The 72089-nt window shown below is 37.3% G+C and overlaps 1 protein-coding gene across 1 annotated transcript; it reads right to left on the minus strand.

Annotated features, from left to right (window-relative positions):
• Positions 1–30578: 30578 nt before the first annotated feature.
• LOC104096049 (putative glucose-6-phosphate 1-epimerase) lies at positions 30579–41837 on the minus strand. The gene is made up of 9 exons (XM_009602338.4): positions 41457–41837; positions 39720–39794; positions 36331–36387; positions 36087–36247; positions 35854–35994; positions 32606–32699; positions 32413–32512; positions 31740–31988; positions 30579–30990 (listed from the first exon to the last, which is right to left on the minus strand). The coding sequence occupies exons 1-8, from the start codon at positions 41562–41564 to the stop codon at positions 31774–31776; spliced, it is 951 nt and encodes a 316-aa protein (XP_009600633.1). The 5' UTR covers positions 41565–41837; the 3' UTR covers positions 30579–30990; positions 31740–31773.
• Positions 41838–72089: the final 30252 nt, after the last annotated feature.

Raw genomic sequence — 72089 nt, forward strand, 5'->3', positions numbered from 1 at the left:
ACACTTGCTAAATGTGAAAGATTATATTTTTAAATTGTATAGATCACTGTTGTGCATTAGTAAAATTATTTCATCTTGTTATATTCTTTATCATTGATCTGAGTTATATACTTTAAATTTGCTTGACCTTTTACTGCTAATTATTTTACATGTTTAGTTGGAACTTGGTTTCTTTTATTTAGTGCATTATTTGAAGGTTTATTTTCTTTAAACTAAATATTATTAATATGAGGTATTTGACATTTTTAAATTTGGTATTGAAGCAACGTATTAAAGATTTTGAAATATTTTTTTGCTGAATTATTTATTCCTGAATATTTTTGTAAGATTTCTGTACTCATTGTGATGGAGCCGTAAGCTCTTTATTGTGGAAAAATATTATTGATGATTTATTTTGGCATGAGCCGTGAGCTCTTTATTGTGAAAAAATATTGTTGTTGAATTATTTTGGCAAGTTAAATTATTTGAGCACTTGAGGTGCAAATTGTGCTATATTGTGATATTGATACGCATGTGGTATTATAAGGTCTGAGTATTGAAACGTATGCGGTGAGATAAGGGTGGCTTGATACGCGTGGCTAGTAGGGGAAACTACTCGAAGTCATGCGGTGTGATAAGGATGGCTAAAACGCGAGATGCTATTTTAGGAAAAAATATTTTTTTTAAAATAAATTGTGAAGGCTCCCGCGGTGAGATAAGGAAATGAGATATTGTAAATTTATTTATGCTTTGGGACTACGAAGCGGTACCTCGGGAGTGCCCTTGTTCATATTGATTTATGGCCGCAGTTGCCTTGATTTATTGTTATGATTTTCTTGAAATTGGAAGGAAATTTTATTTTGTTTCCACGAGATATTACTTGCCATTATTTAGTGTAATTAAATGGTGACATGCTACTTGATTCATTTCCATTGTCATTTTATTTTATTATATTGTGAAACATTTTACCATGCCATTTATTATTTTTCAATAGGGCCTGACATGACCTCGTCACTACTCTACCGAGGTTAGGCTTGGCACTTACTGGGTACCGATGTGGTGTACTCATATTACGCTTCTGCATATCTTTTTGTGCAGATCCAGGTACTTCTTATCAGTCCAGATATCAGTGAGTACCTGTGCACGGAGACTTCGAGGTATATCTACCAGCGTCCGCCGACTCCGGAGTCCCCTTCTATTCTTGTTATGTTGCTTCCTTAATTTCTTTAGACTCTGTTATATAGAGACATTGAAGATAAATTCTTAGAAGTTTGTGACTTATTTCTACCGGATTTTGGGAGTTGAAATTATTTGAATTGTAGTTTATTTATTTCAGATATTTATTATTATTACGCATTGATAAGCTTACCTAGCCTTAGAGACTAGGTGCCATCACGACATCCTACGGAGGAAATTTGAGGTCGTGACACGTTCGCAGTTCTGAAGTCCCCTTCTATATTATCTCAGATGTGTATTATATTTCAAACAACTTAAATTTTATTCACACCTTTATTTGTATTATTCTAGAAGCTCGTGCACTTGTGACTCCAGTTCTGGGAAGGTATTTAGACATCGCGATTATGATGGATTATTCACTTTATTTTAGACTTTATTTCCGCATTTGCTTCTTTGTTATTAATTAATTTAAAATTTTGTTAAAATGGCAAATTATATTCTAATGTTGGCTTGCCTAGCAAGTGAAATGTTAGGCGCCATCACGGTCCCGAAGGTGAAAATTTTGGGTCGTGACAGTTTTGCTATTATATTATTCAATACATAATATTATTAGATTGTCATGTGGATTTTCGTTAGCTTGTTTAAATTTAATATCTATTGTTACCATACTCATTATAATACAATAGAAATAAATATAAAAATTATTTCAAAACTAACTTTGACTTTATTTCTCATATTTCAAAGTGTGATTTTTCTTAATATATGTTTTTATAAAAACATCTTATCTCAAAATGTTACAATAATGGTTCCACTATCATTTTTTTCTATATAATGTTTCTTAAAATAAAAGAAATTATAAAATAAAAGAAAACAGATCATGTGGTTAGTAGATAATTACTAAAATAGAAATTCTTATTTTTGGAAAGTTTTGGAATCTATTTACAATGAAAATAGGAGTTAATCTTAATTGATTTGTATCTTTAAATTAAATTTGATCAAATCTATTTTGTCTTAATTCTTATTAGATTTTGTCTAAATATTTTTAGATTTTATCCTAAAAGTACCAAGTGACGTTTTTTCAGTACACCACTTAGTTTAATATTAAGCTTGACTACCCTCTTTTTAATATAATATAGATATAGATATCTATATTCTCTAATATATATATATATATATATATATATATATATATATAGAGAGAGAGAGAGAGAGAGAATTAGTTATACTTTATTTATATTCTTTCGCATAGTAATCCATTTGTCATTTATCCGAGTGGTTAAGATTTGTTCTTATTAAGTTTAAATTTTGTTAATTATATAAGAAATATTTATTTACGTATAAAATATTTGTTTGCCCGATTTGTCAATATTAATATACCTTTATTATTATTACTATTAAAATATTTGTAATAATTATATAAAATATTTCTTACCTTATAAATAATTTATATATTTTATGTAAGACCTTATTTTGGTGTTTGGAATTTTTTAATTTTTAAAATCATCAAATCTTTAATATCTTAAGTAAATTTTAGTTTTATTTCGCATAGATATTAATTAAGAAACAGGACATGAAACCATTTCTCAAATCTCATAGTGGATAACGTGTTTTCTTTTTATATACTGTAATAACCCAATCCCTTAATTTTGACACTTGTATTTTATTTTACGGTCTATATTAAAGAATACTCAACATATAACGCTCTTGTTTGAGCATATCAAATTATTTTTAAATTGTTTTATCTATGAGACTTTAGTTATGTGGCCTTATCCATATGCATGCCATTTCTTATTATACTTAAACAAAACTTTCTCATCTCAAATTTAAATAAGTTTTATCCTTCTTCGTTTATGATTAAAAAATTGATGTTTTTTTCTCTATTTGTTCCTCAATTTTGCTATTATATTATTCAACACTTAATATTAATCATGTGGCTTTTCATTAGCCTGTTTGAATTGAATATCTATTTTTACCATACTCATTTTAATACAATACAAATAAATATAAAAGGTATTTCAATAGTAACTTTGATTCTATTTCTCATAAAGTGTGATTTTTCTTATCATATGTTTTTATAAACAAAATCTTATCTCAATATTTTACAACAATGGTTCCACTATAATATTTTTCTGTATAATATTTCTAAAAGAATTATGAAATGGAAGAAAAGAGATCATGTGGTTAGTAAATAGTTACTAAAATAGAAATTCTTATTTTTGAAAATTTTTGGAATCTATTTACAATGAAAATAGGAGTCAATCTTAGTTGATTTATACCTTTAAATTAAATTTGATCAAATTTTATTTGCCTTAATTCTTATTAGATTTTGTAAATATTTTTAAATTTTGTCCTAAAAGTACCAAGTGACTTTTTTTCAGTACGCGACTTAGCTTAATTTTAAGCTTTATTACCCTCTTTTTAATATAGATATCTATATCCTCTCTATAGACTGTTTAAAATTAAAATTTAAACGCATGTTTTGAAATATATGATTTATGAGAGAGAGAAGAGAGATATATATATTCTTTCGCATAGTAATTCATTTGCTATATATCCGCGTGGTTAAGATTTGTTCTTATTAAATTAAATTGTTTTAATTATATAAGAAATATGTATTTACATATAAAATATCCGTTTGCCGATTTGTCAATATTAATATGAATTTCTTATTTTTGTTATTAAAATATTGTTCGCTGATTATTTGATTTTTTTCTTATCTTATAAGTAAGTTGTATCATTTATGTAAGATCTTATTTTGCTGCTTGAATTTTTTAAATTTTTAAAGTCAATAAATCTTTAATATCTTTAGTAAATTTTAGTTTTATTTTATATTTTAACTTACTCCAAAGCATAAATAGTCATAAGTTATCTCAATTTAAATCTATTTATTTTTTAATATTTTTTCTATTATAGTTTTTTAATTATTTTTTTACCTCCATAGTTCTAGATAATATAGAAGAAAATCTATGAGCAGATGAATATATCGATATAGATATAGACATAGATACAAATATAGATATATAGATTAGATTTGTCTAAGATCTATTTAAATTATAGATAAGATTCATTCAATCACTTCCATTAATTATGTTTCTATTTATAATTTATAATTATTAATGTTGTCCTAAAATTGCCAAGTGGCTTCATTTTAACTTGCCAGTTGGCTTAACCACAATGCATACTATCCTCCTTTAATATAATATAGATATAGATATCATCATTGTTATTTTGGTTCTAATTAACGAAATTTTACATTTGAAGGATATTCCAAAGCCATTAGTTTAATTCAAAAAATTTCATAACAAAGAAATATTATAAACCAAATGTAACGACACAATCGGTCGTTTTGAGTATTTGCATTTCGTTTAGCTATTTAAAGTCTTGAGCAGTATCGTATGATGTATTTATGACTTGTGTGAATCGTCGGTTTTGGTTTTCAGGTTATTCGGAATTGATTTGGAAGAATGATTCACAACTACGCTTTAAGTTGGAAAAATTGATCAAGTTTGACTTTTTAGTACTTGACCTTGGATCGAAGTTTTGATAGTTCCGTTAGGTCCGGATGGTGATTTTGGACTTGGGCGTATGCTCGGATTTACATTTGAATATTTCTAGAAGGTATCGACACTATTTGGCGAAAGTTGGAAATTTGAAGGTTTGGAATGTTCATAAGTTTGACCAGGAGTTGACTTTGATGATATCGGGTTCGGATTGTGATTTTGGGAATTGGAATAGCTTCGTTATGTTATTTGGGACTTGTGCGTAAAATTTGAGTTCATTCCGAGTTGATTTGATAAGGTTCGGCACGAGTTTTGGAAGTTGAAAGATTCAAAGTTCATTAAGTTCGATTTGAGGTGCGATTCATGGTTTTGATGTTGTTATGCGTGATTTGAGACCTCGAGTAAGTTTGTGTTATGTTATGGGACTTGTTGGTATATTCGGACGGGGTCCCGAGGGGCTTGGGTGAGTTTCGGATAGGTTTGGGTTGTGTTGCGCTAGTTTTTTATGTTTCAACTTTATTTCTTCAAGCATAAATGGTACCACATTAAGAAAATGAGCTCCAATTTCTGTTTTGATTGAAGCATTAGATCCGTATCATAATTTTGAAACCATATCAACTGGAATCATCAAGTTCCGACATCATATGAGGAATTTATGGTCATTTTACTAACAAATGGGTTGGCAGGTTTTGCAGATTAATTACGAAATTGCCACTAAATTCTTATTTAAAAATTTACACTATTTTTAAATATTGAAACCATCATATCTCCTTCGTTATAAGGTCAAATGGAGTAATTCAAAAGCCTAACTTGAATGTAATTGCACAAGGAATCCATTGGAGGCATCCAAAAGCAAGTTTCGAGATTGTTCGGTACAAGAAACGAGGCAGAACAGTTGTGCAGAAATATTTAATATCGAGGGTTTGTTTATTTGGGCATATTTTGAGTTGGGGAGCTCGAATTTGAGCAATTTTGAAGATAATTTTCATCACATAGATTGGGGTAAGTGTTCTACACTCGTTTTGGTTATACTTCATTAATCCATCTTCATTTTTGGCATTTGATTGATGACTTCAAAGTGAAATTTGGGGGGTTTTGTCTAAAATTTTATAAAGTAAATTTTTGAGTACTGAACATCGATTCGGAGTCGGATTTGAGTAAACTAGTATGGTTGGTCTCGTAATTGAATGGGTTGTTGGATATTGTGAGTTTCGTCGGGTTTCTGAGGTGCGAGCCCGAGTTTGACCTTTTGGTTGACTTTGGGCTTTTGATTAAAGATTCCACCTTTATCGATTGGGTTTGCTTCCTTTGGAATTATTTGATATTCTTGAGTTGCTTTTGGCTAGTTTCGAACCGTTCGGATGTCGGTACGCGCGAGATGACATTTTTGGAGTATCGTTCGACTTGCTCGGGATTGGGTTCAGCTTGTTCAAGGTAAGTAACACTTCTAAACTTGGTGATGAGGGTTTGAACCCCTGAATATATGTGTTATGTGTTTGGTATTGAGGTAATGCACATGCTAGGTGACAGGCATGTGGGCGTGCACCGTGTGAATTGTGAGTCGGTTGATTCTATGGTATTGTGTAGTGAACTAATCTTGCTTCTATCCATGAAATTTCTACGTGCTAGAGTAATTGAGTTGTGATTCATGTTAAAAACCATATTTAGGCTATATGCTTATCCTTTTGGGACCCGCTGAGGTCATTTATGTTGTTGAGTTATTTGCTTAAATTGCAATTACATACTCAGTCATACTCATTCATTGCACATCATATCCCAGTCTCTGTTATCATTTGTCTCACATCATATTATAATTGTTTGGGCTGATTGGCATGAGATTTGTGAGGCCGAGAGACTGGAGAAGATGATGACTGAGTGAGGCCGAGAGCCTGGTTGTGAGTGATGTTTATGAGATCGGGATGCGCACCGCAATAGGTTTTATTAATTCATGTCATGATTGGCTTATATTTGCACTTGGGCAGGATCCACCCCTCAATAGTCTGACTTATCAGCAGTGAGCACAGGTACCTACTGAGTGCGAGTGTCAAGCGCGAGTACCGAGTTATTGTGCGGACTAAGTGATTGTGAGGACTGAGTGACTGTGAGGACTGAGTGACTGGGAAGACTGAGCGAATTGATACTATGAGAGTATGCATATGGTTTTATCACTGCGTTGCATTATAGTTGGCATGCATACTTGGCATATAGGCATTGAGATGCATTTCCTCATTATGTACGGCATTGTGACATTCATGACTTCACATACACATTGACATGTAGGTATAGAGATGTACTTTCCTCATGCCATCTGATAATGAAACTTCTTATCTGTTGTTGAAAATTTCTAGAAAAAATCACAGTTTTCAAATTTACTCATATTTTGGTGATTTCGGTGAAAGATTTAGATTTTACTGTTATACTTGAAAAGCATGTCTATTTTCCGGAATTGTGAACGAGTTGAGCATCATATCTTTAAGTTATTACTTGTACTGCTTTATTATATTGTTACGAGTTATTCCTGGCTATTGGTGTCAGACCCTGACCGTTGTCCAAGCTCGTCACTACTTTCAACATAAGGTTAGGTCTGTTACTTATTGAGTATATGGGATCGGTTGTACTCATACTACACTTCTGCACCTTGCATGCAGATTTTGGATGATGATATTGCTGTGTATGGCGGGAGCTGGCCTTGAAGATGTACCTGCGTTCCGGTCATAGCTGTCTCTTGTTCTTGGTAGCTTTAGAATTATTAATCTGTTCATGTATGTTTCAAACAGATGATGTATTTATTTGATACCAGCTTTGTAAACTCTAAATCTTAGAAGCTCGTGATTTGTACTACCAGTCCTTGGGAAGTGTATAAAATTTCAGTTAATTCATCATTTATTTTCTCAGTAAATCTCATTGAATTGGATTGTTGTTAATTGGCTTTAACAAGTTGGGTTAGGTACCATCATGTTGGGTTAGGTACCATCATGACTAGTTGGATTTTGGATCGTGACACCAAATGTACCATTCGTTGTTCTATAAAAAGTGCTATTATTATCTATTCTTAATTTTAAATCTTGGTTTTCTTCAATTACTAATATTAATGTTGCATATATTATTTGCACTCCAAGTCAAATTAAAGGATCCAATTTGAGAGTATGCTAATGCAGATTTGCTTTCGAGCATACCCTAGCTTCACGTGATTAGCTGCCACCTATGTTCTGACTTCCGAGTGAAATTGAGCGTAGAATTTTACTCTGGCTTATTCAATGGTTGAGTTGCGGGCATGGGAGAAAAGTCCTATCTAATACTTTCTATTGTCTCATTTTATTAGTCATACTTTAACTTAGTACAATTATTAAGAAAAGAGTTGAAAAAAGTTACGTAGCTGTTTAATTTTTGTTGAGAAACATGTGGGATTACCTTCTTAACTTTTTGCAATATACAATGACCCAAAGACAGATCCAGGATTTGACGATTATGTGTGTCATTTTTTAATGTAAACCTATTATTAGTGAAGGAGATTGAATTAGGGTGTATATTTTATTAGTTTGATCCATTTTAAACTAATTTGGTTCGCTTTGGTTCAGTTCGAGCTATTTTGAGTTAATTCCATTCGATTTACAAAATAATTGGTGCATAAATAAATATATGACTATCAAAGTGAATAAATTTTGTCCATTTCGATCTAATTCTCTAGCTTTGTTGAATGATGTGATTAAATGTATAAAATTAAGATAAAATTTTAAATTAGCAAATACACTCCTTATATGTCTAATTAATGTCATGGAAACAATAAAATTATATGAATAAAAAGAGAAAATACTAAAATCTCATTCAAATAAAATATTGAAGATCTACCCAAAGAAACAAAGAAGCAAATATACTATTGAATAAATAATAAAATGCTTGTACTAAGAGAGGAGATCAAAATATGAAGAAATGCAAAATTTTAAGCAAAGGAGCATAAAGTAAATGAAGAGAAGGGAAACAGGGATTCGATCCTACATCTAATACTATGTTGGATCTTAACCATGGCATCTAGTGTCACGATCCAAAATCCACTATAGGTCGTGATGACGCCTAAGTCGTCGTCAGGTAAGCCAATGGTGATTAATCAACTTAGTTACTCATTATATTATTTTCGAAATCCTGAATCTCATTGAATAAGTAGTGTAAAATCTAGTACTCGTAGAAAATCCGTGATTTTATTTTTTAATTTTCGTATAAGGTATAAATTACAAGGTGAAATGATAATATTTACACGAACTACAATAATGAACACCCACTAGGTACCTCCAAAACCCGGTGTCACAAGTGCATGAGCATTTACAAAGGAGTACAATAATAATACAACATCTGTCTAGAATGTAAATAAGACAGGATAAAATAAATAGTACGATGGAGATTTTGTGAACCGCGATGCGTAGCCTAGAATGCAGCTCACATGAAGTCTCCTCAATAGTTGCGCCTACGCGCCAAGATGATCATCAAATGAACCTGTCAGACCCTGCACATTTAGTGCAGAAGTGCAGCATGAGTACATAAATCAACGCGTACCCAATAAGTATCTGGCCTAACCCCGGAGAAGTAGTGACGAGGGGTCGACATCGACACTTACTAGTTATCCAATAAATCAATATGGTAAATCATAAATAGATAAGGGTACAACAATAGTAGTGAGGTAAATCTGTAACTAACACAATCTTCCAAAATTTCTTTTAATGATATCAATTTCTCAATCTCGTATTCTATCTCGACAGCTCGAAAATATCAAGTGCCAATAACAAACGGATAAGAATTCCCATATAAAATTCAAGGCATCAGTGGAAGGAAACTCTCGCGAATATTCAGACTACTAGCGATATAACGCACGATTATGCCGAGTTCATCAGCCAGATCTCAGAAAGAATATGATACTGCCGAGGTGATCGGCCCGATCCCATCATAACATGTACACTGCTGAGGGTCGAGCGGCACGAACTATAGATACATCTATTATACTGTCGAGGAGAATGACCCGCTCCCATGAGAGTATGCAACATAACCCTACCAAGGCGTTCGGCCCGCTCCACAATAAAGGAAAGGAATTATCGAATTACGAGACACAAGCTTATGATACAGTATATGAACACAAGGTGAGTACAACCTTTACCGTTTCTCAAACTACTTGCCAACCACTCAAGGTAATAAGGCTCGGCCTAATATATATGTATATATTTCTAAATCAAGTTCAATTATAATTTCAATTAATTAAGCCAGCAGAATGAATTCAAATATTCCAAATATTACATGGTAAAGTCCTAAGTCTACCCGAACATAAACATGCTTTAGATACGTATGGACTCTCATCACCTCGTGCGTACGTAGCACCCACAACTTATAGCACATAATAATTACATCACCTAGGGGTAGTTTCCCCCTCACAAAGTTAGACAGGAGACTCATCTCGCTTCGAAGATCCATAACCGACTCCAACGCCACTCTACCACTCAACTCCAAGCCAAACGTTCCGAAACTAGTCAAACAATCATAAAAGCCAATAAAAATATACTCCAACATCATAATTAATTAGTTCATAGCACTTCCCAACTCCACTCGAAAAGTCAAAAAAGTCAACCCCCAGGCCTACGTGCCCGAATTTCGAAAATATTTTGAAGATAAACTTTACCCATAACACCACGAACTCAAATATATATTTTATTCCTAATTCCATGTCCAATTTCGTGGTAAAATCCAAAAATACCAATTTATAGGTTTTCTCTTAAAATCCCACAATTTTTCATGTATTTACAAGCCCAAATTCATATATTTAACTCACAACTTATAGAAATTACTTACCTCATGATTGACGATGAAAAGGATGCTCAATAATCGCTCCAAGGCCGGCTCTCATGGAAGAAATAAAATGAAAATGAGCCAAACTCACGTACTTAACAAGGCCCTCTGCCCAGCGATCATCGCACCTGCGGTCACTTGACCGCATCTGCGGTTCGCAGGTGCGGTCCAAACATCGCATCTGCGAAAACCCCCTCACTCCCAGCACTTCGCTTTTGCGGACAAGAGTCCGCTTCCGCGGGTCCGCTTCTGCGAAATTCCTTCACTTCTGCGCTCCCTCAGCCCAAGGCCCCTTCCCGCTTCTGCGTCCAACAGCCCGTACCTGCGAGCTCGCAGGTGCGGAAATTCCCTCGCACCTGCCCCCCAGACCCCTCACCTAGCACTGCTTCTGTGACCTCTTCTCCGCATCTGCTACTTCGTAGGTGCGGAATTTTCCTCGCACCTGCGACGACCCCCTACGCACCTGTGTGGCCGCACTTGCGGCCACTCCTTCCGCAGGTGCGATTACACCAGTCTTCAACAGCAACAACATCTCCTCAAATCCGAATTCCAATATATATTTAATTCGTTTCAAACCAGAGGCCCTCGAGACCCCATCCAAACATACCAACACATCCTAAAACGCGATACGGACTTAGTCGAAGCCTCAAATCACGTCAAACAACATCAAAATTAAGAATCGACGGCCATAAACCTTTCTTCCAACTTTCCAACCTTCAAACTTCGCCGAACGCGTCCGAATTACACATAAACATTTCGGAATGACGCCAAACTTTACGCACAAGTCACAAATTATGATACGAACCTATTCCAAGGCTCGAAACTCCAAACGGACATCGATAATATCAAAATCCACTTCAAACCAAACTTATGAAATTCTAGAACTTCCAAAATGCCAAATTTCCATAATAGGCGCCGAAATGCTTCCGGACCACCCGATACTCAACCTGAACATACGCCCAAGTACGAAATCATAATACGAACATATTGGAACCTTCAAATCCTGATTTTGAAGTCGTTTACTCAAAAGTCAAACCTTAGTCAATTCTTCCAACTTAAAGCTTTCGAAATTAGAATTTTCCATCTGAATCAACTCTGAACTTCCCAAAATTCGATTCCGGCTACACGTACAAGTCATAAAATATGAAGTGAAGCTAACCAAGGCCTCAAACCGTCGAGCGACGCGCTAGAGCTTAAAACAATCGGCCGGGTCGTTACTTTCTCCCCCACTTAAACATACGTTCGTCCTCGAACATGCCAAGAACTGTTCCAGAGTTGTCCGAAATCACTGTTTAACACCTCGTACACCTGCTCGTGCCACCACAACCCATGTGAGCACGTTAGCTCGATCCAGACTGAACATCCTTCCTATAACCTTAGCCAACAAGCTTTAGAACCAAATTCCAACATTCGGAATTCTCCACCAGACTCAATTCTAACATACGAACACTGCATCAATCACCACACACTGTATCAACATGATCATGCTCCTCCATTGAAATCACGCCATGCACCACATAAGTCGTTTGACCATAATAACATCCACCGACCATAATAGCTGGAATTTCACGAATTTGATGCCCGCAATACACCTCATAACAGATGTAAGCCTGGTTCAAACTCTCGCAACACTGCCACGATGAAAGAGATGTGTAGAAACTCATAACCACCTCTCGAATCAACAAATCATGGAGTCTCTCCTCCTAACAAGAACCATTACCTCATTCTGAACTAAATAATGATATTTGCTCTTTAATATACCTTATATAAATCTGATTGCACTTATTTTAGGTCCAATAATCTTGTCTCACCCAGTACAAGCTGCTCAAGCAATAAACCACCTCAAACACTGACCAAGGTCTTATATGATACCATCAATGCGCCGACAAGCCACAACTTGAATATGACATATAAGGAGGAATGAACATTGGAAAGGAATTATCCAGCCCGTGTAATGAATAAAACGGTCGAGCAGATGCTATGAACCCTTCTCACATAATGAGAAACAAAATACACAAGAATAGATATAGGGAACCGTATTCAACATCTCACTGTTGCGGCGTGTAATCCGATCCACACATGATAACGTTGCGGCGTGCAACCCGATCCAAACAACATACCCGTGGCGGCGTGCCACCCGATCCACGCATAACAATAAATAAGGAAATACCCATCAAGCCATAATGCTTATACCTATGAAATACCCGAATATCAACCACAAGCATGCCAAGTGCAAAAATACAACCTGAGGAGACTTATAGCGCCATACGCTACAAAACCCAGGCACGACTAAGGTGCAATAAATGACATGTATCTCGAGAGCCATCATGCTCATATAATACCACAAGCTACACGGGATCACAATACATGTGCGAATAATCAAGCCGTTTCACAACCCACCTAGCACAATAGAGTATTACATGGAATAGCTGGCGACGGGAATAACATCCAATGCATGAAGACTCCTCTGTAAGCAATGCTATACCGAATGAACACATATGACTTGATGTAGAGCACACATTCATATTAAACCCAGTAACGAACCTCAAGCCGATTCTGATCATACCTTACTAGGCCACAACCTTCCAAGGATCCACAATGGCCCTATTCATGACACACACGAGAAGCCGTCCAATCTGGAATAACCCCCTACAGTCCACAAACAAGGAATAGAGTTCCTTCAATGCATAAACTCTCACATTAGCGATAGTACCATGATCTCCGTACTTGGTTTCAATCCTTAACAATCAAGTGACTAACATGTTACACTTATACAGACTTACCGTGGGTTATACTCCCACGACCTTCCGCACCACATACAATAGTCTACACATCCACACCTCCAACTGTACAAATTCTCTAGTGCAAATCAAGAATCCCCAAATTAATACACAATGCCGATCTTCAGCCATATAACAAACCCATTAGAACCACTATTGAGAGTCACCCAGTCTGACTTGGTCCCAAATATAAGCCAAACTCTAGTGCGTTGTCAGCACATGAACACTCCCAAAGAAGCAACCGAATAAATTATCTTCCTTGTACATCACATCCACAAGAAGCATAAACTTTGAGTCTTCCCAAAACCTGTGCATGAATCGATAAGGCGAAATATAGCACACATTTATCAAGTCATTTGCTCGAATTACCCCTAATGTTTTCTTTTCTTAGTCATAAATAATCCACCAATGCACCGATAACCAGAAATCGCACAAGCAGACCACCACGTGATCTAATCTTAGATGGTGGGCTCCCCCCACTTAGCTTTAAGCTATAATTACATAAACCTAGAACCCATAAAGATTCCTCCTTCTCAATTACCATGATCTCGCACCTTTAACCCGTCAAATTTCTCGAAATCTTTTGTTAAACATTTCATGACCAATCCGAATCATCAGCCACAATCATATATTCGACCTTTTACGGGGTAGCAAGTAGAATTATTCGTAGAAGCTTCAGAATCATCACTCAACCGCTAACCTGCTCACCTGTGATAACCCACCTATGGAATTCCATGCTACATCTTCCAACGACGCTGCACTGGGTACAACTACCACGCATTCAGTAAACCCTCCTGAGCCCATGCTCGTCCACCAACTGTACAAGTCTGTTCCTTCCCCATTGACATCAACTAAAAGTCCGACGATACGTTCCAAACTCGAAGTCACGTTGTATCCAAAAACGGTAATCAAGTTTTCACATCCCTCTTCATTTCAAGCAAACTCCTCTTTGCCATACCCAATCTTCCTCAGTGCAGTAGCTTCCATCTCAAATAAAATCCGTAGACCTAGTTGCTTCCCACCACGATTCCCAAATCACTCTAAACATTTCTCAAGGCATGTGGCTATCCTACCACAAAATCCATATGCTACTCTACCACTCTTACTTCGGTTAAACCACCTCTTTTATGCAACTTCTCGACCTATGCTTTTCATACTTGACATGCTAGTAATTCAACCACCGCGAGACACCTCCCGCCATGTCCTTCCTCATTCTTCGCTGCCCAAATGTTGCCTCAAATCAAATCCATACCTTTAGCACCTGAACTAATAAATTGCTACCAAATCTAAACCTCCTAGAAGATCATCTTTCTCGAGCCATCAACATTAGAAACACCAATTCGATTCTAAAATCGCTACACACCGCTATCTTTAACAACCGCTTCTCAGGCACCATTTCACAACACCCTGTCCCAAAGGCAAATCGAAGAAAACCATAACATCGGCAGACCTTACAAACAAGGAAGACGACACCACCTCACAAATGAGAATTCCACCTCGCTCGAAAATATCAAGTCTCGTTACTCCATTACCCAAAGCTTGAACATCCATAGTCTGATTGCCTTTCCTCCGCTGGATTTAAATGTCGAACCTCTAAATTGTGCCCTGAGAAATCCTCTTTTCAAGTCATTCACTGCCTCAATACATAAACAAGTACCTTACCATTACACCAACACTGTGCGATAATAATGTATAAACCTCATAATAATTCGTGCATAGCCTCGAAACCATAGGAATTACAGATACTGGCTGAAATGACAAAACACCCTTCCGCAAGATGACGATAATAGCCCACTCAAATACGTAGGGAAAAACATCTTGCACTATATTTACGGTACCATTTACAACTCCTCGATGCCCAATTGATAACAAATGCCCCACTTCGCATAAGATTGAGTGCGAAGGAAATGAAGGCATAAGCTTTAATAGAATCAAATCGCACGATGAGGAATCAAGAAAGGAAGTACTCCTAACAGCCTTGTAGCCTCCCAAAAATAAGTACAAATGTCTCTGTACCGATTCACATGAATCTACTATACTTGCTCATAACTCGTGAGACCTAAGTGAACCTAACGCTCTGATACCAAGCTGTCACGACCCAAAATTCACTAAAAGTCATGATGGAGCCTAACGCCGTTGTCAGGCAAGCCAGCGGTGATTAATCAACTTAGTTACTCATTTTACTATTTTTAAAATCTTGAATCCCATTGAATAAGTAGTGTAAAATCTAGTACTCGTAGAAAACCCGTGATTTTATTTTCCAATTTCCATATAAGGTATAAATTACAAGGTGAAATGATAATAATTAAACGAACTACAATAATGAACACCCACTAGGTACCCCCAAAACCCGGTGTCATAAGTGCATGAGACATGATTAAAAAAATAGTATGATGGAGACTCTGTGGATCGCGATGCATAGTCTGGAATGCATCTCACTTGAAGTCTCCTCAACAGTTGCGCCTACGCGCCAAGATGATCATCAAATGAACCTGTCAGACCCTGCACATTTAGTGCAGAAGTGCAGCATGAGTACGTAAATTAACGCGTATCCAGTAATTATCTAGCCTAACTCTGGAGAAGTAGTGACGAGGGTTTGACATCGACACTTACTAGTAGTCCAATAAATCAATATGGTAAATCATAAACAGATAAGGATACAACAATAGTAGTGAGGTAAATCTGTAACTAACACAATCTTCCAAAATTTCTTTTAACGATATCAATTTCTCAATCTCGTATTCTATTTCGACAGCTCAGAAATATCAAGTGCCAATAACAAATGAATAAGAATTCACATATAAAATGCAAGGCATCGGTGGAAGGAAAATCTCGTGAATATTCGGACTGCTAGCGATATAACGCACGATTATGCCGAGATCGTACGGCCAGATCTCAGAAAGAATATCATATTGCTGAGGCAATCGGCCCGATCAAATCATAACGTGTACATTGCCGAGGGTCGAGCGGCACGAACCATAAATGCATCTATTATACTGCCGAGGCAAAAGGCTCACTCCCATGAGAGTGTGGTACATAATCCTGCCGAGGCGTTCGGCCCGCTCCATAAGAAAAGAAAGGAATTATCGAATTACGAGACACGAGCTTACGATACAGTATATGAACACAAGGTGAGTACAACCTTTACCGTTTCTCAAATAAATTGCCAACAACTCAAGGTAATAAGGCTCTGCCTAATATATATGTATATATTTCTAAATCAAGTTCAATTATAATTTCAATAATTAAGCCAGCATAATGAATTCAAATATTCCAAATATTACATGGTAAAGTCCTAAGTCTACCCGGACATAAGCATGTTTTAGATACGTATGGACTATCGTCACCTCGTGCGTACGTAGCACCCACAACAAATAGCACATAACAATTACATCACCTAGGGGTAGTTTCCCCCTCACAAAGTTAGACAGGAGACTTACCTCGCTCCGAAGTTCCATAACCGGCTCCAACGCCACTCTAACACTCAACTCCAAGCCAAACATTCCGAAACTAGTCAAACATCATGGAAGCCAATAAAATTATACTCCAACATAATAAATTATTAATTCATAACACTTCCCAACTCCGCTCGAAAAGTCAATAAAGTCAACCCTCAAGCCCACGTGCCCGGATTCCGAATTTATTTTTAAGATAAACTTTACCCATAATACCAGGAACTCAAATATAAAATTTATTCCTAATTCCATGTCTAGTTTTGTGATAAAAATCCAAAAATACCAATTTCTAGATTTTCTCTTAAAATCCCACAAATTTCATAATTTTTCCTGTATTTACAAGCCCAAATTCGTATATTTAACTCACAACTTGTAGAAATTACTTACCTCATGATTGACGATGAAATGGACGCTCCAAAATCGTTCCAAGGCCAGCTCCCATGGAAGAAATGAAATGAAAATGAGCCAAAACCACGTACTTAACAAGGCTCTCTACCCAACAAGAATAAATTTCATTGTTGAAGCTTTAAGTTTGAAGAGTTGACCAAGTTTGTCTTTTATGAATTTGTCCCTCGGAACAGAGTTTTGATGGTTCTGTTATGTCCAGATGGTGATTTTGGACTCGGGCGTATGCCCGGATTTGCATTTGGATATTTCTAAAAGGATTCGGCACTAATTGACGAAAGTTAGAAAATTGAAGGCTTGAAAACTTCATAAGTTTGAACGGAAATTGACTTTGATGATATCGAGTTCAAATTGTGGTTCCGGGAATTGGAATAGCTTCGTTTTGTCATTTGGGACTTGTGTCCAAAATTTGAGTTCATTCCGTGTTGATTTAATATGTTTCGGCGCGAGTTTTGGAGATTTCAAGTTCAAAGTTCATTAAGTTTGAATTGTGGTACGATTCGTCGTTTCAATGTTATTATGTGTGATTTGAGGTCTCGATTAGGTCCGTGTGATGTTATAGAACTTGTTGGTATATTCGAACGGGGTCCCGAGAGGCTCGGGTAAGTTTCGGACGAGGTTCGAATAAGTTTTGGACTAAGTTGAATTTTGGTTGGGTTGTTGGTTCTGGTGTTCCTCACTGGCGACTGGTATTGCGTAGGTGCGATGGTCGCAGAAGCAAGCCTATGAGCGCAGAAGTGAAGAGCACTTCTGGGCAGGAGTCTGCAAATACGGAGCTTTCGTTGCATCTGCGAAGGCTCAGTTGCGGACACTTCATCGCAGGAGCGGAATTGGACTGTTGGCGAGGGATCGCAGATGCGGATATGTTTGCACAGAAGGGCGAACGAAGAAGTGGGAAACTGATCGCAAAAGCGATGGCAGCTAAGTTTGGGCCTGTTCACAGAAGCAGAGGCTCGGCCGCATGTGCAAGTGCGCATAAGCAGAAACTGGTTTGCAAATGTGATCAAACGCTAGGGAGAAAGCCTTGGTTCTTTTTCACATTTTCGGATTTTGGAGCTCGGTTTGGGCAACTTTGGAGAGAAAATTTTCCACACGACTTGGGGTAAGTATTATTGACTCACTTATGATTATATTTCATGAATTATTATTCATTTTCGGCATTGGATTATTGATTTTTAAAGAGAAATCAGAGGAATTGTCTATAGTTTCATAAAACGAATTTTTGAGATTTGAATGTCGATTCGGAGTCGAATTTGAGTAAAACTAGTGTGGTTAGAATTGTAATTGAATGGGTTGTCAGAATTTGTAAGTTTTGTCAGATTCTGAGATATGGGCCCCATTGCCGACTTTTCGAGCGGAGTTGGGAATTTTTATAAATTGTTAAATTATAGGCATTGGAGTATATTTTGATTAATTTACATGTTATTTGACTAGTTTCGAATTATTTGGATTGGAATTGAGGAGATAGGAAGGCGTTAGGAGGTTGATACGTACGGAATGAAATTTCTGGAGTATTGTTTAGCTTGCTCAGCATTAGATTTGGCTTGTTCGAGGTAAGTAATACTTCTAAACTTGGTGCTGAGGGTATTAAACCTCGGATTATGTGTAATACGATTGATGTTGAGGTAGCGCGCATATTAGGTAACGGGCGTGTGGGCATGCACCGTGTGAGTTGTGATTTAGTCAATTCCGTGGAACTGTGTAGCTATCTTATCTGAACATTTTTACTTACTCTATGTGTTAGGGCACTTGAGCTATAATTTATGTTAGACATTATGTTTAGGCTATATGCTGGTACTATTAGGATCCACATTGATCGTTCCTAGTTGTTGAGTTATTTGTTTAATTGCAATTATGTACTCAATCGTATTCATCATTACATATTATATCTCAGTCTCTGTTATTGTATATTGTCGCATCTCATATCATTGACTTGGGATGCTTTGCATGGGTGTTGTGAGCCCGAGAGATTGATGACTGAGTGAGGCTGAGAGCCTGATTGTGAAGATATTGACATTATAGCACGTGAGTTGTCCGTGCAGAATGTGAGTTGTCCGTGCGGGTCCATATATTGATACTATAGCACGCGAGTTGTCCGTGCAGATCCACATATTGATACTATAGCACGTGAGTTATCCGTGCAGCACGTGAGTTATCCGTGCGGATTATAGCGCTTAGGTTGAAGGAGCCCCTCCGGAGTCTGCACACCCACAATGAGCGCAGTTGATATTATATTGAGGGATGTATCTTCCCCGGGCATGTATCTTGCCTAATTATTTATATTGAGGGATGGATCTTACATGGGCATGGATCTTGCCTAATTATTTATATAGAGGGATGGATCTTCCCTGGGCTGGATCGGCCCTATACAGTACTGAGTGACTGCGTTCAAGTTATCATATATATATATATATGGGATGGATCTTCCCTGGGCTGGATTAGCCATATACACGACTGTGCGGGAGTTATCATTTATATTTGGGCTAGATCTGCCCTATACAGTGCTGAATATTGAGCATGATGAGTGGAAAAGCGAGTCAGTGAGATTGAGTACTATGAGGTGTGAGTACATGAGATCATCATTTTGCTGCATTATATTAGACGTGCATACTTGATATGTAGGCATAGAGAAGTATTTTTCCTCATGCCATTTGATAATGAAACATTTATCTGTTGAAAAGTTTTGGAATGAAAATCATGATTTTACAAACTTACTCATATTTCGGTGATTTCGGCAAAAGATTCAAGTTTTACTGTTATACTTGAAAAGAGAATGTTTATTTTTCAGAATTGTATACAAGCTGAGCATTTATTTATTGAGTTATTTCTTGTACCATCTTTATTATATTGTTATGAAATGTTGCTCGTTATTGGAGTTGGACTCTGATCTTTGTCCCAACTCGTCACTACTTTCAACCTAAGGTTAGGTTTGTTACTTATTAAGTACATGGGGTCGGTTTTACTCATACTACACTTCTGCACCTTGCGTACAGATGTTGGATACTGATGTTGCTGAGCACGGCAGGAGCTGGATTTGAAGATGTACCTGCGTTCGAGTCATAACTGCCCCTTGATCTTGGTAGCTTTAGTATTTCAGATCTGTTTATGTACATTCAGATAGATGACGTATTTATTTCATACTAGCTTTGTAAACTCTAAATCTTAGAAGCTCATGATTTGTACTACCAGTCTTTAGGAATTCTTGTATAACAGTTCAGTTATATTATTATTTCTTCTCTTAATAATTATCATTTGAATTGGTTTGTTGTTAACTGGCTTACCTAGCGGGTTGGGTTAGGTGCCATCACGGCTAGTTGGATTTTGGGTCGTGACAAGTTGGTATCAGAGCTCTAGGTTCATAGGTTCTATGAGTCATGAGCAAGTGTCTAGTGGAGTCTTGCGGATCAGTATGATGACGTCTATACCTATCTTCGAGAGGCTATGGGGCATTTAGGATAATTTACCATCTTTCTTTCCTTATCGTGCGGAAATGATTTAGCTTGAAACATAACTCTTTGAATTCCTTCCACGCATTCGTATGCGCATGTGAGCACTCGGTCAGTTGTACATTGACGGCTTGTGATTCCAGGGATGAGTAAGAGATGTGATTTTAGTACACTGATGACAGGCCAGTATGGAGGACGTGAGGCTGGGTTTTCAGTTGTGTGAGCACGTGCTTTTGGACTTATATGTATGGTAGCGTCCCTATGAGTGGAATTTGTGACTCGATGAGTGGCTGGATAGCTATATGATGAGTATGATATGACTGCGGGATGTGTCCAAATGGTATGATTGTGACGAGAATAGTTTGTTTGAGAAGTAAAAAGGACTATTGGGTGCTTGATTTCTGTCTTAATATGTTGTATAGTCTCGAGTTATGAGTGTATTGAAGTATCTTTCACGTTGTTTAATTGTGGAGCGAAGTAGATTTCTTTCATGTTTTGTTAATAAGTTCAAACTCAGGAAGATTAAGTGATTGCGTGGTAATTGTGGCTGCGAAAGGGTATAGCAAGATGCCAATTTAAGGCTAAGCAGGTGGATTATCTCCTGCGGAGTAATCTACGTAGGTGTGTTCCTTATAATGTTGTGCGGGGGAGTTTCTTTTCTACCAGCGGGGTATATGTTGCTTATTGGTGCACGGGTAACACAAGTTATGATTCTAAGTAGGATTGGTGTGGCATGTCAATGGAAAAGTTGTGCTTGATGAGGTAATTTCATTGGACCTAAGATAGATACTATCGGATTTGATTACGGTATGTTGGAAGAATAATATCGGAAGTCGGATTAGAAATTTGGCTATAGTTCTTGTCGAAGGAGAGGGAGCTCCATAGATTATTGATCTGATGAGTGATTATGAGTTTCTGTGTGTTTATTTCATCATTGGCAGTGTACGAAGGTTTTAGAGCACGATTTTGTTTGATATGAGGTTTCTTACCGGTACCGAGTTTGTTTTGAGCAGTTATTGTGATCAGAAGTTATTGCTAAAAGTAAGCGAGTTACGTAGTATATCATGTGATTACATCTTGGGTTATGGTTATGGCTTGATATAGCTTGTTCAGACTTAAATAGTGTGTAGATGCGAGATTCGGGTCTTGTAAGGAATTCCAAATATTGGAAATTGGGTTCCAAGGTTTATGTGCTAAGGTTGAATTAAAGATCTTCAGTTATGTTGTGTCATCGGGCTTATATGGATAATGGTGACATGGGATCACCCCCGGGTATGTGCATGGTAAGGTTACATGGCGGTTTGATGGCTTTGGAATGACTCTTGGCACGTTCGAGGACGAACGTATGTTTAAGTGGGGGAGGATGTAATGACCCGACCGGTCGTTTTGAGCATTTGCACTTCGTTCAGTAGTTTGAGGGCATGAGTAGATCCGTATGATGCATGATGACTGGTGTGTATCGTTGGTTTTGGTTTTCGTGTTATTAGGAATCGATTTGGAAGAATGAATTTCATTGTTGAAGCTTTACTATGGAAGAGTTGACTAAGTTTGACTTTTGTGAATTTGACCCCGGAATGGAGTTTTAATGGTTCTATTAGGTCCGGATGGTGATTTTGGACTTGGGCGTATGCCCGAATTTGCATTTGGATATTTCTAGAAAGATTCGGCATTAATTGGCGAAAGTTAGAAAATTGATGGCTTGGAAAGTTCACAAGTTTGACCGGGAATTGACTTTGATGATATCGGGTTCGGATTGTGGTTCCGGAAATTGTAATAGCTTCGTTATGTCATTTGGTACTTGTGTGCAAAATTTGGGTTCATTCCGTGTTGATTTGATATGTTTCAGCGCGAGTTTTGGAGATTTCAAGTTCAAAGTTCATTAAGTTTGAATTGTGGTACAATTCGTCGTTTCAATGTTAATGCGTGTGATTTGAGACCTCGAGTAGGTCTGTGTGATGTTATGGAACTTGTTGGTATATTCGGACGGAGTCACGAGAGGCTCGGGTAAGTTTCGGATGAGGTTCGGATAAGTTTTGGACTAAGTTAAATTTTGGATGGGCTGCTGGTTCTGGTGTTCCACACCTGCGATTGGTATTGCGCAGGTGCGATGGTCGCAGAAGCGAGGCCATGAGCGCAGAAGCGAAGAGCACTTCTAGGCAGGAGTCCGCAAATGCGGAGCTTTTGTCGCATTTGCGAAGGCGCAGATGCGGACACTTCATCGCAGGAGCGGAATTGGACTGTTGGCGAGGGATCGCAGATGCGGATATGTTTGCACAGAAACGCGAACGCAGAAGTGGGAAAACGATCGCAGAAGCGATGGAAGCTAAGTTTTGGCGTGTTTGCATAAGCGGAGGCTGGGCCGCATGTGCGAGTCCGCAGAAGCGGAAACTGGTTCGCAAATGCGAGCAAACACTAGGCAAAATCTGTAATTTCGAAGCCTTGGTTCTTTTTCACATTTTTGGATTTTGGAGCTCCGTTTGGGCAATTATGGAGAGGAATTTTTCCACAAGACTTGGGGTAAGTATTCTTGACTCACTTGTGATTATATTTCATGAATTAATCTTCGTTTTCGGCATTGGATTATTGATTTTTAAAGAGAAATCGAAGGAATTGTCTATAGTTTCATAATAAACATTTTTGAGATTTAAATGTCGATTCAGAGTCGAATTTGAGTGAAACTAGTATGGTTGAACTCATAATTGAATGGGTTGTCGGATTTTGTAAGTTTCGTCGGATTCCAAGACGTGGGCCCCATTGCCGACTTATCGAGCAGAGTTGGGATTTATTATAAATTGTTAAATTGTAAGCATTGGAGTGTATTTTGATTAATTTGCACGTTGTTTGACTAGTTTCGAATCGTTTGGCTTGGAATTGAGGAGATAGGAAGGCGTTTAGAGGTTGATACGCGCGGAATGGAATTTCCGGAGTATTGTTTAGCTTGCTCGGCATTGAATTTGGCTTGTTTGAGGTAAGTAACACTTCTAAACTTGTTGTTGAAGGTATTAAACCCCGGATTACGTGTAATATGATTGATGTTGAGGTGGAGCGCATATTAGGTGACGGGCGTGTGGGCGTGCACCGTGTGAGTTATGATTTAGTCAATTCTGTGGAACTGTGTAGCTATCTTATCTGAACATTTTTACTGTACTCTACGTGTTAGGGCACTTGAGCTGTAATTTATGCTAGACATCATGTTTAGGCTATATGCTGGTACTATTGGGACCCACAGTGGTCGTTCCTTGCTGTTAAGTTACTTGTTTAATTGCAGTTATGTATTCAGTCGTATTCATCATTACATATCATATCTCAGTCTTTCTTATTGTATATTGTCGTATTCATATCATTGACTTGGGCTGCTTAGTATGAGTGTTGTGAGACCGAGAGACTGGAGAGATTGATGACTGAGTGAGGTCGAGGGCCTGATTGTGAAGATATTGATACTATAGCATGTGAGTTTTTCGTGCAGCACGTGAGTTGTCCGTGCGGATCCAGATATTGATACTATAGCATGTGAGTTGTCCGTGCAGAATGTGAGTTGTCCGTGCAGATCCATATATTGATACTATAGAACGTGAGTTGTCCGTGCGGATCCACATATTAATACTATAGCACGTGCGTTATCCATGCAGCACGTGAGTTATCCGTGCGGATTATAGCGCTTGGGTTGAAAGAGCCCCTCCGGAGTCTGCACACCCACAGTAAGCGCAATTGATATTATATTGAGGGATGGTTCTTCCCTGGGCATGGACCTTGCCTAATTAGTTATATTGAGGGATGGATCTTCCCTCGGCATGGATCTTTCCTAATTATTTATATTGAGGGATGGATCTTCCCTAGGTTGGATTGGCCCTATACGGTTCTGAGTGACTACATGTCAGTTATCATATATATATATATATATATTTGGGATGGATCTTCTTTGGGAAAGATTGGCCATATACATTACCGAGCGACTGTGCGCGAATTGTCATTTATATTTGGGCTTGGATCTTCCCTGTACAGTGTCGAATATTGAGCGTGATGAATGGAAAAGCGAGACAGTAAGATTGAGTACTCTCAGGGTGTGAGTACATGAGTTCATCACTGTGTTGCATTGCATTAGACATGCAGCTTAGAGAAGTATTTTTCCTCGTGCCATTTGATAATGAAACATTTACTTGTTGAAAAGTTTTGGAAAGAAAATCACGATTTTACAAACTTACTCATATTTCGGTAATTTCGGCAAAAGATTCGAGTTTTACTATTATACTTGAAAAGAGAATGTTTATTTTTCGGAATTGTATACGAGCTGAGCATTTATTTATTGAGTTATTTCTTGTACCATCTTTATTATATTGTTATGAACTGTTGCTGGTTATTGGAGTTGGACTCTGACCTTTGTCTCAGCTCGTCACTACTTTCAACCTAAGGTTAGGTTTGTTACTTATTGAGTACATGGGGTCAGTTGTACTCATACTACACTTCTACACCCGGTGTGTAGATGTTGGATGCTGATGTTACTGAGCACGACGGGAGCTTGATCTGAAGATGTACCTGTGTTCCAGTCATCGCTGCCCCTTGATCTTGGTAGCTTTAGTATTTCAGATCTGTTTATGTACATTCGGACAGATGTTGTATTTATTTCATACTAGCTTTGTAAACTCTAAATCTTAAAAGCTCATGATTTGTACTACAAGTCTTTGAAAATTCTTGTATAACAGTTCAGTTGTATTATCATTTCTTCTCTGAATAAATATCATTTGAACTGGTTTGTTGTTAACTGGCTTACCTAGCGGGTTGGGTTAGGTGCCATCACGGCTAGTTGGATTTTGTGAGTGTTTTGCGGACAAGAGTCCGCTTCTGCGAAATTCCTCCGCTTCTGCGCTCCTTCAACCCAATGCCCCTTCCCGCTTCTGTGTCCAACAGCCCTTACCTACGAGCTCGCAGGTGCGGAAATTTCCCCGCACCTACGCCACCAGACCTTCTTCACGAAAATTGCACCTGCGACGACCCCCTACGCACCTGCGTGACCGCACTTGCGGCTACTCCTTCCGCAGGTGCGATTACACCAGTCTTCAGCAGCAATAGCATCTCCTCAAATCCGAATTCCAATCCGTTTTCAATACGTTTCAAACCCGAGGCCCTTGGGACCCCATCCAAACGTACCAACACATCCCAAAACGCGATACGGACTTAGTCTAAGCCTCAAATCACGTCAAACAACATCAAAATTACGAATCGATGGCCAAAAACCTTTCTTCCAACCTTCAACTTCGCCGAACGCGTCCGAATTATACTTAAACATTCTGGAATGACGTCAAACTTTATGCACAAGTCACAAATCATGATACGAACCTATTCCAAGGCTCGGAACTCCAAACGGACATCAATAACATCAAAATCCACTTCAAACTAAACTTATGAAATTCTAGAACTTCCAAAATGCCAACTTTTCATAATATGCGTCGAAATGCTTCTGAACCACCAGATACTCAACCCGAACATACGCCCAAATCCGAAATCATCAAACGAACCTATTGGAACCTTCAAAACCCGATTACAAGGTTGTTTACGCAAAAGTCAAACCTTAGTCAATTCTTCCAACTTAAAGCTTCCGAAATTAGAATTTTCCATCTGAATCAACTCTGAACTTCCCGAAATGCGATTCCGACTACACGTACAAGTCATAAAACATGAAGTGAAGCTACCCAAAGCCTCAAACCGCCGAGTGACGCGCTAGAGCTCAAAACGATCGGTTGGGTCATTACATTCTCCCCCACTTAAACATACGTTCGTCCTCGAACGTGCCAAAAACTATTCCGGAGTTGTCCAAAATCACTATTTAACACCTCGTGCACCTGCCCGTACCACCACAACCCATGTGAGCACGTTAGCTCGAGCCAGACTGAAGATCCTTCCTATAACCTTAGCCAACAAGCTTTAGAACCAAATTCCAACATCCGAAAATCTCCATGAGACCCAATTCTAACATACGAACACCGCATCAATCACCACACACTGTATCAACATGATCATGCTCCTCCATTGAAATCACGCCATGCACCGCATAAGTCGTTTGACCATAATAGCATCCTCCAACCACAATAGCTGAAATATTACGAATCTAATGCCTGCAATACACCTCATAACACATGTAAGCCCGGTTCCAACTCTCGCAACAGTGCCACGACGAAAGAGATATGTAGAAACTCATAACCACCTGCCGAATAAACAAATCATGGAGTCTCTCCTCCTGACAAAAACCATTACCTCATTTTGAACTGAATAACGATATTTGCTCTTTAATATACCTTATATAAATCTGATTGCACTTATTTCAGGTCCAATAATCTCGTCTCACCCAGTACAAGCTGCTCAGGCAATAAGCCACCTCAAACACTGACCAAGATCTCATATGATGCCATCAATGCGCCGACAAGCCACAACTTGAATATGACACATAAGGAGGAACGAACTCTGGAAAAGAATTACCCTGCCCGTGTAACGAATAAAACGGTCGAACAGATGCTACGAACCTTTCTCACATAATGAGAAACAAAATACACAAGAATAGATATAGGGAACCATACTCAACATCTCACTGGTGCGGCGTGCAACCCGATCCAAACAATATATTCGTGGCGGCGTGCCACCCGATCCATACTTAACAATAAATAAGAAAATACCCATCAAGTCATAAAGCTTATACCTACGAAATACCCTAATATCGACCACAAGCAAGCCAAGTGCAAAAATACAACCTGGGGAGACGGATAGCGCCATACGCTACAAAACCCAAGCACGACTAAGGTGCAATAAATGACCTGCATCTAGAGAGCCATCGCTCATATAATACCACAAGCTACACGGGACCACAACACATGTGCAAATAATCAAGCCGTCTCATAACCCACCTGGCACAATAGAGTATTACATGGAATAGCTGGCAACGGGAATAACATCCAATGCCCGAAGACTCCTCTGTAAGCAATGTTATGTCGAATGAACACATATGACTTGATGTAGAGTACACATTCACATTAGACCCACCAACGGACCTCAAGCCAATTCTAATCATACCACACTGGGCCACAACCTTCCAAGGATCCACAATGGCCCTATTCATGACACACACGAGCAGCCGTCCAATCCGGAACAACCCCCCACAGTCCACAACTAAGGAATAGAGTGCCTTCCAGCATAAACTCTTACATTAGCGATAGTACCATGATTTTCATAATTGGTTTCAATCCTTAACAATCAAGTAACTAACATGTTACACTTATACGGTCTTCCCGTGGGTTATACTCCCACGACCTTTCGCACCACGTAGCATAGTCTGCACATCCACACCTCCAACTATACAAATTTTGTAGTGCAAATCAAGAATCCGCAAATTAATACACAATGCCTCTTCCACAGAACACCATTCTCAGGTGACACCGAGATAATGCCAGCTTACTCTGAACACCTGAATTCTCCCCTGCCCATCCGAAATTGTGTCTCCCATTTTTCCAATACTGACTCGCAGACCCGATGATAACATAGAAAATTCCCCAAGTATTTTTCACACTCTACTGCTAAATCCCGGTCTTCAGCCATATAGCGAACCCATTAGAACCATTGTTGAGAGTCACCCACTCTGACTTGGTCCCGAATATAAGACAAACTCTAGTACTCTGTCGGCACATGAACACTCCTAAAGAAGCAACCAGATAAATTATTTTTTTTGTACATCACATCCACAAAAAGCATAAACTTTGAGTCTTCCCAAAACTTGCGCATGAATCGATAAGGCGAAATATAGCACACATTCCTCCGCTTCTGCGCTCCTTCAGCCCAAGGCCCCTTCCCGCTTCTGTGTCCAACAGCCCGCACCTGTGAGCTCGCAGGTGCGGAAATTCCCTCATATTTGTGCCCCCAAACCTTCTTCACGAAAATCACACCTGCGACGACCCCCTACGCACATGCGGCCACTCCTTCCGCAGGTGCGATTACACCAGTCTTCAGCAGCAACAGCATCTCCTCAAATCCGAATTCCATTCTGTTTTTAATCTATTTCAAACCCGAGGCCCCCGGGACCTCATCCAAATATACCAACACATCCAAAACGCGATACGGACTTAGTCGAAGCCTCAAATCACGTCAAACAACATCACAATTACGAATCGATGGCCAAAAACCTTTCTTCCAACTTTCCAACCTTTAAACTTCACCGAACGCGTCTGAATTACACTTACACATTCCGGAATGACGCCAAACTTTACGCACAAGTCACAAATCACGATACAAACCTATTCCAAGGCTCGAAACTCCAAACGGACATCGATAACATCAAAATCCACTTCAAACCAAACTTATGAAATTCTAGAACTTCCAAAATGCCAACTTTCCATAATATGCGCTGAAATGCTTCCAAACCACCCGATACTCAACATGAACATACACCCTAGTCCGAAATTATCATACGAACCTATTGGAACCTTCAAATCCCGATTCTGAGGTCGTTTACTCAAAATTCAAACCTTAGTCAATTCTTCAAACTTAAAGCTTCCGAAATTAGAATTTTCCATCCAAATCAACTCTGAACTTCTCAAAATTCGATTCCGACTACGCATACAAGTCATAAAATATGAAGTGAAGCTACCCAACACCTCAAACCGCCAAGCGACGCGCTAGAGCTCAAGACGACCGGACGGGTCGTTACACCTAGAGCCAACATATTACTCTGGGTGCCATCCTTTTGGTATATAGCGTATTTTTTGTAAAATATCTATCTATATATATATATATATATATACACACACACACATACACACACATAAACTTTTACCCGAGCATCCGGGTGGCGTGCCACCCCCAACCATCTACATAGATCCGCCCATGCAATGACCGATTAAGAATAAAGTTATACGAACCCTGCTTGACACAAGCCTTGTATTTAAGTGAAGAACGATAGAGGGGCGGGCCCTTTGTTCATTATGTTTTAAACCAAGGGCTAATGGCTCTACGAGATTTCTCGGTCATAAAAAAAACAGAATAAAATCAAAAAGAATAGAAGTGAGTCATGAAGTTCAAATTATACAGTCACATAATTTGGACAACCAAAAAGAAAAAGATGGGGCAATCGTTTACGGGAAAGTCGAGAAGAAGAAAGGAAGTCACAATCTTAACCTAAACAACTGCTCACCCAACCGCATAAATTAAAAATAGCTAATGGATATATAATATATGCATAATCTATGTATAATATGTATATAATATTATTTAATACAGTATATAATCTATGTATACCGACTAAAAAAGAGTAAACAATGAATCCGGCAAGCTATTTGTGTAAAGATGCCATCTTTTTATTTGCTTATACTAGATGGCACTTTCAAGTTATTTCTTGGCGTTTCCACATCAGCTACGACGAGCAGAAAGGAAGCAGAGGGGTAAGCCAACCACGTTTGTGTATCTCCCCGGAAGATGAAGTGTAAAATACATATTATATCACACTGAACTCGAGAGGGAGTGTCTGGAGTAAATTTCTTTGAAGTCGGTAGTATCCATGTCATAAACAGGGTTTTAATACCATCCGTCTATCTTAATTCCAGGCGAAGACATGTATTTATTTGTCATAAGGCTTGGACTATACCTACATGCCATTGGCCAAATTGTCAATGAAGTGACTCAACCATGGAATACCAGGATTCAAAACCTTAGTGGGCAAAGCTATACGTCCATGCTAGTAAAAGATGAGCGGAATAATCGAGGAACTCCTAAGCTAGCTAGCCCGGATACTACTGTTATAAGCAAGAAAAATAAAAACAAAAAATAAACGTAAGATGTACTTCAGACAGTCACTTGCATTATCAGGGTTAAAAAGTTGATAATGGGTTACTTTGCAAACATGCTACACATTGAGGTACAGCGGACTTCAGCCAAGACTGACTCACCCCGTGATGCCAGGATATGCAAGCTCTCGCCACTAAGTAGGCTTTAAGTCACAGTACTTGGTCCCAAGCCATTGGTAAAATACAATCAAGATCAAGTAAAGTAGGCTTTAAGTCAAGAAATATAGGATAAACATAAAATCCAGTCGTATGTTCTATATATACATTTTTATGGATTTTTCAGAACTTAGATCAACTTCTAAGGAGGCCTTAAAGTGCCCAAAAAAAGGCATTTTGACCCACAGTATACTAGTGTGGCAGAAGAATCACAGCACCTGTTTATGAGAACAGTTTATAATCCTGTTAACTGTCTTAGACCATGCATCTTCCTTAAAACCGAAATGGCACCAAAATATTTGACCAGTAAACAAAGTATTATTCAACAACTTGGCTACTCGAGAAGTTCACCTTCCAACCCAAGGTATAGGAAAATGTAAAAAGGAGAGAGTAAAGGGTCTTGGACAGAGGTCGCTGTTGCACTTCAACCATAAATTGCAACAAAGCACCTGCAGAAGCAAACAAGTAATAAACCTCACGGACTGGAAAAGTAGGGAAAAAAACACTAAACTACAACCAGACAACGATAAAGAGGGAAAAGAAACCAATTATTTTCCTGTTACAACAAATAAATGCATATGTGAAAAAACACCTCGATTCTTTTTCTTTTCTTTTCAGGTACAGACAAACAAGAAATGCTTTGAAACTGTTTTTCTTAGCATAAAGACCCATTCCCCACCCTATTTTTTTTTTTGAGAAAGCACCCATTCCCCACTCTTGAAATGGAAGATACCAGACGAATTGGTAATGATGCTGTGATCTCTCAATTATTGTCAACTTGATAACAATATGAACAGCTATGATAAAAGTGAATGGGAAGCTAGTGACCGCAGTTCATAAAAATAGATCAACAGAAGAGCTCTCTGTTTAGAACACATCACTCATCAACGAATATGATGTCTGATACAGTTGTGCTGCTCTTTACTATTAGTTTCCTCACCAAAGAAGCTTTACATTGATGACCCTCAAAATCATCTAACGCAACTACTCTTACCCAACACCTAACGTGTTCCTCTTCGAGCCCCCCTCCACACACAAACACAAACCAAAGAAGAAGCTCCATAATCCCTTTTCCTCTTTTAATACTTTTTGCTGTTAAACGGCTTTTATATGTTTTTTGTGATTATGTTTCAGATGATTCCCTAGTAGTTATTGAATTGCTGAACACTAGAGACTGGATATTGAATCAGCAATGTACCTGTACACAATATAAACCAGCAAAAAAACTTTTCTCAGCTGCCAAGGAGAACTTTCTTTGGGTCAAGCTGGCCACTGCAATAACTTGATGGAACAGCAGAAAGTTCCTGTCTTCCTCTCCACTCTTCACCGGGTTTCAAAGTGATAGGTTTTTCCACTGCCGCAGCCTCAACACACAGCATGTGCTTGTACTCTTCATCTCCAAAATCAGCCATGGCCTTTGCCTTCTTGTCCCAAGGGTTCCACACAACTGGGAAGAAGAAATTACAGAAAGAAGTTACCTTCCATTACGAAAAGCCAAAGAACTACAGTGAACAGTTTAAAATGCTGGATACTCCACTTCCTACGTTCTACAAATGTTGAGTTTCTACATGCCTGAACAATTTTGTCAAGATATACTAAAGAATGGCATGGGAGGAAAAGAGTTCTGAGAAGATCAAGCTCTTATCCATATGAAGCACAAAATAGTGACTCTTTCACGAAGACTGACATGGGTGAAAATGTACTCCTAACCCATAAGAAGCACAAAACAATGACTTTTCCCTTATTGCAACCAGGAAAATATGCATATATTTGGTTCCTATCCCAGGAGAATCAGCAATCAGTAAACCAATTTACTCTTTACATAGATGAAACTCATTGCCCACAGGAAAGCTCTGAAGATTGTCAATTACCTGCATCCGGTAACCCATCCTTACGGAGCACAAATGTTCGTTTCTTTTCATGATCCAGGATCGCAATTTTTGTGGGAGTACTGAGATATATTTTATCCACCTAATGAACACGGCAGAAACATCATAAGAAACAAATGATATGTGCCAAGCAATGCAAGGAAATAGTCGAAGCATTAAATGATAAGATGTTTACTTCAGACTCAAAGGTAATTGCATCGCCTTGCTCTGTGAATCTCTCCTTATTCTCAAGATAATCAAGTGTCTCTAGCCCCTCAACACGGACTTCACTGTTAAAAGAAAAGGAGAAATGATGTGAAGAGCTCAAAGATCAACCCCGGGATAATTCAGTCTTAGAAATGTTTTTATCCTTTAACTAGCAGGTCACTATAAACTTGGAACATTATTTAGACCTCCTCCCCAGGTTAACAAAACTCAATAGACCTCTTCTCTAGTTTAAAAATGCCTATGACCTCCCTGAAAGGTAAAAGCGACCAGAACATCCCCCCTTCCCCTTTTCAGATCATGAATTGAATTTAAAACTAAAAACTTAAAGAGGAAAAGATGAGGATGAAGAAACAAGCCTAAGAGTTTCTGTTCTTTATTCTTAATGTTTAATGATAAAAAAAAAAAAAAAAAAAGAGGCTACGTAATAGCAAGAGAGACCAGATGGCAGTTGAGAGAAAAGAAGAGCAAGGGGAGCTAAAGCTTCTTCCTTTTTTCCCCTGAGCTCTATGCTTGCTCTTTAAGATAAGTAAAATTAATTCACACGGTCGGAAAAATATTCTGTACAAGATCTATGCATAAATAGAGAATTCCAAACATAAATTTAGGTCTTACAAAAGTTTACCAGAACATGAAATTCTAAAACCGATACTAAAACCATGTTTTAAAATAATAATTAAGGAGGTTCCCTTTTTATATCCCGAACCTGACAAGAGCATTAGTACAACTTTCATTGCACTTATCTAGGAGGACCAGACATCAAGCATCAAGTACTACAAACCTATAAGTCCACTCAGAAACATTTCCTTTTTTGATAATGGCGTCTAGTGAGAAGCATCTAAGAGATCTTTGCTAACACATTCCTTTAGACAATTTATAAATTGAAAAAATGCTTTTCTTCAGACATGTCACATTACAAAATGTTTTTGTGTAAGGTGAATATTAGATACTTCACTGTTTCAAATGAGTGAACGGACTACACCATAAGAGGAGGGGAACTTAGCCTGCTTCTTGTACTTGGTTCGGAGGAGGCGCATAACTATTAATTGAGGTGTAGAGACAGAGACAGCAGTGTCAATAAAAGCCATTGATTCATAGCTTAAACTGATTGAGGGATATAAAGCAAGGGATTGTTGCTTCCTGAGCGATGTGAAGCGCATGTAGAAGTGTGCGCTAGTAAAGTACAAAGAGAAACCTATATGGCATTGATTTGGTTGTGAACCAAGGATTCACCATTGACAGAAGGATTTAAGGCTTAGGTAGCTAATAGTCAATACCCAAGGCCCCCAAGTGAAGTAATCCAAGACATGAATTGGACGCCAAAAAGAAACAACTGCTTCTTTGAGTCTCGCTTTAGAAGGCAAAAGCGGAAACTTTATTCAAAAGAAAGATGTAAAAATAAACAAAGAAAGGAAGGGTGAAAAAGGACATTATGTTATTGAGTACTGAGCCTCATTTGCATGTTTACTTCAGTATTCTCTTTGTCGTCCTTGTTTTCTTCTCGAGTTTGTAATGCCTCTTCTTCTACTACTTATGTTTCTTTAATTCTTCCTTTTTTTCTTCTTTAAGCAATAACTTTTTCTTTTTTTTTTCTAGTATGCAAATCCTATTCTTCCAGTCTGCAAATATCTGCCAAAGATAAAGTCTATTTGTCTATGGTCATCTCCAATAATATATGTTATCAAGTGTGCCTCCTCCTTTTCTTAAAATGTGTTAGCTAAAATTAACTCATAAGCTAAGTCGAACTTTTGAATATCCTTTCCCCATTCCTAGAACCATATCCCCCATGTACTCCGTCACCATCATTATATCTACACACATTCATTCAGATCTATCGGTCATTAGGTAATTCTTGTAGCTTTTGAAAATTCTGCACTTCATCTGGAAGAACCATGCTTTTAGCTTCTTGCTTCTCCATTAGAGCCCAGTAATCTTCTCATTTTTTTTATTTTTTTTTGCACTTTCCACTTTTAAAAACACTAGAAGATGATACTGGGAGGGGCATGCATTTTAAGAGATGATCTGCAGAACCTCTGAATTGACCAAATTAGTGATATAATATGCTAATTTTTCAACAAATAAGGGAGCTTCTTTGAGTATGATTGTATTGCAAGTAAATCATTGACAGATCCAACGAGTTGATGGCCATGTACGGTCTCTATGCACCTACACTCCAAAGTTTGTTACTAAGCTTCTACTTTAACTCACCTCATCTATCATGCTAGGATAGAAATTGTACTACATATGCTTTTGTCCATTAGGGAAGAGAACAAAATAACAGAACAAAATAACAGAACAAAGAGCGGAAGATTTGGTATTAATTTATTCCAACGGCATTTTTGTTAATGAGAAGTTCTGGAGATTGTAAGATGTGGGAAACTGCCTGGAACAAGTTTGACTCACTCAATGAAGTGGGTATCCTTGAGATTGCTAACCTTTCCATGAGCCAGCAGGTGGTATGAAGGAATTTATTTTTCTGATGAAAAGGTAAAGAAAAGTACTAGTAGTATTTACGGATTGAGGTACTGTGTAAAGTAATATGCAGATATTGAGATCGATTCCAGCTTGTGTTTGTTTCATGATATTATGGGACCAGAGGTGCATTGAGGGTAAAGCTACACCTGTTATATGTTGAAGTATAGATGCTTAATTCAGTTAGCTCTCTGCTGCAATTTGACATACGAATATATTGAAAAAACAACAATAGGAACCATTAGCTTGTTTCAACAGTAATCTGTTATATAAGGGGCTAACCTTTTTGTTAATCCTGCACTGACTTGATGCATCTCTATATTATATACAAAATCCTTATTTACTCCTAAAAAGCATATAATATTCATATTTACCTACATCAACCAAAATCAGTGCAAGTGATAATAATTATTATAAAAAGACATTTCGCGGAATCACTCCTCAGACGTTCTGTCCCCTTTGAAACTCCAACATAAGTGAAGGTGAAAGAGAAAAAGATACCTCAAATTAGTAAATCTACCCATATCATGTTTTCCCTCGTAAAAATAATCCCATAGTTATTCCCGCTGAACTTTTTCATTACCAAGCACGAGTTTTCATGGAAATACAAAGACAACACTAGTTATCATGGTAATATATCAGTCATTTTACCTGCAATTAAGTTTGTGAATTTTTCAGAATCCGAAAGGGAACAAGTCTTGGGAGGAAAAACAAAGAAGAAAATATAAACCACATTGGTAAACATACCTGATGTCTGAAACAGAGAAATAGGTGTGATACGCAAATGTAAATGAGAAAGGCTTTCCATCAGTGTTGGTGTTTCTAATTCGAGACGTCAACATCAAATCTCCACTGGGACTTAAAGCTACCCGCAGCCGGAACTCAAAACTAAAAATGATTATTGATCCATGTAAGGAGAGAGAAGTAACAAAGAAGCCTAATAAAAGACTAATATGTATATTGACAGTATATATCCATGCCTGTGAGGCCAGATCTTCAAGTCCTCCTCAGAGGGTTTCAGAATCAAGTCAACAAAAGCCCTTGAAGAAGTAGCTGCTGGAAATGGAGGAGGGTCTTTGTCAATGCTCCAAAACCTGTTTCGGGCAAATCCATGCGGCTCAAGAGAGCCACGATTTGCAAACTTTGCAAAGAGAAAGCAGCATATTTTGTTACCAAAATGAGCAACAAATAGCAAAGTCAAGAAGATGCTTCAAAATCAAATACCTGTGGAAAACATATAGGAATACCACCACGAATTGCTTTCGGAGGCTTAAAAATGGCCTGCGAAGTTGTAGTAGATTAAAAGTAATAAAATTATAAACATATATTGTCATATTCATCCAATTATACCAATTAAAAAAGCTCATGCCCAACTAAATTGTTACATGACAGTTTACTAGGTGAAGTCTGTGGCAGGACATGGTTCTATAGCCAGCATTAAAGGAAGCAAGAAGAAAGTTCAAATTGTGCTTCAAAACAAAGATTTACGTTTTCTTTCGCCTCTCTTTTAGTTAGGTAAATAGAAAACTTGTACTGGAATGGGCACCAAGGATATGCTACCCCAAGTAAAGGGGTTATACAAACGAAACAAAAGAAGGCATTCAAATTCTACACAACCCCCATCTCATTCAAAAACCAAGACAATTTGGCTTGACTTAATGTCCATAACAAAGTCCACTATAATCAGATTAACATCCGCAACACAATCTATTGAAGACAGGTGGAGGTATCCAATATAGGTGTAGATATGGAAGTCGGATGTCATAGCTAAATTATAAGATCCAGGGATACAGTCAGGAGTGCAGGTCAGTGTTATTAAAAGCGCACGCTTCTCGCTTAAAGCGCAGAAGCAAGGCGAGGCGACTGACCTGCGCTTTTCTGCCATAAAGCGCGACTCACATGAATAAGCGCACGCTTTACGCTAAAAAGCAAGAAGCAAGGCGATGAAAAAAGCACAGAAAAGCTCGCTTAAGCGAGGTCCAGCTATCTGCTAGGGTTTTTTTAAAAAAAGAAAACTTGCAAATACACTTACGCACAATACTTCCAGACATCTGCTTCTCTGCTGCAAGGCGACGACTACACTGTTCGAGTAAGCTTCTCTTCTTCTCTTCTTCTTCAGTTCTTTCTTCTCTTCTCTTCCTCTTCTGATTCTTTTTTTTTTTTTTTTTTTTTTTGAAACTGGTAACTTACTTCCTCTTCTGATTTTCTTCGCTTGTTCACTGTTCGACTCCTTTTTCTCTTCTTCTTTCTATTTTTTTCAGTTTTTATTGCTCTGTTCTGCCCTAATTTATGCTCTGTTTTTCTCTGTGTGCTCTGTTTTTTTTTTATTTTCTGTTCTTCACTGTTCACTGGTTCGACTCCTCTCCTCTGTTCTCTTCTTTTCTATTTTTTTCAGAACTCATTTCTCTGTTCAGCCCTATTTTCTAATTTATGCTTGTGCTCTGTTTTTTCCAAATTTCTGCTGTTTTTTCCAAATCTATTATTTATTTCTTGATTTAAGAATTGAAACATTTGCTTAATACGTTATTTTTATTGAGTTCTTGGTCATTTATCTATGCCTATTTAATTTTTTTTTATTTATGTGTTAAATTGCGCTTCACATGAAAAAAGCGCGTGCTTCGCTTCGCGATTCCCCGAAGCCTCCTCGCTTTTTTCCGCTTCTCGCTCTCCAAAACACTGGTGCAGGTAGTGGTGCTAAGATATGAGTAATAACTGTATAGTGTGTAATATAAAAGTATTTAACTGAAAATTCATTGGACTAACCCAAGTATAAATAAATTGTTTTATTCCATAAGGATATCCATACAGTAGCAGCAAATTCTAATACATTCATGTGAATGACAAAGATACCATATGTGGATAAATATATACATTACACATAAAGAAAACAATTCCTCCCCAGGCAAAACTTTGTCCATCAACTTGTCTTGTTGCGATAGAGTGCCACTTTCAATCCCCAAAGGGCAGCAACTTCTAAGTTGCTTGGACACCAGTGCGGATGTCCGACACGGGTGCGGATCTAGAGGTCGGATCCTTCGAGATGTAAATTCTAAGATTCGGGGATACGGATCCTAGTACGGATACGGGTGCGGAGATCCGGCTAAAAATAATTCAAAAAAATAAAAATATCTCTAATTTATGAGAAATTTTGTGGAATATTTATGTATAGCTTGTAAAGTATGGATTTCTTTTTTATTCTCAAGTTGTAGATAAGTAAAGGATTGATTTTCTAGATAAGGTATGCTATTTTCTTCAACTTTAACCTAGTTTTGGTTCTGATTACGGGAATCAAATTGTATCTCGTCTCGAATTTTTTCGTCCGCCGTGGTCAAAGTACCCAAAATTGTTATGACCAGATCACGTACGGATCCCATACCCACACCCATACTAGTGTCGTGTTGACACAGGTGCGGCACCTAAACTGCCATGTCAGAGCAACTTAGAGCAACTTTACTTAGAGAGGGCTTGACTGCTTTACCTTCAAATTTATTAGGTCCAAATAAAAGTGCGTCACAAACTACGGATAATACGGGCTAATCCGATCCTTTGTAGGTTTACCAACATAAGGACAGCTTCTCACAACTGCCAAAGCTTACCACCTTAAGGATGTAACTAAAAAGGATCATTGTGTGTGCGTATGTATAAATAATACACATACACATTACATACACATATCTCTGTATGCATGGGTGTATACATACACATATGTATGAATAGATCTCATCGCTACCTAAGCTTACAGCCTTGAAGATTTAAGAGAGAAGTGTGTATAAGTACATATCCATATACATAAATACATGCATATATATGTATACACACAAAACCTAACAAATCGGGGAAAAAATGTAACTAAGCAAATCGAAACAATAAATTCAACCAAGCTACACTTCTTGGTCATGGTTTCAGCCTCTGCACCCCAGGTGAGTTGACAACCTGATGCATATCCCACACCACACCCAATTTGTATTGGATTGACATGGGTGCACGGCAAGAGGTTTTGGAGGTTCCATGTAATATAGAAGTAATATGTATAGTGATTTTTCCAACGAGTAGACAACTGTTTATGTTCACTGATCTGCTAACGTACATGCCCTATTTAAAATCTCCCAAACCATTCAGAGGGGAAAGGACTTGTATAAGCAGAATAAACTTGTTAATGTTTCCACTAAGGTTGAAGAAGCAAGACAATCTCCAGATTCGAAAACCCTTTTACTCCTGCAGGCTGCAGGTAACTAACTACTAAGTATTGTTTTAGGTCTCAGTAGCAATTGATCTTTTCAGCATGTTCAACCAACACAAGAGCTAAATGTTTTGGCACTCATAGAACCATGTGTTGGATAGTCCGCCCAAAATATAGGTCAAAGGTGGTCAGCGAAGGGAGGAAACTCTTCAACTCACTCAATGGGAAGAGGATGAAAAAATTTTATGTAACAATATATTCCAGAAATTCTTGAAATTAGCTTTCCCTCCACCAACCAAAACCTTGCCTTAGAAATTGATCCATAAGTATTTCAAAAGTAGCAGTCAGAATACATAGGAAACTAACAGAAAGTCATTTTAGTAATAGCTGTTTGACAGAATATTCCATCAAGAAGGTACAACATGAAAAATACCTTACTACTAACGAAGAGCAATTCCTCTCCGTGATCATTCTTCCAAGATGTCACCTGACCGCCATAGAGATACACCTGCAAAGGAGGACACTTAAGAAGGGATGTTGATAACTAAAGTAAAATGCTAAAAGCATATAAAAGAGTGCAGAAAAAATTATAATGACACATTGAACACAAAAGAGCTTTATAAAAACTTCAAAAATTTGCATATTGTAAACAGGAAAAAAACCAATCCTCCACCCCAAAAAAAAAAAAGAAACAGAATGCTTGAGATTCTCCCAGAAGGAAAACCTGATAATGAGAATTCATTCAAACAGAAGACATAGGTCTCTGTACACCAAGTCAGTAATAAGAAATGGAGGAAAGTCAGGCGAAATCTTGCAACGCCATTCACCAGCTTAACGTATACAGTATATATATACCTTCCCTGACTACTCTTCACAAGCTTATGCGAGTCAATAATAACTACAAATGTAAGAATACGCACAAGGAGCAAGGCTGTTGCTCAATGAAACCTGAAAGTGCGGAGCATATCTTGGGGTACACAATCTGTTTCACTACACTTTCGCTCTCCTAGAGATTTGAGAGGTTTAATCCTCTTGGTTTTGATTTGAAAGTACACCCAACAATGTTGCGAAAAAACATTTTCATTTCAAGTTCCAATAAAGCCACACTGCTTAATCATCAAAAGCTCAAACGCAATAGTCAACTACTTGAAAACGGCAGCCACTCCAACTGGCTGGAAAAGGGGATATTATATTAAGTGTAATCCATTCTTTATGGGTTTCTACCGATGCATGCACTTTCAGAAACTGAAGGTTTTATCAGTTCATCTCAAACCAATTCAACATAACAAGCCCAATACGTGAGTTTCTCCAGTGTATACACAAACAAACACAAGCAAAAACTAAAGCAATGCCAAATAAACCATATTAGCATTTCAAACAATGACAATCGACATTCTACTGAATTGCTACACAGATTCAGATCCTCACCCTAATGGCCCCATTCCCAACCCTATACTTTAAAAACAAAACCCATCTCTATCTATACCAAAACATCACATAAATTTAAAGATAAACCATTCCACAAATCAAAAAAAAAAAAAGGGACCCAATAAAAACTAACAAAGATACCCACAAAATCTACCCGAAAACCACTAAGATTCAAGAAATCAAAACATGTATTCCTTAAACAAAAAAAAATCCCAATTACACATAAAACCAGTAAAATTCAAGAAATAACAAATTTTCCAAAATAACACAGAAACCAAATTACACGAAGAAAGAAAATGGAAAGATCTCCCACAAAATCTACATATTACCCATTGAACATCAAGAGATCAAAAAGAAATTCTATACATAAAACCACTAAACTTCAAGAAATCATAATTTTTTTAAAATAACACAGAAACCCAATTACACGGAACAAGAAAAAAGAAAAGATCTCTCAAAATATCAAAACATTACCCGCTAAACTTCAACAAACCAAAAAAAAATGACAATGAAAAGCTAACAAAGATACCCCACAAAATCCACACAAAAACCACTAAGATTCAAGAAATTAAACATGTATTCCTTATAACAACAAAAATTCCCCACAAAGAAAACAAGTAAGAATCCAATAAATCATAAGTTAATTCAGAATGACCCAGAAAGAAAAAGAAAAGATCTCTCGCAAAATCTACACATTACCCACTAAAAAACGAAAATGACATTTTAAAAAAACGCGATGTACCTCGGCAGAACTGCCGCGAACCTCCCGGAGAAGGACCTTTTCGAGGCCATTGACGCCTTTCGTTAACTCCACTAATGGCTGTTTCTCACTACTAGTAGAAGACGTCATCCCCTAAATGCCTTTACCCAATTCCACAACCCCTTCTAGTTCTGGATCAAATACAATATACCTTTTTTCTCTTTCTCTTTCCCTTATTATGTTTATTTATTTATTTAGTATTATTCTAGTCTATTTCCATCAAAAACTTTTTCAGTTTCTGCTACTGTTATATACCAAATCTCTTTTCTTCTTCTTTCCGTTTAAGACAACCCCACCTCTCAAACACACACACACTTCTAACTTTATTATCTTTGGAGGGGGTGGGTCTCTTTTGAGGATAGTGGGGCCCTGGTACCGTGAGAATTTCTTTTCTGTGATTTTTACTACTCCACCTATTATGTAAATAAATATATTACCATAATCATTCAAATAAAAAATTTAAAATACTGAATTTTCTTTAAAAATTATGAAAATGTAACAACTTAATAAAACAAAATTAATTTGGGATGTGGTAAATAGAAAAGAGGAAATGAATTGTTTTTTGCCAAAGAATAAAATTGAGCAAAGGTGTCTACAGCATCCTCTACACAGCCAAACTTTGGAAAAAGTACTTCCAAAATATTTCGTTTACTAAAAATAAAAAACTTACCAAATACGGACATAAAAAATATGATAATTGAAAAAAATAGTATTTTTTGAAGTTATGTTGAAAAATATATTTGAAATTTAATATTATATTTGGACGTGTATTTCATTTTAAAAAATATTACAGTTTTATCATAAAAGAATATTGTTTACTTGAAGAGGAAGCTCTCACTTATATGGCTATTAGTGGAAGTCATGTTTTTCCTCCCGGCGCACGTTTAGTGAGATTTGCTAGCGTACACAGACTGTGAGAAAATGACTTCTACACTATCCATTGTGCCTTCGTCGGCGGTGATCTCTGCTCTTAGTCACACCTGCGAGTGGGATTCAACATCATATGCATCCATTAACGTTCGGTAGCTTCCTGCCTCTCAAATTTCAACCCATCCAGGAAGAACCGAAAAGTGTGGAGACAACGGAGAATCAACCCGACCTAGCTGGAAAACAAGTTGTGAGAATAACGGGGACTAAAATTTCTCGTCGACTCCAATTTTCTGAAGTTATGAACTCTACGAACCCTAATCTTGTTGCTGCAACATCTCTTTCGATGGTGGAACAATGTTTGAAGGAAGATTCCCCAAAAGAGGAGAAACCCTACCAGCGGAATCGTAACTCCCAAATGGGTAAACCCCTCACCTATATTCCTCTTGCGATGCGTGGTGACACTTTTGTTGTTAAAATCGTTGAGGAAGACATTAGAGAACAAGAGGAGTACTGGAGGTCATCTCTGATTGGGTATGTATTGGGTGATACTTCATATGTCAAATCTATGGAGAATTATATGGAGAATGATTGCAATTTTGTCACCAAACCCAAAATCTTGTACCATGATGATGGCTATTACATATTTAGATTTTATTCTATAACAGGGATCTTGTAATACAGTATGGTCCTTATATGTATCATAACAAGCCATTTATATAGAAGAATTGGACTGTTGACTTTGTTTTTAATCTTGATTGCTTGACTGTTATTCCGATATGGGTGAAATTCCCTAGTCTACCTATTGGCTACTGATCTACTGAATCACTGAGAAAATTGGCCAGTGTAATTGATAAACCTTTGTACAGTGATCTATTTACAACTGAGATGGATCGCATTTCCTATGCTAGAGTGCTAGTAGAAACAGACATAGCACACCTCATCCCTAGCTGTATTGAACTGCAAACCCCATCTGGTGTGATTCATCAGGATATATGATATGATTAGAGGCCAGAGTATTGTATTGATTGTTCTAAATTTGGCCATGATCCTGATGACTACTGGTATAAAAAAGCACAGGAGGATAAACATGATTTTATAAAACAGCCTAAGAAGAAGAGGGGGGCCAGGAGAAGGAGAAAAGTTGTTTCTAAATGGGTGTCCAAGGAGCAGACTACTATTGTAACCGATCAAGTTGATCTTCTAGAACAGGTTGTTGCTCATAAACACATGATACTGCTCCTCCCTTAGTAGTGGAAGACTTTCCTGTTCTAGTAGTACCCTCATAGAGTCCAGGCCAGCAAAATCATGAAAAAATAGTTATTGATTGTGAGCTATATGTTCAATTTTCGAATGCCAACCAAGCTAGTTGCCCTGCAAATCAGTGGATAGCCACCAACATATTTGAGATACTGACTCTGAGTCACACTTCACCAGAATTGGGGAAGAGTGGCACAAACCAGTTCCAACCCTCATGATTATCTGCACATGGAATATTAGGGGGCTCAATAGGCCCTTTAAAAAAAAATAGATGTCTCTCTTTCTGAAGAAGTATAAAATAGAAGCTATGGGAATAATTGAAACAAGGGTAAAAGAGAATCTATCTAAAAAGATCACACATAAAGTAGCACAGATTGGCATACTTGTTATAACTATGATCATGCTTATAATGGTCGTATTTGGCTACTGTGGAAGGCACATATACAAGTTCAGATCTTGGAGGTTGGTGATCAATTCATCCATTGTATGGTGCATATCACTGCTACTCAGCTCAGTTTAGTGTTCACTGTGATTTATGCTAGCAATGAACTAGTGCATCGACAACAACTCTGGATAAACTTACTCACATTGGCTCTCAAGTGACAACTGAGTGGCTTATGTGTGGTGACTTTAATAATGTGTTGAATTCAGAGGATAGAACAGGTGCCCCAGTTACACAAGCAGAAACTTAAGGATTCAGGTATCTACTTGATAACCTATTGTTAACTCCTTTGAAGAGCACTAGTTGGCACTTTACTTGGTGTAACAAAAGAGATGATAACTCCAGAGTATATAGTAGGATTGATTGGGCTTTGGGCAATTATAAAAGGCTATTGAAATTTAGTAATGTTGAAGCTTTTTTTCTTAATCCAGTGTCATATCATTCTCTAATATTGCTCAAGTGTAACTCTGATGACCCTTACATCCCAAACCTTTCAAATTATACAACATTGTTCTGCATCATCCAGAGTTTGAAGGGATTGTGAAGAGAGTATGGAGGCAGAAAATCAGAGGGATAGCCATGCCAAGAATTTGGGTGAAACTTAAAAGATTAAAGGATCATTGAAACCACTTTGTCAGTCTCTCATTGATTAGGAAAAGGAAGCATTACTAGAAGTTGAGAAGTGGAGCAATGCGGAGGAGCAGGTTCTAAGGCAAAAGTCTAGAGCTAGTTGGATACAATATGGGGATTCAAACACTAGATATTTCCATGCTTAGTGGAAGTTGCGCATATGTACTAATTCTATCACTTCTATATATATTGGTGTTGGAATAAAGATCGTTGATCCTAAGTAGGTGGAAGCTTAGTTCATCTCATTCTTCACTAAGCTTATGGGAGAGGCATCTAGTATACTACCTTGCCCAAATGCTGAGGTAATAAAGCAGGGTACTTGTTTGTCCAGAATCCAACAACTCGACTTAATCAGAGATGTCACAGTTGAGGAAATCATGGATGCCATCAAGAGTATGCCAACTGATAAGGCACCCGGAGTGGATGGATTTTCAATGAGTTCTTTACACAACACTGGGATGAGTTGAAAGATGATGTGCTTGCATATGTACTGCACTTTTTCAGAACTAGAAAGATGAATAGGGCAATTACTCTTATTCCAAAAGTGCCTTCTCCAATACAGGTGAAGGACTACAGGCCTATAGCTTGTTGTACCAACCTATATAAAGTCATCACTAAAATGTTGTCTGGCAGGATTAAGAATGTTATCAGTGACTTGATTGGAGGATCTCAATTTGCTTTGATTGAGGGAAGAAGTATCATTGACAATATTTTCTTCACTGGTGAGTTGTTCAAGGGTTATACAAGGAAAGGTATCTCAGCAAGGTGTGTGCTCAAGGTAGATCTTAGAAAGGCCTATGACACACTAGATTGGTATTTCTTAAAAAGACTGTTAATTGAACTTGGTTTCCTATATAAGTTTGTGTTGTGGATCATGGAATACATATCAACTATCACATACTCCTTGACCCTAAATGGTGGACTTACAAAGCCTTTCAAAAGACAAAGAGGAATCAGGAAAGGGGATCCAATGTCCCATTATCTGTTTGTCCTTGCCATGAAATATTTGCAGAGGGAGTTTGCACAACTGGCATTGAACAAGAATTTCCACTTTCATCCCAGATGTAAAAACCTGGGGGTAATCCATGCGTGCTTTGCTGATGATCTTTTGATGTTTTGCAGGGCTGATCTCCCTTCTATTAGACTGCTTCAACAAGCTTTTATGAAGTTCTCAATGGCTTCAGGCTTGCAGGCAAATGCAATAAAAAGTTCTATATATCTTGCTGGTATTTATGCTTCTTTAAAATATGATATTCTAGAGGAGCTGGGGTATACTGAGGATACTCTACCCTTCAGATACCTTGGAGTATATTTGGCTTCTATGAAGTTATCCATCTTACAATGCTGGCCACTGATGGAGAAAATTACTGCAAGGATAAACTGTTGGGCATCAAAATTGCTATCATATTCAGGAAGGTTGCAACTCATCAAATCTATTATTTTTGTAGTACAATCCTACTGGGCTCAAATATTCCCACTACCAAAGAAAGTGCTGAAAATAATTGAAGCTATTTGTAGATCATTCTTTTGGACAGGTACATCTATTATTTCTAAGAAAGCATTGGTGTCATGGGAGAAAATCTGTATGCCTGAAGCTGCTGGGGGACAGAATGTGCTGAATCTCTATCACTGGAACAAAGCAACTACAACCAAACATTTATGGACTATAACTATGAAAAAAGATTGTCTTTGGACTAGATAGGTTCACTCTTACTACATAAAACACCATATTGTGGATTCTATGCCAATATCCAAGAATGTATCCTGGGTTATGAGAAAGATACTAGAACTTAGAAGTCTTATTACAGAACTTCAAAATGTGCAAGGTGACTTGACCTCTAGATTGGCTCAAATGCAAACACCCGATAGAAGTTTTAGCATAAAGAAACTACACCAGCTACTTAGTCCTCAATTTCAGAGGGTCCCTTGGAAGAGCTTGATTCTGTAGCCACAATTACACCCAGATTCAAGTTCAATTTATGTCTTGCTGCTCAAGGTCGACTGCCTACTGTGGAGAGGTTGCAGTAAATTGGAATTTAAGTTCCTCAAATATGTGTGTTCTATAGTTTAGCTGATGAACTGTTTGAGCATTTGTTTTTTTATTGCTCTTATACTAAGAGTATTTAGTCTAGGCTTCTATCATGGCTAGGACATCCCAAGAAAATCTATACTTGGCAGGAGGAGGTACAGTGGGTAACTATATGTGTCAAAAGGAAAAAGGACATTGGATAATTATTTCATGTATATTTGGTGTAATCATCTATCTAATTTGGAGAGACAGGAACAAGCTTAGGTTTCGGGTGGGAATACCTCACTCGATAGACTTTTTCGAGAGATTGCAATTCATATACACATCAGAGGAAGATTATTTCTCAGCTGGCAGAGACATCTTGCATCATTGAACCTTTTTTCATAGCATAGTTAGGTTTTGGTGTATTTTTTTCATGTTTGATATTAGTTAGTTGTGATGTGTATAGGTTATTGTCATACATAGTATAAGAGTTAGTCAACAACTTTCTGGTTTTGTGAAGAATAATTTTTGGTGGAATAGAAGAACTATTTACCAATATATATATATATATATATATATATATATATATATATATATATATATATATATATATTATTTACTTGAAAAGGAGGTAAAAAGTACTTTCTCAAATTTGAAATTCGTTTTCAAAAATTGTTAAATGTATAACCAAACAATATTCTAAAGATGAATTTTTGAAAAAAGAAAAAAATTGTATGGACAAATGGGTCCTAAATTTTATTCTACATGATAAGTAAAAATACCTTCCAAATGTCTTAACAAGTTACTTCTATCTCCCATAAGGTAGTAACTTTTTTTTTTGGATCATATCGATCAACTCTATTTGCATCAAGTAAATTTTCTACCTTCTTCCATCCATTCTTAATTGCACATTCAAGAGACATTCTTATAACAAGTGGTTCAGCAGTCATGACTTTTTTCACAAATTGAATTGGAGATCCATGCATATGAAGTAGTTTTCCAAGAACATTTGTAACAACAATACCAATACTTGCATGCCTAGTATCCACCTGTAAACTTGCATCAATCAATAATGATATACCATCATGGTGGGTTGCTAGTTGATCCGCTAAGAAATTCCCATTTTGAGGACAATTAGATCAGCACGTAGCTAGACTATCTTTATACTCATAATAATCATACAGTGATACGAATTGGAATGCGAAAAATAATTAAGATAGAAATTAAAACTAGACTCACAATAGGTGCAATGTCAAATAATTGATATAACCAATTAAAAAATTTACAAGACTTATAGTTCCTAATCCATAGGATTAACCTCAAGTGAACAAAATTCTCCATGTGAATATACTTTTAAAAGTTTAGATCACCAAGTAGGGAACAAAAGTTTCTTATAATTTATCATTATTCTTTAATATTCAAAACAGGTCGAAGATGAAAATGGCATCATCATATTCTATTTATACTAGGTCTAAATAAAGTAATAAAAGACATAAGCACCCTTTAATGTGTTTAACTACTATATCCAAATTGAAAATTTTGTAGTCCAAGTATCCAATTATTGGCAATCACGGTCGAGGTCACGTGATTGTGCCCAACTCCACATGGCAGCTCACATGTATGGTGGTTACTGGCACATATAATTATTTGTGGTCATGGACTTGGTAGTCACCCTCTTGTGCTCCTTGCTGCGTACATATAATGTCCATTGGCATGGGCTAGAGCTCCATAGGTTGAATTTTGGGTAAGAATAGTGATCCGTTGGCACGAATCCTCTTAACTCATCTTAGTCTCTTTCCTAGAGATGGGGATGGATGGTTTGTGTACTCCATTTGTGGTAAAGAATGTGTATCTTTCTCCTCCTCCACGAGAATCATCCTCAAAGCATCGTAAGCCCTCGAATAACTTCCTATTTTATTTGCCAAAGTTCCCATCTCTTGGCAAAGATGTGTAAGTTCCTTAGAAATTTGGCATGAGATTTTGTGGAGGGTCTTGATGCTTTTGGTGATCCTTGCGGCGTACATCTTCCCATTCTTAAAAAGCATTTGTCCTCAAATATGGATCATCACCAATAAGATAAGGAAGCAAGTCACTACTATTAAACACATTATAGACTTGATACTTGGTAGATCTATCTTGTAGGCGTTGTCATTGACCATTGCCAAATTTGGTAAGGACCCTCTCCTCTTGTCATAAGCTTTAATTTTTTCTTATTTGAAAAACTTTCCTTTTTTAGGTGTATCCTCACCCAATCATTAGGTTGAAAAATTATTTTCTTCCTTCCCTTGTTCTTTTTACTAGCACTTATTGATATTTCTCCTCAAGTTGTGCCTTGACATTTTGATGAATCTGCTTCATAGTATCAACTATATTTTTAGCATCTAAATTAACAATAACATCTTGAGAAAGGGTAGTAAAATCCAAAGGAATCAAAGGGTTAAAATCATATACAATATCAAAAGAGAGTCATTCAATCAGAAAAATACAAAGATCTATTATAAGCAAATTCTACTAAAGACAAATGCATGTTCCTCCCAAGAGGTGTACTTTTCTTTCACTATAGCCCTCAACATGTACCACTAGAAAGATGTTATTCCTACCTTTTTTATTTTTAGGATATCTCAACACAAAGTATCACGACCCAAATTTATAAGAGCGTGATTAGCACTTAGCGAGCAGCTACCCACACCAAGAGAACTAGTATTCATCTTAGTCAAGTATTAAACTCAAGGAAAAAATAAAATTTTTAACAGAGTTTCTCTGGAGCATCTCAATAATCCATTTAACCAGCAAATCAACAATCCAGTCCTATAAAATATCCACAATAATCAACAGTAAGATATAACAACTCAAAGTGTCCAAAAATATCTAAGTATCAAAATTTCACCTCTCATAGACTAGTCATGGAGCATCTAGTATAAATTTAAATACAAAACAACATGTAGACCAAGGCAGAGAGTAAAAATAGTCAAAATGTGCCACTACAAGTAGATGTGATTGGCTCACCTTTGTTGGATACAATTATGGCCTCGAACAAGATTAATATGGTCCCGATATGGTGCTATGGTAAAATCTGCACAAGGCAGGAAACAACAACAAGGGTGAGCCTAGTCCCAACAAGAACATCGATTCACATATACCACCACGTAGGTTTGGGTTAGGTTTGAACTCGTAGATACTTGTGGTTAGACTCAAATTATGATAATTAATGTGTATTAACATATGAAAGTTGAGGTTTACGCTTGTACCAAATGTTCAAGAAGGTTATAGTTGAAAAGAATTAAAAAGGACTAAATTGAAAAAATTGATCCAACATATGGCCAGGGATACGGACCGCATGTGGAACATACGGTCTGCATGTTGCACCATATGTTGGGTCCTAAAAATCACTGAAAGTTAAAAAAGAATTCAAGTCTCTGAACTTGAAATGTGAAAGCAACATACAATCTACATGCTGGACATACGAGCCACATGTTGCACCATCTGTTAAAACCAAAAATGCTGGAAAAATTACAAATCTCGAAAGTTGACAATACAATAGCCACATACGGGCTACATGTTGGACATGTGGACCGTATGTGGTACCGTAGGTAGAAGTAAAGAGAGTCAGGGGTCAATATACGGACCAAGATATGGCCCGCATATTCGACATACGGACCACATGTTTGGACCATACGTTGAAGATTTAGAGGGTCAGTTTTTGGGAAATTCTTAGGAACCGACATACAGACCGTATGTTGAGTAAAAGAGTTAATGTTGGTACTGGTGGTCAACCCCGACTCTACGATTTGGCTCGTACGGATGCAGTTGAAGCCTCAGATGTTGTGGTCACAAGCACTCTTACTGTTTTCACCTATGCCATTTATTCACTGATTGATACAAGATCTAATTATCATATGTGATGCCATATTTTGCTCTGTATTTTGGAGTGAATTCCGAACAATTGTTAGAGCCTTTTTATGTGACTACTCATATTGGTGTCCCTATTATTGCTTCTAGAATCTACAGAAATTATATGGTCGTAGTTAAAGGTCGGGAGACTATCGTAGACTTAATGAACTAGAAATGGTATACTTCGATGTAATTATGGGAATAGATTGGCTTTCTACGCGTTATGCAATGTGGATGGTTGATCCAAGATGGTCAGATTTGAATTTCCCAGTGAACCTCCGATAGAGTAGAAGGGAGATACTACGAATCCTTGAGGTAGGTTATATCGTATCTTAAAGCTTGCAAGATGATCTCGAAGGGGTGTATATATAACTTAGTAGCAGTTAATGACACTCAAGCCAAAGTGTAGAAATTTGAGTATGTGCATGTAGTCAATAAATTTCTAGAGGTGCTTCTTGAAGAACTTCTAATTATTCCACCTAATAGGGTAATCAATTTCGGGATTAACGTCTTGCCTGATACTTAACCAATTTCTATCCCACCTTATCATATAGCTCCAGCTGAATTGCGAGAATTGAAGGATAAATTAAAGAATTTGTTGGATAAAGGATTTATTGGGCGAAGTACCTTATCTTGGGTTGCTCCAGTCCTATTTGTTAGAAAGAAGGATGGGTCTCTCTGAATGTGTATTGATTATCGCCAACTTAATAAGGTGACCATCAAGATCAAATATCCCTTTCCTAGGATTGACGACTTGTTTGACCAACTTCAAGAAGCTAAGTTCTTTTCAAAAATTGACCTGATGTCAGGGTATCACCAACTGGAGATAAGAGAGCAAGATATACCAAAGATAGCTTTTCATATTCTTTATGGCCATTTTGAATTTTTGGTGATGTCTTTTGGTCTGCCTAGTGCACCACCTACATTTATGGACTTAATAAACTGTGTCTGTATTTAAAGAGTCATGAAGATCAACAAAGCACTTGAGAATCTCCTTACAGATACTAAGGGAGAATAAGCCCTATGCAAAATTCTCCAAGTGTGAGTTCTGGCTCAACTCTGTAACGTTCTTAGGTCATATGGTGTTGAGTGATTGTATCAAGGTTGATTCTCAGAAGGTTGAAGCGGCTAAGAATTGTCCAAGGCCCACAAATATGAATGAGATACATAGTTTCTTGGGATTGGCAGGTAATTAGCATAAGTTTGTGGAAGGATTCTCAACTATAACAACACCGCTCATGAAATTAACTCAGAAGACAACCAAGTTTCAATGGTCTGAAGTGTGTGAAAATAGCTTCCCGGAACTAAACTCGAGGTTGACTTATGCTCATATCTTGACTCTGCCTTCAAGGTCTGGTGGTTATGTGATTTATTGTGATTCTTCTAGAGTGGGACTGGGATGTTTGCTAATGCAGAATGGTAAAGTTATTTGATATGTTTCCCATCAATTAAAGAAGCACGAGAAGAATATTCGACTCATGACTTGGAATTAATTACTATTATTTTTTTCCTTGAGGATCTGGTGTCATTATCTGTATGACGAGAAATGTTATATCTTTACTGATCCCAAGAGCTTGCAATATATTTTCAAACAGTGGGAGGTTGAATCTTAGACAGAGAACACAATTGGCATTATTGAAAGATTCGACTTGAATATTTTGTATCATCTTAATAAGGCGAATGTTGTTGAGAATGCTCTCAGTCGTAAGTCTATGGGAACTTTGGCATATCTTCGGACTCATGAAATGCCAATACATAAGGAAATTTGAAGACTTGCTAATTTTGGTGTCCGGTTGGATGAAGCTGAAAATGGAGAGTTGGTTGGAATTACTCAAACACATTCTAACATTATGGAGAGTATTAAATCCAATCAATATGAAGATGAGCTGCTAGTGAAGTTGAGGGATGGAGTGCAAAATGGTGAATACACTGGTTCATCGTGCAAATGGTGAATATACTTCGTTCAGCATAGGTGCAGATGATAACGCCTTGAGGATGCAAGAGAGATTATGTGTCCCTGATGTCGATGGTCATCGACAAGATTTGATGGTGGAACCGCATAGTTCCAAATATTCCATGCATCCAGGATCCACCGAGAAGTGTAAAGACTTGAAGTAACACTATTGGTGGAGGAGTATGAAGATGGACATATCTTATTTTTTTGCTAGGTGTTTGAACTGTCAACAAGTGAAAGCCGAATACCAAAGGCCTGGTGGACTACCTCAAAATATTGAAATTCCTCAATGGAAGTGGGAGATGATTAATATGGACTTGGTTGTGGGTTTACCTTGCATGAAGGCCAAGTATGACTCTATTTGGGTGATTGTAGATATACTCACAAAGTCTGCATACTTATTTCTTTTGAAGATGACAGATACCCCGAATCATTATGCCAAGTTGTACTTGAAGGAGATAGTTAGGTTACATGGGATCCTGACATCCATTATATCTAACCGAGGTACATAATTTACTGTTCATTTTTGGAAATCTTTCCAAGAAGGCCTGGAACTCGTGTTAATTTGAGCACTGCCTTCCATCCTCAAACAGACGGATAAGCTAAAAGAACCATTTAGACTTTTGAAGATATGTTACGAGCATGTGTGGTCGATTTTGGAGGTAAACAGTATGAGCACCTATATTTTGTTGAGTTCGCTTACAATAACAATTGCCAGGCAAGTATTCAGATGGCTCTATAGGAAGCGTTATATAGGTAGCACTGCAAATAACCGATTGGTTGGTCTGAGTCAACATAATTAAAATTATTGGGACCCAAATCAGTCCATGAAGCCATTGAAAAAGTAAATCTTATCGTGCAATGACTCAAAACAGCTCAAAGTCAGCAGAAGTCTTGTCCGGACATGAGGTGTCGCAAGTTGGAATTTGCGTTGAGTGACAAAGTGTTCATGAAAGGTCACCAATAAAGTACGTAATGTGTTTTGATAGAAAGGGAAAGCCTAGTCCCCATTATATTGGTCCCTACAAAATTGCTAAGAAGATTGGAAAGGTAGCTTATGAGCTAGAATTGCCAGCCGAGATGTCCATAGTACATCCAGTCTTTCATGTGTCGATATTGAGGCTGTATAGAACTGATCCTTCCAATAACTTATCTGATAAAGAAGTGCAAATCTATGAAGGATTATCCTATGAAGAAAAATCGGTGCAAATCTTAGATCATCAAGTTTGAAGGCTATGGCCAAAGGATGTAGCCTGAATTAAAGTACTATGGCGAAATCATAATGCCGAGGAGGCAACTTGGGAGGTGGAGGAAGATATGAAGAGGAGATACCCTCATTTGTTCCCTATTCCAGGTATGCTTTGATCTTTCAGTTATTAAAATTTAGCCAATGCTTGCTAATGATATGAAGCATGTGGTATTTGTTGAAAGGCAGTTGTTTTGATTGTGAAAGTCCCATGTGAGGACTATGTTATAGGTTGTTTGGTTGTTGGCTGAGTTTGTACCTTTGGGATAGCTCTAGTTACAAAGGAAACTCTGGCGAAATATTTGAAATCTTAGTAGTTATTCAAATTTTAGGCTATGATCTACATTCGGGGATGTTTGTTCCCAAGGGAGAGATAATGTAACACCTCTTAAGTTTGGTTAGGCTTGAACTCATAAATACTTATGGTTAGACCCAAATTATGGTAATTAATGTGTGCTCAAAGTTGGAAGTCGAGGTTTAATTGTATACCAAGTGTGTAAGAAGGTTGTAGTTGAAAAGAATAAAAAAGGACTAAGTTGGAAAAATTGGGCCAATATACGGCTAGGACTATGGTCTGCATGTTTCACTATATCTTGAGTCCCAAAAATATATTGGAAGTTGGAAAAGAATTCAAGTCTCTGAACTTGACATGCGAAAGCAATATACGGGCCACATGTTGGATCGTCTGTTGAAATAAAAAATGTTGGAAAAAATTATAAGTCTTAGAAGTTGACATACAGGTGGCCACATACGGACCATATGTTGGATATGCAGACCACATGTGGTACCGTAGGTGGAAGAACAGAGAGTCAGGGTTAATATATGGACCAAGATACAGTCCGCATATTCAACATACAAACCTTATGTTGAACCGTACATTGAAGATTCAGAGGGACAGTTTTGGATAAGTTCTCAGAAACCAGCATATAGACCAACATACGGTTCACATGTTGAACATGCAGGCCGCATGTGGCGGGCGTATGTCGCATATCACAGCTAAACTTATAAATACTATATTTCATATTTTATTCTCCCACTTTGTTTTTGGCTAACTTTTGAGGAGAAAGTACCTAGGGCTTCCCCAAATCATCCAAGGTGAGTACCTACTCAAAACTCATTGATTATTACGTCAAATTAACGTGGATTAATACCAAATCATCTTCCAAATTCCTAGATTCTTGAAAATTTTAACAAAGGGCAATTAAGGTGGAATTTTGGTATTTCTTCTAAGGTAAGAACTTTAACATTTCTTAGCAATTGTAATTGATTGGGAAGGGTAAGGGGGTTGATTCTCATCATCTATTTTGTTTAGGTATTCATCTAAATCATGATGAACATAGTTCTAGGCATGACACCCTAATTTTTGGGAAAGGAAATAAAAATCCAAAGTTTTGATATTTATCACTCCATTTGTATGTAGAGTAATTGCTTGAGCATTGTAGATTGATTTTGAATTCATTTAGTAGGAGTTAAGGTATGTCACCTTGAACACCCTTTTTTACTATAAAGGTTTGTGAATACATGATATACCCTATGTATGGGTGTTGAACTTGAACTTGCATAATGTTTATGAATGTGATTTACTTAAATCAAAGCATGTATTTGAACTATTAATTTTTTGTGTATGATTTCCTGAACTGAAGTATGGCTTTTTGGGATGTCCTTGCTAATAATGAACAAGGCCAAATTATCTACTATACCATGAGTAATAAAAAAGGAGTTGCATGATAAATACATAACTTGTTTGGGGCTTGTATAGGCAATCTATTTGAGCATGTATGGGCAATCTATTTAGCCTTGTATGGGCAATCTATTTGAGCATGTATGAGCGATTTATTTGGGCCTGTATGGGCAATATAATTAAGCCTTGGTTGGCAATGTGTAACGACTCGATCAATAATTTTGAGTATTGGAATTTTATTTGATGGTTTGAGGTTTTTAGTAGATTTATATGATGTATTACGACTTGCCTACATAGTTGGTTTTGAATTTTGGGAAGTTCGGGATTTATTCAGAAGAGTAACTCTCAATTAAGTTGAAGAGTTGACCAAGGTTTGACTTTTATGTAAAGAGTCTTGGATTTATATTTTGATAATTTTGATAGGTTCGTATGGTGATTTTAAACTTAGGCGTATGTTCGTTTTTGGATTTGGTGTTCCTAGGTTGATTTAGCTTCTTCTTTTTGTCGAAAATTGACAATTTAAAGGTTTAGAAATTTCATAAGTTTGACCTATAGTTGACTTTGTGGCTTTTGGGTTTGGATTGTTATTTCGGGATATGGAATAGGTCCATTTTTTCATTTAAAACTTATGTGCAATGTTTGGTTCATTCCGAGTTGATTTGGTATGAATCAGACGCTTGGTCGTGAATATTTGAATTCTTGAGTTTGAAGGTTGCATGATGAGTTTTGGTGTTGAATTCTCGATTTTGATGTTATTTATGGCTTTTAGAGTCTTTGGATAAGTTTGCATTAGTTATCTGGACTTATTAGTATGCTTGGACGGGGTCCCGGGGGCCTCAAGTATGATTTGGGGTGGTTTCAGACTATTTTTAGGCCCTTTTTAGTTGGTGATTTTTGGCTACATGAGTGTACATAGTGATCGTAGAGCTTAGAGCCACGTGCGCGAAGAGTAAATTGCAAATGTAGACTTGTGAATAGCGATCGCATAGGGCATTCCCTCGATCGCGCAAAAGAAATTTTTGATATCGATGGGCTAATTTTGAGAGCTTATATCTTGCAATATATAAGAAATTGGAAAATGATTCAAAAATAAAGGTTGTATCTCTTTGTATTTAGTTTTCATAAAATCAAACCGTTTAGCATTTGGAGCTTCGTAAGTAAATTTATGACCATTAAACTAAAGGCTGTCTGAAAAGAGTTGAGCAAGTTTCTTCAAGATTGTTCTTCACGATCGCGGAGCTTCTTGGCTGCGATCGTGAAGGGTAAAATTATGCTGGACATTTTGTGAACTGCGATTTCAAGGTTGGTGACCATGATCGTGAAGAATGACCTAGCATGTCTTTAAAATATTGAATTTCGAGATTTTGAGTTATTTTCTTTATTTTTTGAGTTCTGGGAGCACAATTAAGGCGATTTTGGAGGAGATAAAATACCCAAATCATGAGAGTAAGTAAGTTTATCTTTGTTTTGATTATATATTTTATTTTTTCATAGATTATTACAGTTAAATCAAGGATTTGAAGAGAAAAAATTTGGGGTTTTTAATTGAATTTAAGAGAATGAACTTTGGGGTTTTGAACATGAAATTGAGGTTGGATTTGAAAACCAATTATATATTTGGACTCATATTCGAATGGGTATTCGGGATTTGTGAGTTTTGTCATATTTTGGGGTGCGGTTCTGGGTTGAAGTTTTGGTTGACTTTGAGTATTTGATTAAAGATTCGACCTTTATCGTTTGGGTTTGATTTCTATGAAACTATTTGATGTTATTGAGTTGTTTATGGCTAGATTTAAGTCGTTCGGAGGTCGATTCATACGGGAAGACATTTTTAGAGTATTGATCTGGCTTGTTTGAGGTAATATCTTGCCTAACTTTGGTTGAGAAATATTTTTCTAATAATTGATATTATTTGTTACATGCGGGGGTGACGCATATATGAAGTGACGAGTGTATATATATATATATATATATATATATATATATATATATGCCATGGGTATTTATACTCTGGGTATAATTTAAATTATTTTATGGCTTATTTGGTTGTGTGCTCTACTTGATCCTATATATTATTCAATTAATTGACTAGGCAAGCATAATAAACTAGACTTGAGCTAATGTTAATCCCTTAGTTTGAACATGATGAACTAATCTTGAGATTATACTAACCTTGCCTAGGAGGTATGTTATGATCACACATCCATACTTGTTCTTATGTTGTGCTTTGATTGGGATGTGTGCACTATGTGACACGTATGTCATCCTTTGTATGACTCCTCAGACTTGGGGTGCTATATTTGATTTAGTCGTAGTCATATTTTATATGTTGGACCCCATCCGTATTTTTGTTGTTACCATGTCCTTGTGCACTTTATTGATGAGTTAGAAGAATATGCCTCTTGATGATAATTTGATGTCTTGCATTTTCGTGATTGTGGCATATTTGGACATATTGAGCGGATTGATTAGAGTGATGGCACGAGGTTTTTGACATGCAATTGTGATTATTGTGATATTATTATGGCGGAGCGATATGGTAGGATATTGTTATTGTGTCAGGGCGGAGCGATAGGGTGGGATATTTTTGTTGTGTCAGGGCGGAGCGATAGGGTGGGATATTTTTGTTGTGTCAGGGTGGAGCGATACACTGGGATATTGTTATTGTCTCAGGGTGGAGCGATATGGTGCGATATTGTGATATTGTGTCAGGGCAGAGTGATAAGTGTGGATATTATTATTGTGACAGAAATGTGGGCACGAGGTGCCATGTGCTTGCGTTTCTATTTGATGAGTTGTTGTTAAAATCTGGGTATTACCTTGATTATGCAAGTGAATTCTTTATGATTTGTCGTACATTTACATGTGTTTGCATGGCATCTACACATGTTAATCTATACATGTGTTGTTACTTGACGGTTTTGTTGTCAAGATGGATTACCTAAGTTGAGTTGATATCTTATGTTTTGTTGAGTTTTTGGTAGCGTAACATATTGATGAAAAAAAGAAGAAGTTGTTATCATGCATTGATATATTTGATTTTCAAAAGGTTCTCTTGAATGTGTTATTTGGCAATTGATACGGAATCGGATCATGTTAGGCACCTTTACTGTTGATATTCTTTATTTTATAACTGTCTTTCTGAAATATTTTCTCTGCATTATATATATTATTGAGTTGCACAGTTTCTGCAAAGTGAGTATCTTTTGACTTAAAAACCTCATCACTACTTCTCCAAGATTAGTCAAGATATTTACTGAGTACATGAGATCGTTTGTACTCATACTACACTTCTGTACCTTGCTTGCATATTCTGGAGTTGAGTAGTTGGAAGACGAAGCCTTACATTGGAGATATACCAGCGTACCAGATTTATGCTACCTTTTTATTTATGATAGCTTAGGATTTCATGGTACGGATTCTAGACTTAGCACTTACAAACTCAAAGCATTGACTACAAATGGCTTCTACATCATACCTCATCTTAGGCTAATAGAAGTTCTTACTCAAGATATTCTTAGTATTTGTTACCCCAAAATGGCCCATAATACCTCCATTATGTGCCTCTCTAACTAACAATTCTCTCCAAGAAGACTTAGGCGCACACAATCTATTATCCCTAAACAACACGTCATCAAACTTATGAAATCTCCTAAATTTCTCTTCTTGTTTCATTCTATTTATTGCCTCTTGATCCTTAAAATCTTCATCCTCTAAATCACTAGACCTCCTAGAGTTTTACATTAAATCATAAATAACATATACCTCCTTAAAAATCATCATCTAGAGGATGTATCTCCTTCATGCTCTCAAAACCTATAAATCTAGAAGTAAGAGTGTTTATCAAAGAATATCTCCTAAACAAAGCATAGGCAACCACATTATTCTTTTCTTGCTTGTAGTAGATAACATATGGGAAAGACACAATGAGTTCTACCCACTTAGAATGTCTCTTGTTCAACTTACTTTGACTTTTAATACAATACTAGAAAAATATGAATTAACTTGAAATTTTATTGTTAATCTATCGCTAAATAGCTCCTAACTAATGATAATCTATCACTAATCCCTCGCTAAATAAGATTATCAAAGGAATTTTACTATTTATCTATGAAATGTGTCCATCGCTAATTTCTATTTTTCTTGTAGTGATATATTTTAAAAACCCATGGTCGGTTCTAATCACAAACTATTTAGGGCAAACATAGTGTTGCGAATTGGTTAAAGCTTTCACTAAGAAAAATAACTCCTTATCATATGTGTAAAAGGTCAAACAAGTACCTTTCATTTTCTAACTAAAGTATGTTATGATTTTTTGGTCTTGCATTAGTCATCTCCAATTTCTACCCACTAGCATCATACTGCCCCACCCCCACCCCCACCCCCACCCCCCAAATGTCTTGTCAAAGTTAGGGAGTTGCAAAAGAAAAGCAAAACTAAGCTTTCCTTCAACTCTAAACGACTCCTCTCTTGACTCTCACCACAAGAGAATGGTATGTCTTTCCTAATCATCTTAATTAATGGACTAGCTAATGTACTAAAACCCTTGATAAATCTCCTACAAAAGCTAGCTAGACCATAGAATCTCTTAATGTCACTAATGTTCTTAGGTATTGGCCAATTAATTTCCTCAACCTTACTTTGATCTATCTCCACATTATGGCCACCCACAATACATCCCAAGAAGATAATCTTATTAGTTATAGTTCTTAAGATTAGCATAAAGTTGCTCACGTCTCAATACATCATATATTTGAATCAAATAACCACATGATCAAGAGGCTTGCTATAAACCAAAATAATATCAAATTAAATAACAATAAACTTGTTAATGAACGATTTAAGTACATGATTCATAAGCCTCATAAATATACTTTGAAAATTTGTCAACCTAAATGCATAACAATCCATACATATAGTTCATATTTAGTCTTGAATGTTATTTTCCATTTATCCCCGGGCTTTATTCTAATTTGATGATATCCACTTCTCAAATCTATCTTTGATAATAAGCATGCACCACTAAGCTCAATTTATCGTCTAAGTGAGGAACATTGTGACTGTAATTTTCCGAAATTTTACTTACACATGGCAATCACACACATTATCCTCCACTTGTTGTTCCATGCATCTTCAGAACAACAATGACCAATGCAGCACAAGGACTCAAACTCTCTTTGACCAACCCTTTGTCAAGTAATTCCTCCACTTGTCGTTATAGCTCTTTCATTTCCTTCGGATTGCATTTTGCCGCCTTTTTGGAATTTGAGATCCTAGGATAAAGTAAATTTGATGCTCAATCCTTCTCAAAAGTGAAAATTCATTTGGAATCTCCTCCAAAAATAACATCTCTGTAATCTAGCAAAAGAGAAGAGACAATACTTGGAAAAAAGATGTTAGGGTATTAGTAGTCAAAATATAATATTTATGAACAACACAAATAATAGACATCCCTTCCTCTAACTCTCTCATATACACGTTGCTTTTTATTATCATGCACACTTTCTCTTTGTCTTAGACTTTCTCCCCTCGTTCTTCGAATCTCTTTTGTCACGACACAAAATTCAACTAATCGTGATGGCACTTAACCCAACCCGCTAGCTAAGCCAATTTAATAATAATTCAATTCAAATGAGATTTACTAAGAAAAATAATGATAATATACCTGAACTTTTATACAAAAATCCGAAGGATTGGTAGTATAAATCATGAGCTTCTAAGATTTAGAGTTTATAAAGATGATATGAAATAAATATATTGTAACGACCTGGCTGGTCATTTTGAGTATTATAATCCCGTTTTCCCATTTACTGCTCAAATTGTGAATTTCAGTTGTTATTTGGCTTGCCGGGGTAATTGGTTTGGGTCCGGTAAGGTTTTGAAATGATTTGGAGCACTTAGTTTCAAGGTTTAGAATTTAAGTTGAAAAGGTTGACCAGATGTTGACTTATGTGTGACGACCCGGAGAAATTTTGCTAAGAAAATTAAGGTTTGGTGGTACTAAGAAAATTAAGGTTTGGTTGAACTATGCACCTATGTGTAAAGGAAAGTTTTGTCGAAAAATGGTCATTTTTGCGACCACTATGCGGTCGCAGAATCACTCTGCGGACCGCATAATGGTCGCAAAGTGGACCAGGAGAGGGGCATGATTTGAGAAAAATCTGCGGTGCACTATGCGACCGCAGACCTGTTTTGCGGTGCATAATGCGACCGCGGAACAAGTATGCGGACCGCATAATGACCACAGACCGGGTCAGTAACGCCCACCTTTGGAAGCCAAATTATGCAGCCAGTATGCGGACCGCATACCTGTTATGCGATCGCATATGCGACCGCATAACTGCATCGGAGCTTCCATTCTTTCTAATTTTTGACCCGATCAACTTCAATTTATAGCCCTTGAAGCTCATTTTTTAGCCAAAATTTGATATTTTAGAGAGAGAGGTGAGAGCATTTTAGAGAGAGAAAGTAAAGACTTAGTCATTTATCCATCAATTCTTGTTCAAGGTTTGAAGATTTCATAAGGATCTTGCTAGGGCTTCAAAGAGGTAAGAATTTCTTTCCTCAATTCTTTAATTTCGGGTTTGGAGTAAAAATGGGTGATTTATAGTATGATTCTTGGGTGTAAGAGTATTATGTATACATACCAATAAGGTTGTGGAAAGATTGTTAAGTTCAAATGGGTAAGGATTGGGTTGAAAATGGTAGAAATCTTCATAGGCTTTAATTGAAGATTTGAGGGTCGAGTTGGTGTCGGATTTTGGTGAAATTTGTATGGTTGGACTCGTGGTTGGATGAGCATTCATATTCTGTAACTTTTGTTGGGTTCTGATACATGGGCCCCACAGGTGATTTTTGAGTTAATTTCAAATTTTATTGGAAAAATTAGTATCTCCTTATGGAATTAATTACAATAATAGGTATTGATTGAATCAAATTAATTGTGGCTAGATACGAGGCTTTCGGAGACCAATTCTCGTGGAAAGGGCATAGCGGAATAAAGAATTACACGGTTTGAGGTAAGTAACAGTTTTAAATCTGGTCCTGAGGGTATAAACCCTGTATTTGGTATCATGTGATTATTTTGGAGGTGGCGCACATGCTAGGTGACGGGCATATGGGCGTGTACCGAGGGGATTGTGACTTGGTCCGTCCTGAAAAACTGTAAAGTTTAATAATTTATTGTTAGCTATATGATCTCTATGTATTAAAAAAATTTGACTATAAATCATGTTAGAAATCATGCTTAGGCTATGTTATAATACTGTTGAGACCCGTATAGGTCGCGTACTTGTTGAATTATTTTTTAATTGCTGCCTTATACTCAGTCATATTTTTTCTTGCGTATTATACCTCAGTCTTTCTGGATATTTGTTGATATACTATGTTATCTTTGTTTGGGCTGATCTTTGTGATTCCTGAGAGCCCGAGAGACTTGAGAGGTTGAGGACTGAGTAAGGCAGAGGGCCTGTCGGTGAGGTAAGAATATTATAACACGTGAGTTATCCGTGCAGGATATTATAGCACGTGAGTTATCCGTGCAGATTATGGCGCTTGGGCTGTAGGAGCCCCTCCGGAGTCTGTACACACCCCCAGTGAGCGCGGGTACCCATTGAGTGTGAGTGTTGAGAGCCGAGTGGTTGAATTGTTGTGATAAGTTGAGTGACTGTTGCCTGAGAGGCTGTACTTGCTTTGCATTTGTTATTGCACTTGGTTGCTATCTGTCATTGTTGTGAAATCGCTAAAAGAATTTATATCCGGATTACTTGAAATTGAACTGTATAAAATTGATTTGACTTGAACTGTCAGATTTGAAAGCATGTCTATTCTTTACTGGAACTACTGAAAGTGAACTATGACTGTGTAGCTCGTCATTATCTTCAGTTCCTTAGTTATTATTGTTACTTACTGAGTTGGTTGTACTCATACTACACCCTACACTTCGTATGCAGATCCAGGTGTTCCTAAACATAGCGGGTGTTGATCATTTCGCGCAGTTGATTTTCAGGAGATTTTGACGTAGCTGCCGTATTCCGCAGACCTTGTCTCTCCTTTTCTATCTCCTTATTTACTGTATTTGGTCTCAGACTAGTATAGACCGTATTTTCCAGATTTGTACTCATATTAGATGCTCATGTACTCAGTGACACCAGGTTTTGAGAGTGTTGTATCGGAAATTGCTAGATTTTTGGTATTGTATTAAACGTTATGTTTTTAAATTTAAAGAAAATCGTGGGTTATTGATTTTTGTCGGCTTGCCTAGTACTGAGATAGGCGCCATCACGACAGGTTAGGATTTTGGGTCGTGAAATATATCATCTGTTTGAAATATACATGAACAGATTTAATAAATCTAAAGCTACCAGGAACAAGAGGCAACTATGACCGAAACACAGGTACATCTTCAATTCCAGCTCTCGCCATATACATCAACATTAACATCCAAATCTGCATGCAGGGTGCAGAAGTATAGTATGAGTACAACCGACCCCATGTACTTAATAAGTAAAAAACATAACTTTAGGTTAAAAGTAGTGACGAGCTTGGATAACAGTCAGAGTCCAACACCAATAGCCCACATCAACTCATAACGATATAATAAAAGTAGTATAAGAAGCAACTCAAAGATATAGTGCTCAGCTCGTTTACAGTTAAGGAAAAATAGGCATACTTTTAAAGTATAACAGTAAAACCCAAAACTTTCATCGAAATCACCAAAATATGATTAAATCCGAAATCTATAATTTTGCCCAAAAGCTTTCAACAACAAATAAGATGTTTCAATCTCATATAGCATGAGGAAGTATGTCTCTATGCCTACGTGTCAAGGTGCAAGTGAATTCATAAATGTCATAAAATTGTGTAACATGAGGGAATGAATCTCTATGCCTGTATGTCAAGTATACATGTCAAATACAATGCATCACAGTGATGAACTCATGCACTCATACTCTCAGAGTACTCAATCACACTGTCTCACACTCCCACTCATCACGCTTTGTCACTCAGGACAGTCAGTCTCTCAGCACTGTACGGTGTCTGTTGCGGTGTGCAGCCCGATCCCATCAATAATAATAAAGACTATAAGGCCTGCTGCGCTGTGCAGTCCGATCCATATATAGCCATAAAGCATGTTGCGGAGTGCAACCCGATCCACATATAGTCATAAGGCTTGTTGCAACGTGCAACCCGATACACATATAGCCATAAGGCATGTTGCGGCATGCAACCCGATCCACATATCTCTCTCTCAACATGACTCTCGGTCCCCAACTCAATCATCAATCTCTCCAGTCTCTCGAGCTCACAAATCTCATGCCAATCATCCCAAATAATGATAACATGTTGTGACAACAAATGATAATAAAGACTGAGATATGATATGCAAATGAATGACTATGATTGAGTATGTAACTGCAATTTAAGCAACTAACTCAACATCCGATATGACCTCAGTGGGTCCCAACAGAATAAGCATATAGCCTAAACATAGTTTCTAACATGAATCACAACTCAATTACTCTAGCACGTAGAAATTTTATGGATAAAAACAAGAATAGATAACTACATAGTAGCACAGAATCAACCGAGTCATAATTCACACAATGCACGCCCATACGTCCGTCACCTAGCATGTGCGTCACCTCAATACTAAACACATAACACGTATGTCGAGGAATTAATACCCTCAATACCAAGTTTAGAAGTGTTACTTACTTTGAACAAGTCGAATCATATACCTAGCAAGCCAAACATTACTCTAGAAACACCATCCCATGCGTACCGACGTCTGAATGACTCAAAACTAGCCAAAAGCAACTTAAGAACATCAAATAATGCCAAAGGAAACAAACCCAATCGATAAAGGTCGAATCTTTAATTAAAAGCTCAAAGTCAACCAAAAAGTCAAACCTAGGCTCACACCTCGGAACCCGACAAAACTCACAAAATCCGATAACCCATTCAATTACGAGTTCAACCATACTAGTTTCACTCAAATCCGACTCCAAATCGATGCTCAAAACTCGAAAATTCACTTTATGAAATTTTAGACAAAACCCCCAAATTTCTCTATAAAATTCATAATCCAATTATCAAAAACGAAGATAGATTCATGAAATATAATAAAAATTCGCCTAAAAAATCGTCTCAATCCGAGCCCCGAATCTCAAAATATGATAAAATGACTCTAACCCTCGAAATATAGGTTCTGCCCAGGCCATTTCGCTTCTGCGAAGAAAATAATCGCTTCTGCGACACAAGCTCCATTTCTGCGGACTCCACTAGATAGCTGACCCCTCGCACCTGTGGATATTGTTCCGATTCTGTGCAATCACAGGTACGAGGATAAATCCGCTTCTGCCCAATTTCTCAAACAAGTTGCCATCCACTTCTGCGATCAAATTCCTGCGCCTGCGGACGCACAAATGCACCCAACATTCCGGGCCTGCGATCTTTCCTCATCGAGCCTTCCTTCGCTTCTGTGCCCATGTGACCGCATCTGCGTCCATCGCACCTGCTCCCATTACCCCGCAGGTGCGACCACATCAGGTCCAGCAAAACCATCCATCTCACATGAATGGAAAATGATCCGAAACACGTCCGCATCTCACCTGAGTCACTCAGGACCCCTTCCGAGTATACCAACAAGTCCCATAACATAACACGGACTGACTCGAGGCATCAAATCATGCATAACAATATCGAAACGATGAATCGCACCTAAATTCAAACTTGATGAACTTTTGAACTTTCAACTTCTAAAACTCGTGCCGAAACATATCAAATCAACCCGGAATAAACCCAAATTTTGCGCACAAGTCCCAAATGACATAATGAAACTATTTCAATTCCCGGAACCACAATCCAAACCCTACTTTCCCCGGTCAAACTTATGAACTTTTCAAACCTTCAAATTTCTAACTTTCGTCAATTAGTGTCGGAACCTTCTAGAAACATCCAAATGCAAATCCGGACACACGCTCAAGTCCAAAATTATCATCCGGACCTAACAGAACCATCAAAACTCTGATCCAAAGTCAAATACTAAAAAGTCAAACTTGGTCAATTTTTCCAATTTAAAGCTTCAAACATGAAATTCATTCTTCCAAGCTAATTCCGAAACACCTGAAAACCAAAACCGACGATACACATAAGTCATAATACATTATATGGAGCTACTCATGCCCTCAAACCAAAGTGCGAATACTCAAAATGACGGGTCAGATCGTTACATTTTTTTAGTGTAGCAACTTTCTCACATCACTCAACCCATGCTTTCGTTTTTTCCATTCTAGAGTTTCCATTAGATACTCTTTTACTCCTCTCTTCTTTTCTCTGTCATTCTCTCTCTCAATTTTCTTTTCATTCTTAACTTACTCGTGATTTTGTATTCTTCATTCACTTACAAATGAGATAAAGGAAAAAGGAGTATCAATTTATCCTACCATCATGGATAGCACCCCAATCATATTGCCATAATCTTCCCAAGATCACGTCTTGCATTGGGATAACATCACATACCATTTCATATTTTTCAATGCTAAGCTTGACCAAAACTTTCTTATCACTTTAAGTTTACCATATTCATTTAACCATTGCAATTTATATGAATGGGAATGATTCAATGTCTTTAATCCCTACTTTTCAACCATACCATTACTAGAAACATTCTTACAACTAGAACCATCCACAATCAAGGAGTACTCACCAACTCTACATCTAACATGCAATAAGTTCTCCCTTTGATCGAGATCATCCTTGATGATGTTATCCGAACGTCATCCTTCTTACAATAAAACTAGGTACGTTTGGTCCATCTTTTACCCCATCAAACACTTCTCGATCTTTCTCACTAGATATCTCTTCATGAGATACCTCTTCACTTTCACTGCTGATAATTGCCCTCATGTTGGGAGAATACCATCATATGACGATAGCTATTAGAAAAATGATGATGTTTACCCTTCTACTTTTGAATATTATTTATATTTAACCTTTATTATCAGACCAAATATTTTCATACCATTATACTATCTGGCCAAATTTACTCCTACAGTTAGAATACTTTTAAAATTACCCTCAGGTTGTGGTCAGGTTGTTCAAAATCAAACCATAACCGGTAATTAAATCACAAAATATGGTTATTAATGTATTGGTATCGGGTTATTGTGATTGGGAAACATAAGTTAGCAATTTTCGTGCAAGGTGCTTAATTTTCTTATTGGTTTAGCCATTAACCCGCTAAAAACTATTAAATGCCGATGTATATAAAGTCATCTTTAGAAACCCTATCTCCTTATTTCAAGAACGGTTACTGCATCAGTCTTGCAGACTTTTAATTGTCATGCTTGTTAATTTTACTATTTTTCTGGAAACAATAGTCATATCTGCCTGAACTTTCCTTCTTAGTAAAATGCTAAGGAAGAACATTGAATTTTTTTCTTAGAGTATACAAATTAAGTGTTGTGCACACTATGCAATTTGCTTTCGGGATTTTCAGTGGTCTTTCATTTTCATTTGCATATCTTAGTTAGGTATATTTTTTGTTTTCTTTATTTTCTAGTTGAGAGCATCAATTTTTATTGCTTAATTCTTTTCTTGCCTATTAACAAGAAATGTTATATTACGATTGGAGTTGTTGAGAATAATGGCTTGTTACTAGTCTGTATGCTTTACACCATCCAACAACTAATGGCTCTCTTAACGTTAATGTTACTGCCTGTATTTCTTCTTATTCTTATTTTGTTAGGTGTTAGTACATATAAATTTTATTTGTAACTTACAGGGGGCTAAAATATAAATTTATTTGTGAAGGTATTGTTAGTTTAACTGATAAATTGACTGATAATCGGTTGATAACTGTTAAACTAATACTGCCAAATATCTTTCCCTTTGATCCAAAAACTATATCTCTTTGACTTGTATGATTTATCTTTCTTCAGGTCTCTTTCAACTTGAATAGCTGCTTGGTAAGCATCATTTAAAGTCTCATACTTGTGAAGCTTCACAGGCAGAGGCGGATTCAGGATTTAAATTCTATGGGTTCAACTTTTAAAGTTTTTAGCATTGAACCCATTATATTTTTAAAGTTATGAGTTCATATCTACTATTTTTATAATTTTAGTGAATTTTTACATATAAAAATTTACTCCGCATCAAAAGTTATGGGTTCAGTTGAACCCATTGATACTACGCTACATCCGCCACTGTTCACAGGTGAAGAGATTTCTATATTTAATCCCGGTATAAAAGGAATGGGCATAGCATGGTCTACTTCTTTGAAGTTGACTCTCATGCAAACACAATTTCAAAGTGTAGACTCTTTTGAGGAGATCGGGCACAAACCTTTTCCTCCACACTAGCAACCAATTCAGGCCATGTCTCAATCGAAGACATGTGAATCCTCCTCCGCTCTTATGTTCCAAATTCCACCAAGTACAAGCAAAGTCCTCAAATTGAGTTGTGGCGTTTAACTCTAATTAATGGCACTAGTAACATTGTTTGTTTGGAATATCCTCACTTTAAGCACCCCATTCAAATATTCTTTCGGATCACTACTTCCCTTGAAGGTAGGAAGAGTAATCTTGATAGTGTTTACCCCTATCTTGATCTCCATGATTGCCTTCAAAGTGTCCTCCATTATTGTTGCTTGGATTTGTCCAAATCTTGAAGCCCTTGGTTGGTGGTTTCCATATTTCCTCTCTTGACGACTATTATGAAAGGCTCTTTAGACTTCTCTTGCATTACCTCCTCTTCCTTTTTGCCCTCTTGGTAGCCCAGCCCATAATAGTATTCATCACCATTGTTTTGTAACCGAAATTCTCATAATCCTCTTCACTTCCTCATAGAGAGGTTCCTGATCATCTTATGGATCCACATGTTGAACTTGAAGGTGTGGAACTTCATTTGGAGTATTCCATTGTAGAGTAGTTTGAGGAAGTGCCGCTTGGCGTATGTGCCCAAGAAATGGTGGAGTAGAAGAAGTGTTTGGAGTGTTACTTGCCTGTTCACTAACTTGCATCAGTCGAGCTCCCCCCAATACACTTATGCTTTGTTCATTGAGTCTCACAGAATCTTGGACTCCCTTAAGTTTGGTGGCTAGCTTTCCAATTTGTTTCAACATCTTTTTCAATGACCTCTACTAAACTCACCATATTATCATACTTCTACAAAAATCTTAAGTTAACCCATTGAGCAAGTGAACCTATAGGTATATAATAATAGAAAAACGATATCTTCTCTCTCCTAAGAAAACACTATAGGGCGGCTAAACCCTGTAGTGTTTTCATGGCCAATCCAGTCACTAGCCATCCTCCTTCGGTGGCTGATTAATCTACTGCTTAACCAAAAAATAGTTTTTGTGGTCAAAACAAATAGTAGAATAATTCAGATTTCTAATAACCAATTCTACTTCACTTTTTCTAATATAGACGAACAAAAAATAATAAAATATTGAGAGAATAAGGGGAAAAAATCTTATTGATAGTCGTTGCTTCCTTCCGAGAAAAGAGAACCAGATTCTTCAAATAGCAGAGCATAAAACATAAGTGATTGACAGTATAATTTTGTGAATTTCTTGATGATCGTACAAAACATAGTAAGGAAGGTTTATATATGGGTACAATATGTAACTGTTTTGCCCTAATTAATTTTCGCATGTTACTAATATTTATTACATTGATTGCCCGTTAGTTGTGTAATTTGTAATGTTTATGGTAATAATATTCAATTGTGTACAATTAAGGATTATGTCAATTTCTTTCCATATTCGTGGCTATTAATGAGTTTTCTTTCTTTGTAGTCTTTAATCATGCATCTCGCGCCTATCTCTTCTTTTTTGATTTTTAGATGCGGTATCTTTGTAAACAATCCCGTAGGTATTTTACCCATGCTTCTCCTAACCCTCATTCTTCTTTATTGCTTTGACTCTCATGCCACCTATAAGCACGTCATTAGTCCATGCGACAAGTCTATTTTTCCACCAATACAGATAGTCCTCCCATTTTCTGAATATTCGGGAAGTGGTAAGTTTATTTATGGCGAGATTTTGCTGCCTCTTCCTGATATTATTATGATTTACCTCATAGTGAAGAGACGTACGCCTCTTCTATTTATTGCTCGAGACATGTGTCTACTTGTGATTGGTTTTACTGTTTGCAATGTCTTTTTAGGGTTTTTGCGGCTATGTCAGTTTGACGTGACGGTTCCATGATGACGGTTCATAATAATGTCTTTTTCTTATAAATACTGCATCACGCATCTTCCAAAAATTCTTCTACTCTTTTTCATTCCCTTCTAAGCTTTCTCTGCAACTTTTCTTTTCTCTTCATGCTTCTGCTATACTTAACAATGGCTCCACGGTCTTCAAACCCTTCTCCATTGTCTGATTCTCGGTGGGCTATTATAGTGGATGAACTTTCTCCTTCAACACCGCCGGTCAGAAGTAGGAATAGAGATGGCAGACTTCGCAGCCTAGGCTCCATATCGAGACGGAGTACCACTTCTCTCAGAAATATTCTTCTAAACATTCTTCTTCCTCCAAAGCTAAATCCTCATCCACCCTTAGATCTTCTTCTAAAGCTAGAGATTAAAATGAACCATTACCAGAGCTTGTAGTTTCAAAGATCGTTCCTCAAGAATTTTCTTTTAAATCTAATTGTGAAGTATGGAAGAAAGAAGTTTCTTCCATAGCAACACTTAAACCTTGTGATCACTATCCTTCTCTGATCAATTCTGGTCTCCTCCCTTTAGTATGCCGAGAATGTTATTGGAAACCAGACTTCTCAACCATATCCCCTAATGTCGATGACCGAATAACCACTTACCGTGAGGGTTATTCGTTTGTCTACACTTGTCCTTTCACTTTAGGATTCAAGCCTCCTATTGACCCCATAATTATTAAATTCTGTAGCTATTTCACATTTGCCTTGGTCAAATAGGCCCGATAATATGAAGGGTCGTGGCTTTCCTTCATTATCTATCATGCTTAGTTTCTGCCCCTTTCTCTTTTCGCTATGTCCTCCATCTGTATTCCCCAAAAAAAAATTTGAGGGTGGTTTTACACTTGCAGCAAGAAGAAAAAGTGTCTTGGTCAGTCCTGAAGATGATCGTGACCGAGTTTGGTATGCTCAATTCATGATTGTTCCCACTCATGCCTTAGTGGGAGAAGAGAACATGCCCTTTCCCAAGAAATGAAACTTTGCACGTGAGTATTTCCCTTTGCTTCTTCACTATGCTATTTTCTCTTTTAGAATACTAATTTTCTTATCCATATTTTCTTTTTTTTTTCAGCAATCATGGATGTTTTTGGTGAACTACCCGACTTTTGTGATTGAGTAGAAAAAGTATTGTTTGTCGCTCATATGGAGAAAAGATGCTAGAAATTTCTATCCCAAAAGTTTGGGTGGAAAGTTAAAACCCATGGTATGTTACTTTACTTTACCGTGAAGTTTTTACTTTTTCCTTCTTATTTTGACATCTTTTGTAACTTTCAAGATTTGCTATCCACGGAGTCCATCCTGCTTCCACTCCTACAGTTAGACTCAATGTCAACACTGCTCAAGAGCGGATTTTGAATATGTCCTCTTCAAAAAGAAAAAACAAAGAATCTCGTACCTCTAATGAAGTGTAA

Source organism: Nicotiana tomentosiformis, chromosome 11 (genome assembly GCF_000390325.3).
Source record: "Nicotiana tomentosiformis chromosome 11, ASM39032v3, whole genome shotgun sequence".
NCBI lineage: Eukaryota > Viridiplantae > Streptophyta > Magnoliopsida > Solanales > Solanaceae > Nicotiana > Nicotiana tomentosiformis.

What these genes read in the sequence shown, in the direction of transcription:
- LOC104096049 (XM_009602338.4), bottom strand. Translation starts at nt 41,564, where the DNA reads ATGACGTCTTCTACTAGTAGTGAGAAACAGCCATTAGTGGAGTTAACG. An exon ending in TTCGCGGCAGTTCTGCCGAG is followed by an intron (nt 39,795 to 41,456) that starts GTACATCGCGTT and finishes CCTCCTTTGCAG; the next exon opens with GTGTATCTCTATGGCGGTCA. An exon ending in CAATTACCTTTGAGTCTGAA is followed by an intron (nt 32,513 to 32,605) that starts GTAAACATCTTA and finishes CGTGTTCATTAG; the next exon opens with GTGGATAAAATATATCTCAG.